This window comes from Gymnoscopelus braueri, assembly GCF_963280865.1.
Source record: "Gymnoscopelus braueri genome assembly, chromosome: 13".
NCBI classification, from domain to species: domain Eukaryota; kingdom Metazoa; phylum Chordata; class Actinopteri; order Myctophiformes; family Myctophidae; genus Gymnoscopelus; species Gymnoscopelus braueri.
Genome location: NC_137615.1, coordinates 41,662,526 through 41,734,614, shown reverse-complemented (window position 1 = coordinate 41,734,614; position 72,089 = coordinate 41,662,526). Strand labels below are relative to the sequence as shown.

The window sequence follows — 72,089 nt, the reverse complement described above, 5'->3', positions numbered from 1 at the left end:
AATCCTTTTAAGTAGTGGTAGCAATGTAGTACTTGTGTAAAGGTCCTCATTTCACGATTACACTTAAGTGGAAGTATTGGCTTAGCATCAGACACAAAAGTACATGTGAATGTCTTTGATACAAAGTATGATGTCGCTGAAACTACAGAAACGCTTGAACTGTTAAGGTAAACGGGACTTTGCTTGCGCTGATGCTCATCCAAAGCTGGAAGGTTCATTATTTTTATGAAGTGATAAAAGGCTTTATTGGCTGTCCATTTGTTCCTCTGTAACTGTGTGATGTGTGACAACAATCTTTAAATGTTTTAAATGCAGCCTAGTCAAAGTAGAAATGGAATCAGTCAGATGATGCATGGGTTCCTCAAACCATGCATTTATTTATGTACAGTACTTAAAACCGTACATACGTATATTTTACATGTATTTAGTTTGCATGCTGCCTCTGTATTTGCTAAGCCCTGAACATGACAAGTTATAATAATAATAAAACCAAAAAACGAAATCTATTCCCAGATACTGACCCAGAAGATGAGGTTGAAGACAAACATCAGGTATTTGACGCAGCACAGACACTTCCGAGATGCCGACATTCTGTGAGAGAAAGACAGAGAGTGAGAGAGAGACAGAGAGACAGAAGAGAAGGGGGGAAGGGAGAGGAACAGTGGAAGAGAGAGAAATACATTTCATTGTTAGAAAATTACTTCAGTGACTTCATTGGTGAAACATTTTCCTCACATCCATAGCATTCATCTGTGTTTCCTGTGTGTTTGTGGGTGCATGACATGTGGGTTAGTGTGGTGAAATGAGCTGACTGGGGTGGGGGTGTTTTATGGGTTTGTTATGGTGTGTCACTGTGGTTAGTATGTGTTTGTTTGTATGTGTTTGCACGAACACACATGTGCATATTTGCATGTGTGTATACATCAGAGGCAACAAATTTACAGTACACCGTAAAGTAAATAACAAGTAAAAAACAAAACAACCAATAGCTAAGATGTAATCCTTTTTGCAAACAGTAGGTGCAGCATATAGTGGAGTGTGGTGCACATTGGTAAGAGCCGTGCGTGCGTGCATGCGTGCGTGCGTGTGTGTGCATATTTGCAGCGTAAGCTCATTCTGTCACTCCGGGTCCCTGTCTTAACTGCAGAGTCCAGTGACCAGTTCCCACCACAGGAAGTAGAGCCGCTGACAGGAAGGAACCCCCCTCCCTCCCTGGTTGAGAGCTCTAATTGTGTTAACCACCGCCAGGCTGCGGGGGCCGTTTACCCTGACCAATGGAAGGGCAGAGCTGTGACTCACCACATAGTTTAAGGTATAGCTCACGCACACCCCCCCCCCCCCCCAACATCCCCCCCACACACACACACCACCCCCACCCCAACAAATCTCAAAGAATGCACCGAGTTTACAACTCTAGTGAAAAACATTCATTTTAAGTGCAATAAAATTAAAATTAAAATTATGTGTGTGTGTGTGTGTGTGTGTGTGTGTGTGTGTTCAGTTCAGTTGCCAGTGTACTGGTGAGATTTAATGCTTTGAAAAATGGATAGATTTCACATCTCTCTTGTTGCGTCAGTGGTTCTGTTCTCCTGGAAATCCTCCTGAGAATCACAGGCATCTGCACTATCTTTTCCATTTCATCCTCTATGGCAGTGGTTCCCAAAGTGTGTGTGTGTTTGTGTGTTAAATTTGTGGGGGGGGGGGGGGGGGTCCTTGAGGGTGTTCCAGGGGGTCCCCAGCTAGATGATTGATAATCAGAATCAAACAGACCCTTACAGGTCTGTAACTCTGAGATATGGAGGTCCATGGCGCCACCAAACTGGGGCATCCTTGAAATTCAAATGTCTGAGAACCAGTGCTCTTTGGAACAACACCAGATTTGACATCTCAGTGACATCACTCTTTCAAGTCTCTGTTCTGTGGTTTCTGGCTTTTAGGAGAGAAGCGTTCACATGTGTAGGGTTCCCAAAACCTTGCCCTCAAATAAATATTTCCTGGGATTATTTTTTTTATTAGACTGGTTGGATGCTTAGTTCTGATTGGTCAATCACAATTCGGCAGTCTTTTATTTCTCAATAACACAGACCTCTGTGCCTAATAACAGACTGTTCACAATCAAGCTCATTTGCAACAACTGTAGCAAGCAACTGTAGAATCTAACAGACCTTTTTCTTTTGCAGAAGCAATGAAATACTTTTTAAATCAATGAAACACTTTTTAAATCAATGAAATACTTTTTAAATCAATGATTTTTTTGTGTCAAATTTTAGATTTCTTTATTAAGTAGCCGTGTAATAAGTGGGATGGTGTGCATTTAGGCGGTCATGTTTTTGATGAATAAACAACCCATTCAGAGTGATTCCTGCATCACACTGAAGGGGGTTATTTATCAATATTGACTGCCTTGCTGTCCATCGTCTCTTACTATTTGACAGGAGTCATACAAGTAGAAGATGACAAAAAAAAGAAATGGACAGATTCACAAAAGGCTTGGACAGACACATGCCAGTCCTCATGCACAAAGTGTGTGTGTGTGTGTGTGTGTGTGTGTGTGTTATTCAGAAAAATACCTGAAACTGGGATTCAGAGGCTGATTTCACACGTTTGTGTTCTCCGGTCTCCTCTTTATTCAGTCCTGAATCGGTTTGAGTACTTTCTTATGTTTTTCCACTGCAGGTATTCCTTCAGGACCGGTCAGATAAATTGTATTCTTCCCCCTCTTATCCCCCTTTGCTTTGCTCTCCCGTCCAAAGTATTGTTCTTTGACTGTAGGACGTCTCTCTCTCTCTCTCTCTCTCTCTCTCTCTCTCTCTCTCTCTCTCTTGCTCTCGTTCTCGTAGATCAAAATAAATTGCCTGTCGTTCACTGTTTAACTTGGTTGATAAACGTTGTATGTTTCTGTAGCTATCTAGCTCTCCATCTAGGTTTGTTTATCTTTACTCCCTTCTGCCTGTTCTCTTATCCGCTGTTAGCTCTCTCTCTCTCTCTCTCTCTCTCTCTCTCTCTCTCTTTTCTCTCTCTCTCTCTCTCTCTCTCTCTGCCTCCCAATTCTTTCCAGATGTCTGTTTTGTTACACCCCCCATCTCCCTCCCCCTCCTATTTTGTTCTTGCTCTCTCCAGAGTAGTCATTCTTTATGTGTTCCTTCCTCCTCCTCCTCCTCCATCCATTCCCTTTAGCCTTCATTCTTTTTAGTAGTTCCAAACTATCTTTCTTTTAACCCAGACTTCAGGTTCCCCTGTTCATCTGATGATATTCTCTCTCTTAATTTTTGTAATGTTTTTTCTACACTGGTACACACACACACACACACACACACACACACACACATACACACACATACACACACAATACACCTTTTAGTACCGTAAAAATTGATGAACAACAAAATGTTCAAATTGCCTTCATTAATGAGATTGAGACATTTGGACCTCATAAAGGTAGATGAGCCCCCCCCCCCCCCCACACACACACTCTTCTTCTCCTTCCTGACCAAATAGTGGTGTGAGATGAGTTGCTCTGGTGAGAGTGTGTGTGGGGGGGGGGGGGGTTGGTCAGGTTGACATGTGACTTACGTAACATGTGCTCCACATCAGGGTACTATATAATTGGCTTAATTCCACGCCCTGTTTGTGCGCACGCATACACTGTGATTGGCTAGGCCTGATCACGTGGTGGAATCACTTGGCGCTAATTAGCATGTTGACGCTAATAATCGCTAACCGTTAACATGGGCTTCCCATAGACGATGCTAATACTAAGCTAATAATCGCTAACCGTTAACATGGGCTTTCCCAGAGCCGATGCTAATAATAAGTTAATAATCGCTAACCGTTAACTCATTCCCTGCCAACGTTTGCAAATCCAAAGCCCAGACCGCCAACAACGTCTTTTAACGTTTCTAGGTTTTTCTGTGTTTCCACTAGATGGCGCTCTTCGCTATCACATGAGTGACCATTTCATTTTTTTCATAAAATTTTTTTAAACTCTCCTCAAGACTCATTTATTTTCTCTAGCTTTTGTTTTAATGTTGTTTGAGTCTGTTTTCCATCTTGTTTCATATGTTTTCATTTTTGCATGTCCTGTGACTATGTTGTTGCACAGGCCTGTTCTGTTGATGCCTTCTGCAGCACTTTGGTCAATTTCGATTGTTATAAACGTGCTATATAAATAAAGCTTGATTCGATTTGTAATAACCAAATCTGTTGAAAATCAGCTGAGAATTCAGCGAAATACGATTGTTTTATTTCCTGCTTCATACAGTACATTAGGACAGTGGTTCTGGTTGGCGACGCCAGTGCCACTGCACCGCGGCAGATGCCTTTGTCGGAAAATGCACTCGCTCCTTCTTCTTTTCTGGATCAAGGGCCACTTGAAAATCATGAAAGCGTTCGCAGCCCACCCATCTGAACACATATTTTCAGATGGGTGGGCCGTTACTTTATTGATCAATCAATCGATTGTGTTCTGGCTCGGATCCATGGAACTAACATAGTTATTGGTATCACTATGAAAACACATTTTTCAAGGGTTTCAAGAAAAAATACCTTGACATTTTTTGTAGACATTATTAATGTTTTTAATATAAACGTTATATTATTTTAAAAATCGTAAATTGTTTTGCCTAGTTTGTGGGGGCCCACTTGCAAAACCCTACATGTGTATATCATACTCACCATACACACTACTAAGGTAATAAATTAAAGGACAACAACGTCTATTTAAAGGACTGTAAGACTACTAACTAGACAGAATAGTGTAGCGAGATGGGGGTCAGCATGTGGCAAGGATCCTGAACTGGATTTGCACCTGGGCCTGTGTTGTATGCAATATCTTATCGTACCACAAGGCAATCACATTGTAAAAAATCTTTTCCTCCCACAACAAACACGTTTTTACTAGTACACAGACAGTTCTGTAGTTTTCATTTGAAAATATTGAAAAACTCTGAGTTCAAGAGTTAAATAAACACTTTTACTGTGTAGGCAAAATCACCACCACACCCTCTCCTTCTTCACCAGATCATTATGGTGAAAGAGCACCTCCTGCTGGTCAGCCATCTCATACAATTTCAAATCAAAGGAGCTTTTTTGGCATGAGAAAACATGTTTACATTGCCAAAGCAAGTGTCAGACACATAAATAAAAACAATAAAAATAACGACACGTTTCGAGCTTGTAGATCTGCTATTTTTGATATTTTTGTGTGATGCTTGTAGTATGATCAAGTAGGGTATTCATTTACGAAAAAATATAAAGTTAAAATATGGAGATAAGAGGTGTCTACCCGACAGCAACGCTATGCATGTAAGGGTGCAGTGTTGCACTGTAGCACTTTAATATGAATGTTCTACGTTTTGTATGTATTAGCTTGCTTTTCTTTTCGTTGCCGTCGGGTAGAAACCTCTTATCTTCATATTCAAACTTTTTGTGTTTTTTTGTAAATCAATGCCCTACTTGACAATACTACAGCGTCACACAAAAGCATCAAAAGTAGCAGATCTACAAGCTTGAAACGCGGCGCGAAGCAATGCGTTTTGAGCTTGTAGACTTTTGCTATTTTTTTATTAGAATCCTGAAATCCTTTGGACATAATATATTTCCACCCAACAGAGACGTTTCATTAGTGGCACTTCTAGTTTTTTTTAATACTCTGTCAATCAATGTTTTAACATTCAAACTGAAATAATGTAATACATTTAACACCAGAAGGACTTGAACTGAACTTTCCTACTTAGGTTGCATGAGGTGAGAAGAGACGGCCCTAGAGCAGAGAGAGGAGACACCAGAGATGCCCGTAGGACAGAGAGAGGAGAGACCAGTAGGGCAGAGAAAGAAAAGACTTGCTAGAGTTGCCAGGTGGATTCAAACTCATATCCTTGTGATTCGCAAGGCGTGGACCTGCTGTCTGAACCACCAGGTACCACTTGGTGACATTTTCTTTTGCATCATACTGCTGTGTTGTGTAAAATTGTTCTTGAGCAACAAACCCAATAATCTTGTTTCTTCTGAGTGAACCTGATCATCCTCTGAAGAACTGGAACAGAATTAACATGATATTACACTTCTGCAGGGCTCTTTTTAAGAACACGACTAACAAAAATGTTATTTTTCAATCTACTCATTCTACTGTACACTCAGGAGAGCACCACCAGTTTCCACACCACCAAAGACACAGACTTCACCTTGATAGAACCCACCGGTGACCTGCGACCTGTCACACTGGACCACAACGACCACGGCCGCTGTGGGGGGAAACTTACCGAACCCTCTGAGGACTATCAAACAATGTTGCTGTCTGCCACCCTCTTCCAGCCTTCCTTCATTGGTGAGTTGTGTTTATATGTGTACCATGTGCAATTTCGAAATAGGTGATAACCTATTCCTTCCGCCATGGTTTCTTCTTTTTTTTCTTTTTTCTTTTTGTTAAACAATTTTGAATAAATGATTTCTTTACTCTTCCTAATTTTGCCTGCTATTCTGCATTGCTACAGTTTTCAAATGATGTAGTCTTTATTACATAACCCCTTAACACATTGACTGCCTAGAACGAGTTAACTCGTTTTTACTCGTTTTTAAAATCCATCACTTGATTGCCTAGATCAAGTTTTTAAGAAAAAAAATTTTCAAAAAAAAAAAAAAAAAAAAAAAAATTATTTTTTTTATTTGACCCAAAGACCAAGGAGAAATGATTAGTCGAAGATCTAGACTCCTATCCACTTCCTTGTTAACTTAAAACTTAAAAATTTTGTATCTCAGCTCCTGAGTACTTTTTTTTTTTCAATGAAAAATCTCTGGCAATAAACTGCAAAAAATCTGAAATAACTCAGGCAATCAATGTGTTAAAGGAGAATTTTGGACTAAAGTTTTCTTACCTTTTCTATGACGTTATGATATCTTAGGATGAATGGTACAGTAGAAATTTTTCATAACTCCACCCCTGAGCCGCCACAGCTTAAAAGGTGCGCGGATAGGCCTTAGGTTAGATCACATATTTAAAATATTTTTTTTGGTGAGATCTGACGTTCATAGTGACAGAACACTATGCAACCAAAAAAAAAAAAAAAAAAAAAAACAGAAGTCTCGCTAGACGAGATTGAAATCTCGAGATTTCAATCTCGTCTAGCGAGACTTCTGTTTTTTTTTTTTTTTTTTTTTTTTTGGGGACAGTGTTCTGTCACTATGAACGTCAGATCTCACCAAAAAAAAAGAAAAAAAAAGCTATTAAAATATGTGATCTAACCTAAGGCCTATCCGCGCACCTTTTAAGCTGTGGCGGCTCAGGGGTGGAGTTATGAAATTTTTCTACTGTACCATTCATCCTAAGATATCATAACGTCATAGAAAAGGTAAGAAAACTTTAGTCCAAAATCCCCTTTAAGCAAAAAGGTAATTGTTTTCATTGCCTTTCTTCCCAGTGTTCAACGTATTTTGCTCAGGAGATGACGGTTGGATAAAATATGGACCCTTGTTATGAGCATCCCAGACAGCACAAGTAAGTAGTCTGTTCTCTTCCCCATTATATGTGAAAATAGTGCTTGTGTTCACTGCTAATCCTTCTGTGGTGTGTTTGATTTGATTCCAGGTGCAGCAAACGGGGAAAGGACTGACATGCATTTCAGGATGAGGGGTACCAAAGGAAGATGGAGAGCTGGTTCCTGACACCATGCAGCCAACACGTCTACTGCAGCCTGATCTTTTGAAAAGGCTGAGTGAAAGACTAGATTCCACTCTGGATTACACCTCAGCCAAGAGATGGCGAATCGGCTGCTGTTATGAACCAAATAACACATTTGAACAGGATCATTTCAGATCTTGGACTGAAAGCATCTTCCTTTTTTCTGTAATTTGAGATGTCTTATCTTTATATTGCATTACAGTAGGTAGATTTCTGTAAGATATGAAGTATCCCTTTCAACAAGTTCATACAGATTAAATACTTAATTGAGCACACAACATCCATGGTCTTCATTTGTCTTAATTTGTGAAGTATGCCACTCTGCTGCCAGTGGGGTTGCCCATATCTGTTTAATCTGATTTCAGATCAAAGCGGACTGCATCTCAATCCACACCCGTCCATCTTACAGTACATATGTCATGCGTCACACATGTTATAGATATGCGTTTCCTTGCCTGCAACCACTTTCCACCTGGCATCCCTATTTTGTCGCAGTGCGACCCACTGTGAGCATAGAGATCCACTATGTTCACTCTTTTGGAAATGGGGCTTAAGTGTTGGGCAGGAGTAGGACGGAGGCTCCCCCTGGTGGGTCTCATTGCCGCGAAATGAGCCAGACACATACAGCACCAGTGACAAGACACAGAATAAGGGATGTAATGAAATCAAGTCCTACCCACATACATAATATGCCAACACAATGAGGGAAAAAAACAATAAACGGCAATAGAAAACACATCCGTGTTTTCCAAAATGATGGTAAGCGTCCTAATGTCAGCAACGATTCATCTTCAACTTCATCATAATATAAAATATATACCGGTATATATTCTCCATATCTTTTATAGAGAAATAAAGGAGACTCACTGACAGCTTCATTCATTTTGTGACAGACATCCGTTACAAACTTGAAGCAGCATTTACGTCTGTCAGATGATGGAGTCTCCTCTGAAGTGAAGGTCTCTGCATATTCGGCCAGTGGCCCATCCTGGGCTTGAGGTGATGGAGGTGGAGTGATGATGATGTTTTCATCTCTTGTCCTCGTCTCCTCCAAGGTAGGGGGCGGTTGACCCTGTTGATGTTCGGTAGCCATTGAAATCCGAGATGATAGTTGTAATGACAAGCTCAGTTGTGATACACAACGTATTGAGCACCTTTCACCGAATGAATGAGAACCGTGTTATTCTTATATAAATAAAGGCAAGGTATCGTCAGCTATGATGTCATTACTGTGACATCAGGCATGGCCATATTTGGACATAATCCAGGCGCGCGCACACACACACACACACACTATGGCAGAAAATGTAATGCGGCACAAACAGGGCCTATAAGTTGTGTCATCATGATCCAAGGAATCAAGGGAAAAGAGATGACGATTGTACGACCAACGGTTCAATAGTTTTAGGCCAAAACGTGAAGTGGGCTGTTAGCTCAACAATGAGGAGATTTGAACAATTTTGGATAAAGGTTCATCCTTGGCTTAGTGGGAATGTGCGTGGTAAGTTTCACAGCAATTGGGCGCATCATTCATGATGTGGGGCCATCCACATCTTAAAGGCCAGCCCCACAAGCTTTGGAAGCCAATCATAGCCAATTGGAATGAACTATAAGATATGTGACAGATACTGTACGTCTTGATCACATGACTACAGAGATCATTTATGTGAGGTTTGGACAACATCTGTAGTAGTAACAAAAAGAAAATCACAAAAATCTGTCTCATGGTGGCGCTATAACTAACCGATTTGAAAATAAATTAAGTGGAGATTCTTCCTTGGCCTACTGGGAGTGTGCATTTAAAGATTCTCGCGTCCTGTCAAGCGGTGCTTGTAGCATGTCGTGCAAAACAGGCCCCTCCAGCAAACTTTGAAAGCTAATCTTAGTAAATCGGATTAGAATCCGAAAACTCTGACAGATACATCTTGATCTCATGACCACAGAGATAATGTGTACCAATTTGGGTGTGTTTTGGACAAAATTGGAGGAGTAGTAGCAAAAACTGTGTTTTGCCGTGGCTTATTTGGGGAGTTCCGTAATGATCCAAGTGGGAAGCTTCTAAGAAGCCAATCTTAGCCAATCAGGATGGAATATGAAAAATCGGACAGATCCGTCTTGATCACATGACTAGAGGTAATGTGTACCGTTTTGCGTGGTGTTTGGACAAAATCTGTAGGAGTAATGCAAAGAAATAGGTTTTGCAGAAATCGGCCTCCTGGTGGCGCTATAACAGGCCGATGTGAGAAATTTGGGGCAGAGGTTTTTACTTGGCCACATGCATGCACAGTTTCCAATCGGTTCAATGGTGCCGGAGATTAGCTGCTTACACACTGATACATGGATGGATTGGACAGGGGCGAAAACACAGTCTTGTCTTGGCCTCGCCTTCGGCGAAATACACTGCACTAGAATATACAAGAAACTATACCTTAGAGAAAAAGCTAAAAGGGCTTTCTAAGCCATCAAAAGGAAAATCAATCCCAAATTAAAATCTGGCTAAAGATATTAGACTCCGTTATAGAACCCATTTCCCGCTATATGGTTGTGAGGTTTGGGGTGCCCTTGCCAACATGGGACACCAAACTGAACTAAGACTCTTCAAATCCATTCTCCGCGCCTGGCTTCCAAGAGAAGCACCCAAAGTACACAAAATGTGGTGGAAACAGAGCTACACCTTCTAACCACCATTAATAAAAGCGGCTTTAATCGTCCGAGCTGCTCCAGTGTGTTCTCTTCTACACCTGCCAAAGACATCAGAGACACAAACTTGCAACAGATTACAAACACCCAAAGAGAGTTGTAAAACATGAAACTCCCACACTTGCTGGGAGAAACCATGTGCAAACACAGCAGCAAGATGCTGTGACAAGAGAAGGATATACAATGGAATAAAACTACCTTGAGGACTGCTAATCATTATGTTGTCCTGCACTATCTGCACCGAGTTGATCTCGGACATAGAATTGCCATACATTACATTACGCTTTTTGTATGCTATTTTAAATACTTTTGAAAAATTCCTATTTGTCCCAAAACATTGGATACCAAGTGATCCTGAAGAATTGCTGCTATTTGTTTCTAAAATCTTTACACCAAGCTACCCATGTCTAAATGTATATTTAACTATTTCTGACAGCAAATAAACATTAGTGGTCTGGTAACAGTTTCTTCCAAGTTGCAATGTGACATATAGCTCTGTTTCCATAATGCTGCAATACCTTCAATTGTATACATTTCTTAGTAGTTTTTTTTATTGTTTTTATTTATGTGTCTGACACTTGCTTTGGCAATGTAAACATGTTTTCTCATGCCAAAAAAAGCTCTTTTGATTTGACATTGTGTGAGATGGCTGACCAGCAGGAGGGTGTGGTGGTGATTTTGCCTACACAGTAAAAGTGTTTATTTAACTCTTAGACCCTTTGGGTGAGTTTTGAGATATTTTCAAATGAAAACTACAGATTTGGCTGTGTACTAGTAAAAACGTGTTTGTTGTGGGAGGAAAAGATTTTTTTAAATGTGATTGCCTTGTGGTTCGATAAGATATTGCATACAACACAGGCCTGGATCCAGTTCAGGATCCTTGCCATATGTTGACCCCCATCTTGCTACACTATTCTGTCTAGTAAGTGGTCTTACAGTCCTTTAAATATTTACCTTTACTTTAATACCTTAGTAGTGTGTATGGTGTGTATGATATACACATGTAGGGTTTTGCAAGTGGGCCCCCCAAAACTAGGCTAAACAATAAGATTTTTTAAAATAATATAAGGTTAATATAAAAAATATCAATAATGGGGGCGCCCGCTGGCCTACCGCTCCAGGCGCATACCACGTACGCTGGTAATCCAGCTTGACAGCATGTCGCGGGTACCTTTACTGTGTGACACCCCCCCATCTCTCTCCCCATTTCCTGTCCTGTCAAATAAAGGCATAAAAAGCCCAAAAAAATATTTAATCTCCGTCGCGTGGCTCGTGCCTCTATGTGCACAAAAGAACAGATCTATAAGCTAAGCTGATGACACGCCATGACGCAGTGCGTTGATAGCTTGTATGTCTGTTTTTTTGGTTAGGCGTCGCCACCACTAGGGGGGCCACAGAAATTCCTTGTCCCAGGGCCCAGAATTTGGTGCACTGCTACGCCACCCACCCATCGATCCATCCTACTAGTTAATATGGGATTTTAAACAGGGCCTCAAGGCACTGTGCATTGATTAACCATGGCAAATGACAGTAACAGGTTTCATGTAAATGTGTTGTCTCTCCCACATAATTTTTCGAAGAAACTGGTGAAGATACAGATACAGGAAGAGTTGGCACCTAAACATTAGTCACCTCAATGTTAAATTGTCTCTTTCATTCCAAAATGTAAAAAAACTAAAACACAAACAAAACAAAAACTAGAAAAGTATGCTCCCCTGAGCGCAGATCGCCACCAGGCCTGGTTGCCTATACCCAGGGCCTGCAAAATGTGGAGGTGGTCATAGCCAATTGAATCAATGGAATCTGCTAAATATGACTGATAGATATTGATCACATGACTCTAGAGATAATATGTACTGACTTGTGTGAGTTTTGGACAAGATTTGTTGGAGTAGTAGCAAAAAGTGTGTTTTTACGAAAACGCGATATGGCGGAAAATGTAGTCTGGCACAAATGGCCGGGGCCTATACTCGGGGCAAGGAAGGTTGTATAACCTGCTGCTGGGTGGTAATTAGTGGGGCTCCTTTCCGGAGGTTGATAGCGCAGTTGTATGGCCAGTGTGGCGGCATATGTTCCCCTAGCCATGGTTCACATGACGCTTGTATGACAGTCATGTTTCAGGGTTAATGTTCCCCGGGTCCTATGTTCCCCGCTTTCCTCGGGAGAGCGGGGAACATAGGACCTAACCTAAACCTAACCCTAACCTTAGTGGGGGAATATAGAACCCGGGGAACATATGACCCCAGCAGCGACAGTGTTTGCTGAACGCAGGGGCTGGGTCATGATAAACGGCAGGTGGGCTACTGATGACAGATCTGGTGGTAAGGGTTCTGGGGTGGAGCGAGGAACACACAGTGTGGAAAAAAGTGGAATGTAAACAGTTAGCATGACAGAAAGTAGGCTACTCCATGATGTCACCTTTCCAGTGGACCTGTCAATGTGCGGTTTGTGCAGCGTCCGTCAACCAAGGATGGCCAAGAACCAGGGGGGAGAGCCAGGACAGTCCATTAGGCTGATCTGATGGTAACCAGAGATACGCAGGTTGACCGGCGCAGTTCTATCATAGACCTTGGCGAGGAGTTGACCATTGAGGGTGTTGGCTTCCACAAGCGAGTCGAGTGCCACCGTGTCCATGCCCAGCTGGGTATTTACAAATGATAAATATTTAACTAATCTGAGTCACTGGATTCATGTGAAGATGGGGATGGGGAGGGGGAAGAAAATAATTCAGCTTCTCAACAAAAGACTCTATTATCTATTTACATTTTTATGGCACAAGAAGCTTTTCCACTAGACCAGTGATTCTCAACCTTTTAAATTTCAAGGACCCCCAGTTTGATATGCATTAGATCATAACGTTTTATCTCTGGGACCCCAATCTACTCTATACAATCTTTTTACAAGTCTTCATTTAACTCTGAGAGTGTACAAATGAACAAATTGGACCCGTAAGCCCATGTTATTGTATTGTTATTGTACACATTAATTGTGTTACTTCACAGTAAAATGCAGTGATATGCAATTCACATGCTGTGATAGTGAGTCTAGGCCTACTAGTAGTAGTAATAGTTGTTGTTGTTGTTTTTGTTTAATTTCTTTCTTTCTTTCTTTTTTTTTCTTTTTTTTTTACAGTGGTGGGATTAGGGATTTTACTAAGAGGTATGGTATTTGAAGAGGCCTGCTTTGGAACTTCAGCTAGAACATCTCATACTGTCACATCTTCACCAGCCAGTAGAGGGAGTCCTTTTCCATGGACCAGGTGACAGGTACTCCCACCATCAACTACAGTAGCATACAGTACATAAAATAGTAGTATTTGATGCATAGTCAATAATGTATTCTTATGCATCAGCCTGTTTGTTATACTTCATAAAAGGTAGGTTTATAGCTCTATATTCTACTACTACTCATTGCTGTACTGTGTTTGTTCAATAACAGGAGTCTCCCTGTCTCTCCGGCTCTTTACAGAAAATGCATTTTCAGGTCAGGATACCAATTTTATCCAATCAGTAGAGAGAATTTGGGTCATATCAAAGACTCAGCACTCAGCATCAAGTCCCTGCGACATACTAGCGTCATCATTTCCAGGGGGTGTACTTGTACATCAAGCTGCCTCACGCTACAGAAACAGGAGATAGGCTCCTGACCTATGGGCCTCATGGCTCGGCAAGCCTTACTTACTTACTCAGTAGAGAGAACTCAGGATACAGATTAAAAAAGTGAAATAGGAAGTGATGGCACAAAGAAATGAGCCGACAAAATTGGAACAGTAACACTATACAGTTGAAGCTGATAAATGGGTACTCTCTCATGGACCTGCTGTCTGAACCACCAGGTACCACTTGGTGCCATTTTTTTTTGCATCATACTGCTGTGTTGTGTAAAATCGTTCTTGAGCAACAAACCCAATAATCTTGTTTCTTCTGAGTGAACTTGATCATCCTCTGAAGAACTGGAACAGAATTAACATGATATTACACTTCTTTAACATCTGCAGGGCTCTTTTTAAGAACACGACTAACAAAAATGTTATTTCTCAATCTACTCATTCTACTGTACACTCAGGAGAGCACCACCAGTTTCCACACCGCCAAAGACACAGACTGTCACACTGGACCACAACGACCACGGCCGCTGTGGGGGGAAACTTACCGAACCCTCTGAGGACTATCAAACGATGTTGCTGTCTGCCACCCTCTTCCAGCCTTCCTTCATTGGTGAGTTGTGTTTATATGTGTACAATGTGCAATTTCGAAATAGGTGATAACCTATTCCTTCCGCCATGGCTTCTTCTTTTTTTTCTTTTTTCTTTTTGTTAAACAATTTTGAATAAATGATTTTTTTACTCTTCCTAATTTTGCCTGCTATTCTGCATTGCTACAGTTTTCAAATGATGTAGTCTTTATTACATAACCCCTTAAGCAAAAAGGTAATTGTTTTCATTGCCTTTCTTCCCAGTGTTCAACATATTTTGCTCAGGAGATGGTTGGATAAAATATGGACCCTTGTTATGAGCATCCCAGACAGCACAAGTAAGTAGTCTGTTCTCTTCCCCATTATATGTGAAAATAGTGCTTGTGTTCACTGCTAATCCTTCTGTGGTGTGTTTGATTTGATTCCAGGTGCAGCAAACGGGGAAAGGACTGACATGCATTTCAGGATGAGGGGTACCAAAGGAAGATGGAGAGCTGGTTCCTGACACCATGCAGCCAACACGTCTACTGCAGCCTGATCTTTTGAAAAGGCTGAGTGAAAGACTAGATTCCATTCTGGATTACACCTCAGCCAAGAGATGGCGAATCGGCTGCTGTTATGAACCAAATAACACATTTGAACAGGATCATTTCAGATCTTGGACTGAAAGCATCTTCCTTTTTTTTTGTTTGACATTGAATTTTTTTGCTTCCCAGAACCGATGCTAATAGTAAGTTAATAATCGCTAACCGTTAACTCATTCCCTGCCTAAACAATGCTTGCAAATGTGCCCATGCTCTGGGCGGGTGTGTAAGCGAGCCTTCTAAACAAATTATTCATTGTAGCCGATAAATAGATCACATAGTTGTTCAGTATTGATTAATATTGCATATACAGCCTCTTTGTTTTCATGGTGTCCACTGCCCTGGGTTCTCAAACTGTCGGGACAACCACCCACGCAAAAAATACAAAAGTGATGTGATGTAACTGTTTTTATTTGTAACATATGCTGAAATTGACTGTGCATGTACATTTGCTGACTGTCTCCTTTACTCACCAACTCACCAGCCATGAAGTGTGTGGCATTGAGTCTGTCCAATCACATTTATCTGAAAATAATTCATGTCTAACTCTGCTACTGTACATTTAACCTTACAATGGCCTTGATTTTAATATAAATACTTAATTGAGCACACAATATCCAATGATCTGAGTCAGCTGTAAAGTAATTTGACTGTAATTTGAGATGTTTTATCTTTATATTGCATTACAGTAGGTAGATTTCTGTAAGATATGAAGTATCCCTTTCAACAAGTTCATACAGATTTCATTTTTATACTTTATTCTTAAAATAGGTTCCATGCAGCTCACAGCTTAAAGCTATTTCTCTTCTCACCCTGGTGAATATCTTAACACACAGTTAGCAACATGGTATAAAAACATAGTATATTATACACTGGAAGATACCCTGACCAGGTGAAGTCAATGACCAGGCTAGGGCGGTATCAAGGTATTAAAGTGGTATTTAGAAAGCCTGAAGGTATGATTGTTAATACAATATTTCCACATAACTATCTTGAGATGTCCAACTACCAGAGCAGTTTATTAGCTACATGATTTAATCTACCACCACCATCTCTGTTGAGATCACTGATGTGTCTGTATCCACCATCACAACAAGTGTTATCAAGTCCTCCACTCAGGCCCGGATTGGACGGTCTGGCACTTCTGGCAGATGCCAGAAGGGCCGGGCAGTCTGGGGCCGCGGCCAACCCTAAAACCGAAATAAAGTCACCAAAAACCCAAAAGAAACTAACATAATCCGTCAATTAACCGCAATTATTCGGCGCCCGCGCGCGAATGGGCCGGTGAAGATCACAAATGCCAGGGCCAATTTTCTGTGCCAGTCCGTGCCTGCCTCCACTCCAGCAAGGTATCCTGAGCCTATGGAAGAAGGACACTTTTTCCTATCTATTCATTATTCTATGGGCCATAAGTATTTAAAAAAGGGATAGTGTACGCACATCCATGTTCCCAGGAGTTGGTCCTGGCCAACAGTCCTGTTCTTATCTACCAGATATCTTGACACCAGAATATTAGTTGAAGTCAGGGGGGAGATGCCACAAAACTTCACTGAATACATGCTGAGGTGGTGTACCCTCAGCTGCCAGGTAAAAGAGATGCAACTTTCAGCAGCTCATGGAAATCCATGTGAATGCAAACTAACCGACTATCCCAATACTAACCCTGATGCTGGGGCTACACCAGATGCATCAATGTGTGTGTATATGCATCGATATTGTATATTTTTTAGTTGTTTGATCAATGTTCATGTGTGTATGAATGGGGGGAAAAAACTGAACTTTCTTATTGACCAAGACCCTGGGAAAGCTAATTCTACAAATACATATTCCAACATATACTCACTCCATCACTCATTGGGTGTCATTTGTCTATATGAACACAAATACAAAAGATTCCATAACACTTTGCCAAAAACATCTAGGCATTAGTTAATTGCATAGTTTCTTATATTAGCAAAAATAGTTGAACCAGTTATAATCTGTCAAGCATGTTTTCTATACATTTCTATTTCGATTAATCTGGACTTTCACTAATGATCCGGGAGCAGTATGGGTTAGCACCCCAGCCTATGTCTTCCGTGACAAAGATGCCCAACAAGTCCACAGTGAGGCCTTTAAGGAGGGCCATTCAAGCAAGCCGCAAGTGGAGCCTGCAGTACCATCGCGGCCAAAGAAACCATCACGCCAGAATGAAATGTTTGGAACGGGGGAGTCTGGTGCAACAATCAGGTCATGGACCTGGTGAGACGAAGGAGGAGCCTAAGCCACAGCATAACACTGTGGCTTCACATTAGTCACTTGGCCCTGTTTACTTAAGTTTGGAATCCTTGACCTTTAAATTAGTTTTAAGCAGTGTTTCCTTTTCAAATTAAACTGTATACGTGCAAATAAATAAAATGAACCGTGCCAACTTGTGGCTTCATTTATTGCGTCTCAATACTTTAACCTCTTTACTTGTTGAGCACAACATTTAAAACAATACTTTCAGGCGGTCTGCCAAGTTTTCCTTCTCCCACCCTGATATATCCTATGTGGAATTCTTTTTTGAATATGACCTTTTTCCTCTTTGCATCCTCACCTCCTACCAGCCTCTTTTCCTCCTTGAACCTTTGCCATTGTAGGCTGCCTTTAGGCACTTTCTCTACCTGCTGCCTTCTTGTGGTTCTTAACAGCAGCAGGTTTCTTAACATGAGGGTGAAGGCTAGATTTAGTTGTCCTCCCAACCTGAACTTCAACAAATTGATTCCGCTTCTTTGTTTTAGCTTTAGGCTTGACGTCTTTACGACGCTTTACACTGTTGATTTCTCTGAATGCTTCACTCTGCTCCCTTTCTCTGCTCAACACTTGTGGCTTCACCTTTAAGTGTAAGACCTTTAATTTGTTGAGCATGGCACCTTAGACTTGCAAGGGCAGCTCTTTCCCAACCAGAGAACCTTTTTAGGTCTAGTAATGTCCCTTCTTCCTTTGCATTGTACACCTGGGCCATTTCTTCTTTTGCCTCTGTGTTGTACACCTTGGCCTTGTGAAGTTCTAGATCATTATCAGTGACCTCTTCCACTTTAACTTCTCCTATGGGTAGCTGCTCTCCTTTCCATGAAAGGTCTGGGCCAGTCAAATTTGAAGCTTTGAGCACATCTGCCGTTAAGCATTTCAAAGCATGATCTGCAGGATTATTTTCAGATTGTATGAAGTGACATTGCTTTTGATCTGTAAGAGACTTTTGGAGTCTGTCTGGACTGTTGGAGGCTTGCAGAGAAACAGTAGCAGTTGGATTTAAAACAGAGCTGACCTCTGGTCGAATTAGTTTCTCTGATCTTTGAATTTGAACCTTTACATTATACACAACCTGTCTTGTCACTAGTATGGATTTGTCCAATTTGTGACACATGTCAGGATCTGGACCATCAATTCTCCTGTAGGCATCATTAACACTGTTCAGTACAGCTACCTTCTGTTCTATTGAAATAATGTGTCCTTGTAGGATGTCAATAGAAGTAGCCTGGTTCCAGACCATAGACCCCGCCCATAGACTGAAGCTCCACACAGCTTCAGTCTGATAATCAGGCTACAATAGAAGCCTTGTTTATGAGAGCCCTTTTAGTGCTTGCGCCTTCCACTGTTCATTAACACAATAATAGTTAGCCAACAATTCAAAGCTGCAAGATTCTAATAATTCTGTAGCAGTTCCATTTGCACATTAGGCTCAGTTATTTGCGACATTTTATTTAACAACTTTCACTTGTGCACAACAAAATTGAACCAGTAAGTAAGCTACAATTAAAACACATAATTTCTGATTTAAGCCACTGTAGTTCAATCAAACCCTTTTAAAGATTTGCAAACATTGTCCATACAAATTGGGCAGCACTTCAAGTGGTCAAAAACTTTGAACCGTGCATAACAAATTTCCTTAGATCAATGACCATTTGCACAACAAAAAGCGTTTACCTAAAATGAATAGGCTAAATGAAAGCAGTCACTTCATCTTCTTCAAATGAAAGCAGTCTCTTTGCCAGTTCATTGTTTTTATTCTTCAAAGTTCTTTTTTTTCTCCTTCTTCTTTTCTCCTACACAGTTCCTTAATAGTTCAGTCTTTGTGTGTCACCTTTCAGAACACTCTTCTTGTGTAGTGTACATACCTGTCGTTCCCTATTTAGGACTGACCGTGGGTAGCTACCTGGGACGTAAGTCGGGGCTTGATCAACCCTGGCTGGGTCACCTGGGCGAGGGTGTATGTTGCGAGACCCGAAACATCCTATGACCCCAGGCTACAACACTGATGATACGTCCCAGGTGCATCCATGTGATGTTTTTTCGTTATGTTTTGAACAAACGAATGAACTGCGGGGTCTTTAAACGTGGCGGGTTGGCTGAGTGTTTGTTGGGCAGGCCAAAAGATGTCCATCGGACCACCGTGCAGCTCCGAGTTGAGCTGCGAGTGCGTGTCGAAACTCTTGTGTTCGGCACAGCTCCTCGCGGCTCCGAAGTGGCTGCAGGGCAGGCTGTAGACTCCACGCAGGCTGGCTGTGTCTCGCTTGACTGCCTTGTTGCAGCAAGTTTGACTGCCGTGGATTTCCAGGTGCCGAGGTTGACTGCCGTGGATTCTTTGCAGTCCGGTCGAACTGCGTGGATCGATCTTGCACTCGAGTTGTACTTCTTGCGACAAGTTTTACTATCACTGCCTTTGGTCCCATAAACGACTCAGGTTGTTCTTCATACTGGTAGATGTATTGCACTCTTACTGGCAAACAATCCTACAACGTAAAACTGTACAAAACAAAGCATAGACAATACACGCACATAAATAATGGAACATTAAAGTATAAACAACATGAATGTAATGAAAACATGACTGAAACACAAACACACCTCGCTGACTGCACATAAACCAAAGGAAATGAGTGGGAATCCATGGTCGACAACAGCAACGTACAACTGGAACAAAATACATCAAATCAACATAAAGAAAATGATAGGAACGTAAATGTACACATTTATAAAGCAAAGACAAGTACCTCATTCCGTCCCGCGGAAGTGCATCAGTGTAACACGCTTGTGAATCTGCATGAAACCACACCTTATAAAGCGTTCTGGCTTGATCAAGACAATTAGACCTTCCGGTGCAACAAATACATGGTAAACCCAAGTTCATTCTGGGCGCGTTCGAAAATTACGCACCGGAGCACACTCGCCTATTAGTTTGTATTGGCCAGTGCGCTCAGTGCTGTATTTTCGAACGCACCCTATATATTAAAGGTAGGGTAAGTGATATTTTTGGGTTAAAACTAAAAGTATTTTGTTAAAAGGTTAAAGCACTATATTCTGATAGTAATCATTGCTATAGAGTGTTTTTTCAGTAACAGGAGTCTCCCCGTCTCTCCAGCTCTTTAATAAACAGAAAATACATTTTCTGGTAGGTGTCAAAATCTCAGCCAATCAGGAGAAAGTGCCCATTTTTAAGCTTCATTTTTATAGTGTTCCAGTTCCAATTTTTCCTGCTCATTCCTTAGTGTCATCACTTCCAATTTCACTTGTTTAATCTATATCCTGATTGAGTTCTCTATCCTGATTGGATAAAATTGGAAATGAAACTGAAACTGAAACGAAAATGCATTTTCTGTTTTATAAAGAGCTGGAGAGACATGGAGACTCCTTATATGGACAGGACACTCTATAGTAACGAGCACTATCAGAACATAGACCCATTTCGCAATTATTTGAATAATTGCAAATCACTTACCCTACCTTTAAATTATATTACAATAGATAAATGAAAAATATAACTAATTACAACCCATTATGGCAGTTACATTGACTACAGAGTGGAGTTTTTCTACATAGAATGATTATGTATATAACCGCATTCTTTCACATGGTTAAAATGTTAATGCATAGGCCTGCATATAATTATTATGCAGTGCTTTCATTCAATGCAAATATAATCCTAATGATATGGCTCTCACCAGTTTCCTAAAATCACCTGTTAATGATCACATTATTATAATATGGATGGTAAGAGACCATTTTACTCCTCTTTGAGCTTGATGAGGTTCCTTTTTTATGTACATTGTAACCTGTAAATGTAGTTTGTTTTCAAATAAAAGACACCTTCATGTGACGTTGACTTACAGTGGTAGATTTCTATTATTATTACAAAACATACAGTAAGCACTTCAGCCCTATGTATTTCGGCCATTTGAAAATAGCAGATCTACAAGCATCGTGAGCTTGTAGATCTGCTATTTTCAAAGGATTTTTATACATTTGAAAAGTTTGTTTTTGCAGTTGGCTTTTAACATTGTTGATGTAATGCTTTGGATGTATCACTGTGTTTACTAGCTATATAGTGTACCCCCCGCCATGTTGGATGGGTACTAGTGACTATAGGGTTAAAAAGGTAAAGACCCAGACAACATGGCGGATAAGCCCCCCCCCCCCCCCCATAAATTTTCAAGCCATATTCCGGACTTTCACTTGAAACACAGTATTTCCGTTCACGTTGGACGCTCTCTGTCTCTACGCACTTACGCAGTTCATTAGTTTATCAACGCACTTGACTGACTATTAGGTACGTTTTGTTGATGCTTTTTGGTGACAATATTAGCTTTTTTTAGGGCTTGTATCCGTAGACCTGTCCGCTGGATTCTATCACAAAATCTGGCAACGCGTCGCACGATCTGCACTAAGACCACGAAAGCAGGACGTGTCCTCTCTCTGTCACTTCCTCCTTTGCGCAGCAAAGACATCGTGGTGAGTGACTTGTGAGAATAAACTATACCTGTTTAATTTGAGATGTTTTAGCGTCGAGCAGGGCCGTGTTAACGACACAGTGGGCCCTCGCATGACTAAAAATACTTAGTTACTTTGGTAAAGTAACTAGTACATGGTGTAAAGTAAGTAACTAGTACATGGTGTAAAGTAAGTAACTAGTACATTACACCATTGTTTGAATGGGCTGTGGCCGCTGTAGGCTCTACCATGCTGCAAAGCTTAGCTAACCTGACTCTTAGTGTCCACCTCTTCACCTTATCAAAACAGAACAGCTATCAACGTTAGCTTGTAGAACAGAGGGTTTGTGCGTCAACGGCCGTGTCAGTGGTGTAAATGTAAGTACATTTACTCAACTACTGTACTGTCTTAAGTACAATTTTGAGGTACTTACTTTACTGGTCTGGAGTATGTCCAATTTTCAATACTTTTACTTCTACTCCACTACATCTCAGAGGCAAATATTGGACTTTTACTCCACTATTATTTGAAAAGTTTAGTTACTTTTATATAGATTTTGATTATTACTAGCCATGGTTCACATGTTTCAGGGCTAGATTATTACAAATACCCAGAATTCAGCCATTTGAAAATGGCCGATTTTGGCATAAAAATATACTTAAAGTACCAAAAGTAAAAATACTCATTAAGTAGAAAAGTACAATCTTTTGAAAATAGTAGATCTGCAGCAACTTGTGAGCTAGATTGTCTATTTTCAAATTTTAATAGGGCTGAAGTGGTTAATGTATGTTTTGTTTATAATAATTAAAATAATAAATGTAGCAAACAAAAAAGGGATATTTACTCGAGACCCATAACAATGCGGGTTTGTGACCCACAAATCCATCCATTTGTAACTCTGAGAGTGTACAACTTTGTACTCTCAGAGTTAACTGAAAGCATATTTTGTTTTACAGTATATGTGTGTATTTGTTCATTGTGTGACATGCTCTATTCAGCCTTCACCCAGGCCGGCTTGACACCACAGGTCACGCTGCTCATCATGCTAGTCGTCCCTGTTGCCATGGTGATGAGGTAAGACTGAAGTAGCACCCATAGAAACACTCAATAAACACTTCTTGTTGCATTTGTGTGTTATTAGTAAATGATGGAATCCATAACCTTGCTGGATGAACAATATCCAGCAACGGAAGTGGATGTTCATTCACACTTTGGTCTCCTTAAAGGAGCACTTCACCTATTTTCAACCTTATCTTCATTTAATTGGTCCCCACTAATGCTCATTATACTGTACGATGGCACTATTTCTGTCTATTCAGTCTGTGTCTTAGAGGAGGGCTGTGTACAGTTGAGAATTCTGCCTGCAGGTTTCTCAACTAACATTGTTCTTGTGAAGTAGAGCAAAGGAGGTCATACTGTAGCTTATGACCCAGTTTTGAACCCATGGTTTCATGATTAGGTCTGGATGCATGTGACGTGAACACTACCTGGCTGAGCCACGGGTCTGCTCTCTGTCTATCTTTTCTTTGCACCTTTGCACTGCCTGAATTATATTTTGTTGCGCTCGGGTGTCGTGCAAGAAAAATAGCCGCTATTTTTAGTGAGCAACAATAGCATACAAATGAGTATAAATCAGGCTTTACTGTTGCATTTAATGCTGGTAATTGAGTCAAAGGACGATTATTCTGTTGTTAGATGAGAGAGTTCGCAAAATACCTGAAATGTGAGTAGTAAATACCTTTTTATTTTTCCATATTCCTGTTTCCAGCTACTTTTTCCTGTTGGTCTTTCCGCCGTCATTTCCTCAGTGGCATAATGGAGGGGCGAGGCTGCCAGTGACGGGTGGAGTCTCAGAGGAGAGACAGCGGCTAATGGAAGATTCTGATGAAAATGAGCCACAGCAAGTGAAAGGTACAGTCAACGGTCAAGCCTAATTCATACTTCATCGTACGACGGTGTCACTCACCAAAAATAGCAGATCTACAATTTCAATCTTTTTGACAAGCGACACCGCCGTACGACGAAGTATAAATGAGCATCACTGTGGCCTAGCCTGAAACATGAGAGGAAATCTGTAGGTAAAAATAATATTCAACAGATCCTGTGAAACTGAATTTTGTCACAGCATCAACAAGGCAGCTGAGTTTCATCCATGTCTGACCGGTCAAGGGAGACAGTGTTCAAGTGCTTCATAACAACCAGATAAAAGACAAGGAGATGATTGAAATAATTGGAGTCACAGCATCATCTAGTACAAAACAAGTTGACAGTCAAAACAAAAATAGCAGAATTACAGATAAAAGCTGCTTAAATTATATGATTGCCTTTTGATAAAAAGAGATATCAAAAGTGAAAGCTATCAAAAGTGATTAAATAGAATGTAATTCTGGATTCACTTCTTCTGACTTGATCAACATACAATTCGAGTTTCACTGCCCTTTTATAACTTTTGCATTACATTCAGATAATTGAGACTCCTTCATTTGGGCTTTTTTTTATGACAATTTTATTAGATCTATGATGTGAAACTTTAGTAGCTTTTATTTAGTATTCATTAGTTTTATTATTGAATAACCCTCACAGGTTTTGTTCTCTTCCCCTCACAGGTTTTGTTCTCTTCCTCATGATGAATGTAACAGAGGACAGACCTACTGGGCCGCTCACCTTAAGAGAGAAACTACATGTCACCAGAGTGAGTTTACACCTGACACACATCACAATGTCATGTCCAAAACGACATTTTCAAGAAATGGAAAAAGAATAATCTGTGTTCCAATGGATCCAATGTAGTTATTATTTATACTTTTCATTTGTTAAATGTTTATAAAACCCACAGACAGACTTAACCACTTTCAAGCTGGCGTCTCTATTTTGTGCATGTCATGTTAGGAATCAGGAACTTGGGTTTGGGTTTACAGTATTATACATAGATGTTCAAATAACAGTAGACAATGCCAAGAATATTAATGCCATGGAGCTCTGTGAATACTCAGTAAGAAAAGGGTCAGGTGACAAATGTCTGACATTTGTCACCTGACACATGTATGTCTCTACTTCCTCTTAACTTTGCCAGGGTTTGCTGAAGTTCGTGCTTCCCCTGGGGTTGGTTTATTTCGCTGAGTATTTCATCAACCAGGGCCTGGTGAGTATTTTCTCTGCTGCCCCCTTGTGACACTTACAATTAATTCACTCTGTTTCTGATCTGTATGAAATTTGAATTATACTTTTAAATCTTATATATTTGACAAACTTCCCGACTCCACGGCTGGTCAACCCTCCCTCCGGAAATCTCATTTCCATTTGAAATCAAATGGAAATGAGATTTCCGGAGGGAGGGTTCACTGATCTACTGTACAAATGGAGCTTGTGATTGATGATCAAACAAAGATTGTGTGTTGGCATTATTCCAACGCGGGCTGAATGTCACCGGCAGTGCATCGAACAGGCTACTGCTATTAGTCGCCATTTACATCTTTGAAAATGCATTTAATAAATGATATTATTTCTGTTGGGTTTCATGTGCTTTTCATTTTCCTACCATAAACAAATGTGCCGTCATCTTTGTTCTGAATCTGTCGTCCGCCAGGTGATAAAGAACGAGCGTCCGGATGGCGTGCTACTGACGTTCGGTGGCCAAACAGCCCTGAACTGCGGTGTGGAGCTCACCAAGCTGGGCGTCCTGGAGAAGTACAATGTGCGGGTCCTGGGCACGCCTGTGGCCTCCATCGAGATGACAGAGGACAGGAAGGTCTTTGCGGAAAAAATGGAAGAGATCAATGAGCACGTGGCTCCCAGCGAGGCAGCACTGTCCGTGGAACAGGTGAGGTTGACACACACACACACATTACAGTCAGTCATTTAGCAGACGCTTTTATCCAAAGCGACTTACAATAAGTGTATTCAACATAGGTAGGGAACGAAAACTACTAATCACCAGAAGTCTTTAGTGCATTTTCTGCAAAAACAAGCAACCAAGAGTATACCTAGCGCTAAGGTAAAAGTGCAATATATCAGCTACCTATTTCCTTAAACAGATGAGACAAAATAGCTAAATCAAATGAGCATGAGCTAAAACAAATAAGTGTATCGACTAAACAAGATCCAATAGACAATCCAATAATCCAATAAATAATACAGCAGTAGAAAACAAGCGTTCGTACAACTAGTTAACAACAAGTAGGTCAGGCAGAGAGGAAGGGTAGTGTTTCCTGAAGAGGTGGGTTTTCAGCCTGCGGCGAAATATGGGCAGTGACTCTGCTGTCCTAACATCAGTGGGAAGTTCATTCCACCACTGTGGGGCCACACACACACACACACAATTGTGTTAATGTACTGATGAGGGACGATAAATTGAGGACCTTCTGCTCACTACATATCATCCCCAAACCTGAACTTTAGGCATTGGCGGCAGCAGAGCGTATTGGCTACCCCGTCCTGGTGCGCGCTGCGTTCGCCCTGGGTGGACTAGGGTCTGGTTTCGCCTACACACGCGAGGAGCTGACCCCCCTCGTGACTTCGGCCTTCGCCCACACCTCCCAGGTCCTGGTAGACAAATCCCTCAAGGGCTGGAAGGAGATCGAGTACGAGGTGGTCCGAGACGCCTACGACAACTGTGTGACTGTGAGTGGAGCAGAGAGCAGCCGCCCAAAACATTTGAACTTTTGTTCCTTCTAGGGCTGGACAATTACCGGAAAATATATCGAAACCGATATTTAGAATCAGTAACCAACTTAATCTTGCTCATGTAGGTTAGTGAATAATCGAGATGCAGTTTCTTATTTTTATTTCCTTGAATCGACACAACAAAATTCGTATAGATTTTTTTATAATCAACCTGGATCATACTTTGTTGTACAAAATATTGAAAATGGGAAATCTACAAGCTCACACGTTGTGAGCGCGTAGATCGACTATTTTCACTGTATATATTTTTTAATTGTTAATGAATCTTAATCAAGGCAAAAGTTGATTGATTTGAATTCATATTCATTTTCATATCAGGATAAAAACTCATATCGCCCAGTGATCCTTCTCTCACTGGTGGAATGTTATGCTAACACAGAGAAGAGCTTTAATGGTATCAATATTTCAGTAAATGCTAGTTAATAAAAAGTACCAATAACTGAATTATTTTGATATGACTGTATACTGGACAGAGGAGGTCTGCATGAGTTTGCAAAGAGGTGGTTATGGAACTGTTTATTACAGTAGCAACAAAATTGAGGCAGTTTGCTCTAGAAAAGTTGTTGTAGCTAGCCCCCTCCTTAAATTAAACTTCGAGCTAATTTTATAGTCAACAAGAATGGATTTTATTTGGGCTGTGCAGAAATAATGGATGTTTGCGATTTTGTGAATAGAGGAAATCTTACCTCAGACAGTATAATAACGGGTGAAGGTAATTTAATTCTGCTCGGCAAGTTATTTGTTATTGTCCTGAAAGTTATTTGTTATTGTCCTGCACAGGTGTGTAACATGGAGAATATTGACCCCCTGGGAATCCATACTGGGGAGTCCATTGTGGTGGCGCCTAGTCAGACCCTCAACGACTACGAGTACAACATGCTGAGGGACACTGCTATTAAAGTCATCAGACACCTGGGCATCGTGGGGGAATGTAACATCCAATATGCCCTGAACCCCGAGTCTGAACAGGTACGGACCAGAGACGCACAGCTAGCACTGAATTTCTAACCTGTGTTATTATGAACTTGAACTTTTGTTCACAGCTGTTTTGTATGTATATCATTTGAGTTAGAATTTTGAGATCATATATTGTATAATTAAAATGACATGCCGTAAATTGGGACGCCAAGTTGAAATAATCTCGACACGTAATTACCGATGGCATCAAGAAAGTCAAATAATGGCTTATTGATTGGCTAAACCAATGTATCAGTGTAGCTCTAAATTTGAGATGTAGTGGGTTTGTTATACACAAAATAACACATCCACTGACAGTTGTAATATGTCAATGTCTCTGATTGTCTCGTTACTCAGTATTACATCATTGAAGTGAACGCACGTCTGTCTCGGAGCTCTGCCCTGGCCAGTAAAGCCACTGGCTACCCACTGGCCTACGTAGCGGCTAAACTGGGCCTGGGGATCCCTCTGCCCTTACTGAAGTAAGTAAGACATGTTGAGATGTCACTAGAGCGGTAAGATGCGAAAATATGATATTTTTGGATGTTTTTTCTGTATTATTTTTATTCTAGAATGACATAACCACTTAAAACCTTATACTTATACCAGAATCCCCCAGGGGTGTATACTAAGCCCTACTGTTTTCCCTCGACACCAAATCTCTTCTGTGAAAATAGCCGATCTACGTCGGACTGCGGCGTATATAAACACACACTATACAGTAAATCATTATCTCTGTTCGATTAAATGAAGATGTAATCGAATAATTGCTAAGAAATAATCAATAGTTGTAGCCACATATTCCATCATTAAAGTGTGTTGTTTCATGTAGGAACTCTGTGACCAACTCAACCACAGCTAACTTTGAGCCCAGTCTGGATTACTGCGTGGTGAAGGTGCCTCGCTGGGACCTCAGCAAGTTCCTCCGAGTGTCCACCAAGATAGGCAGCTCCATGAAGAGCGTGGGTAAGAATTGGGCACAGCTAGAAGCTGACTTTTTTTAAATAGCCTTTATTTCCACAGCAACTTCATTATATAGCATGCAGTGGTTTAAGACAGAAATGGGAGTGAGTGGATAACGTCCAACAAAAGTCAAATGCCAAATTTTGAAATTCCATCTCCATTTAAGGTCTTTGTATACAGTATATTAAGTTTGTAATCAGTATTTATTTTTTCACCTTTTGACTTAATTGGTTTTATTCAATTTGTTGTAAAGTGCCGGTTGTCGTGGAATTCTGGATCAATCAGTGAATTGATGAGGCAATAGGAGTCGAGACAATATTCTAGGTGGTGATGGTTATGCTTTAATGTAGATGATATCATGGGGAGAAGTACAATAGCACTCAGGTCTGTTATATATATTTTTAGACCAGGGAACTTTAAATCATTTTATACCAGGCGATGTGCACAGCCAAACTATATGCTATACTTTCCAATAGGGTCTGGCTGCAGAATGAGCACGTCTGCTGGAAACCTTGTCCGTGGGAACACTGCTGCAGCCAGACGCTTATCAGACTTTTGGGTTATGCGCTCAGTATACAGTACATTGTTTAAGTTTTGGACTGATTTCATCCTGTTGGCGTGTGGTGTGTGACAACCCGGTTATTTATGACCTGACGTGGAATCGTTGCCACCCACCACCATGAGAAGTTGGTGGTGGGTGGTTTGGCACAGTTGAATAATGTTATTTGTTGATTGCTGTGGTCTTACCATTTATCCCATCCAGGTGAGGTGATGGCTATTGGACGGAGCTTTGAGGAAGCTTTTCAGAAAGCTCTAAGGATGGTGGATGAGAACTGCGTGGGCTTCGACCACACCATCAAACCTGTCTCCGACGAGGTGAGATGGGCAATGCTCTCTGAGATTGTGTCTCTGCTGTTGGATCGCAATTCTCACCGATATTCTATTGATATTGTGACATGATAAGACTAGATATCATCTGAGATTTTGGACGAACAAAGGAAGATATTTTTTTAAATAAAAATGTCAACTTTCTGTTGATTTTACTATTTGAAGATCCGGATCCGCGGATCCAGTCCGGGTTTTCTTAATAAAAATAGCTGAATCAACAGGAAGTTAATATTTTTATTAAAACCGTACTGGGTTTGGGGATGTTCTAGATTGTCTGAATCAACTTTGTTTATGTTCGCTTATGTGTGAAAAAATAGTGACTTTGAGAGCTGTTTCACCGTACAATGTAAGAATACCAATTTCTAATCGACGGAGCAATTATTTTTGTGTCCACCTTTGGAATACTTTCACAAATGGTGAACTAGCTAAAATAGCCAATCTACACGCTCACAACCGGTTGCGTTGTGACGCATTGCGGAGAGTTGTGAACTTGTAGCTCCAATTGTTTTGTCATTCATTCCCCAGGAGCTGCAGACACCTACAGACAAGCGTATCTTCGTCCTGGCGGCGGCCCTCAGAGCAGGCTACCCTGTGGACCATCTGTACGAGCTCACCAAGATCGACCGCTGGTTCCTCCACAAGATGAAGAACATCGCTGACCATGAGCGCTTGCTGGAGACCTACAAGCAGGTGAGGATGGCAAATACAACAACAGCTAAAAGAAAAAAAAGAAAACTACTCTTTGCTACTACAGCAAACATGGTGTGTCTGTCTCTTCTTAGAATAGGGAAAATTAGGACGTCACGCCAGAGTGGTTAATTTCAATTGATGGTCACTTATGTCTTGTTTACCATATCCCTCCATTCAGGATGAGAGTGCCATGCCTCCAGATGTGATGAGGAAGGCCAAGCAGTTGGGCTTCTCGGACAAACAGATAGCAATGGCTGTGCAGAGGTGTGTGTGTGTGTGTGTGTGTGTGTGTGTGTTTGGATGGACCCATTTTGTTCAATTTGACACTACTCAGTAGCAGGGGTGGAGTCTCCACCACTTCTTGTTATCCACACAATGAAGGAGTGCTGCTGTAGATGGTGAAAAGCTAGAGCTGCGATAGAGCTGAAGTAGTTTAGGAATTAAACTGGATATTACCCTTTCCATATTGAAAAAAAAATATCCATCAAATTGAGGTTCACGATATATTGCCCAACACTAATATGAGGTTTTATTTGATTGCTAAAGCACTTTCTAAACATTTCTGTTCTAAACAAATAGTTGTTATTTGGGTATTACTTACTCACAATTAATTCTTTCTGAACAACTGATCTTTTATCATCTATAATTCACCTCCCACAGTACGGAGCTGGCAGTGAGGAAGCTGCGTCGTGATTGGTCCATCCTGCCGGCGGTGAAGCAGATTGACACGGTGGCAGCCGAGTGGCCTTGCTTCACCAACTACCTGTATCTGACCTATCACGGCACAGAACACGACGTGGCCTTTGAGGAGCAGCATGTCATGGTGATTGGCTCGGGTGTCTATCGAATCGGCAGCAGTGTGGAGTTTGATTGGTGCGCCGTCGGCTGCATCATGGAACTTAGGAAGGTGAAGATAATTATTTTAAAGCATCCTTATTAAAAAACTAAAAACAAAGCTTTTAATTTTACGATGTCCAGGACAGGTTCTTGTTATTGGTTTTCTGGCCTTAACCAAAGTCAGTACTTTTAATACATTTAAAACATTTTAATAACAGCTTTTCCATGTAGTTAAGATATTTCTGGTGATAAAAATAATGTTCTAAACATGATGTAGGCACATTTAATCATATTTGAACATGAATTTAACAGGCTGCTGTTAGTCCTATAGTTCTTCACAGTCTTCTTATTCATATTGGGATTCTCCTTTTTAGATGGGCTACAAGACGATCATGGTGAACTACAACCCAGAAACGGTCAGCACAGACTATGACATGTGTGACCGGCTCTACTTTGATGAGATCTCATTTGAGGTAAGTTACCGACTGACAATGTTCTCACAAAACACAGCCTTGCACTGTAGCATATTATAGTAATAGCAATAGCTGAAGCAGTTGTTCAGAACCATTATGACCCATATATATATATCACCTGTTTCTGGTGCATCATTTAGAAATATTTTGCCCTTCTTCCAGGTGGTGATGGACATTTATGAGATGGAGAACCCAGAGGGAGTGATTCTGTCCATGGGAGGCCAGCTGCCCAACAACATCGCCATGGCCCTTCATCGGCAGCAGTGCCGCATCCTGGGCACCTCACCTGAGTTCATAGACAATGCCGAGAACAGGTTCAAGTTCTCACGCATGCTGGACACCATCGGCATCAGCCAACCACGCTGGAAGGAGCTGTCTGACACCGAGGTAAGTTTAAGATCTCCCTTACTTTGGTGAAGCAGTTATGATGAATAGTATGTACGGTATACAGTATGTATGTAATGTACTCCATGTCCCCACAAAAGTAGACCATTCGCATCACGGCTCCCGCCGCTGCATGTATGATGTCACAAAATAGCAGCGCAACAACATCCAGGAAATGCCCGAATTGTTCTTCAGTGAATTGCCAACATCGTTTTTGTGCATCAGCTCTGTACTTATAGGTGATCACTTGTTCCTTTTAGCTGAAGGAGACAGACCGTCACCACACTAGTCAACTTGCGCATACAACATAATTAAAGAATCCCAGATGTGTGAATTAATCGTGGGGTTCATATGGTGATAACTCAGCCACTTATAACTCAATGATCTGATGGTCAAAAGTAAATAGACAATTTTTCTAACAATGCTGCATTGGTCTTAAATACATGAAATCACATAAATCAACAATCAACAACTTTTCTGATTTGTTAGAGGCACATGTTTTTCTTATGCTCCTGCTGTTCTACATTTCTCGCCCTCTGCCTCCCTCCCCAGTCTGCCATGAAGTTCTGTGAGACGGTGGGTTACCCGTGTCTGGTGCGTCCATCCTACGTACTGAGTGGAGCGGCCATGAACGTAGCTTACACCGACAGCGACCTGGAGAAATACCTCAGCAGTGCCGTGGCTGTGTCCAAAGAACACCCGGTGGTCATATCCAAGTTCATACAGGAAGCTAAGGTTAGAGAAACGACACACACTCACATGGAGAGACACAAACTTACATTGAAGATTCAAGGTGATCAGAATCATTTTGATGGCCATGACTGATTCGCTCCGTTCAGCAGCCTATTTTTTTGTTGCACTCTGTCTGGTAAGCTCCCTACTGTATGTGCAAGGGGCACTGATTGGTCTGTGGGCGGCGCGGGACCAGAGCCTTCCAATGTAAAATTCAAGCCACTTCTTACTGTGTTTCGTTGAGCACTATCCGCAATGACGTGCCTACTTAACAGGTGACATAAGGAAACAGAGAGTTGTTCTGGAGACTGCCAGACTGAGAAGCGAAGTGGGGGGGAAAGAAAGTCTGATAAACGGAGGGAATCAGTCTGGATTCCAGGCTAGACTCTTGTGACACTGGTGCGGACATGCAAGTTTATGACCAATTCAAATAGATCATTCCAGGAAGCCGTGTAATAAAGCATTTCATTGTCTATATCAGTATTCTGCTGTTATGTGTATTATAACATGGTTATGTTTGTTTGCCCATATTTACCATTTGCCAGGAGATAGACGTGGACGCGGTGGCATCCGATGGAGTGGTGATGGCCATCGCAGTGTCTGAGCATGTGGAGAACGCTGGCGTTCACTCTGGGGATGCCACCCTGGTCACACCGCCCCAGGACCTGAACCAGAAGACAATGGAGCGGATCAAGTTGATCGTCCATGCCATTGGTCAGGAACTGCAAGTCACCGGTCCTTTCAACCTGCAGCTCATCGCCAAAGTATGAAAGCGACGGGAATGGGGAGCGATGCGGAAAAAAGCTGCCTATTTCAATTTGTAATGTTAGATTTTTTGGGCAATTCAGCTAATGGTGTTTCTTAGTCTGCACTTGTCCCTATAGTTAAGAGTTTTTTGTTTTTTTTTCCTCCTCAGGACGACCAGCTGAAGGTGATTGAGTGTAACTTGCGTGTCTCGCGCTCCTTCCCATTCATCTCCAAGACGCTGGGTGTGGATATGGTTGCCCTGGCTACGCAGGTCATCATGGGGGAGGAGGTGGAGCCTATAGGCTTCATGAGAGGAAAGGGCATCGTTGGCGTCAAGGTAAGCAGACTTGAGTTCATCGTCTGTCTTTTCATCCGTTTATGGCTGTCTAATACAGTGGTTCTTAACCTTTTTCATTTCGAAGACCAGTCTGATAGACCCCCATTTGATGCCCTTTTTTAAAAAATCTCTGGGACCCCAATCTACACTGTAAAATCCTCCAGTGTTAATTTAACTCTGAGAGTGTACAAATGGAGCCAAATGGACCCGTGAGGGTCTATACGGATAACTATACGGATACAAATAGCCCTGATAAATTGGGTATCCCTTACCCTTCTAACAACTCCCAGACTTCTTATGGCATTTTACAATCTACAGTACAATTCGAGACAGTGACCCACATTGCACTGCTTTGCAAGATCTGCAGACGGACCTGAACACATCTTGTTTACTTAACAGGTCCTGTTCTATCTTAACGCATAATTGTAATCACATACAAAAACCCTGTATATTAAGCATTTCTCCTTCTCCACCAGGTGCCCCAGTTCTCCTTCTCTCGGCTGGCGGGGGCTGACGTGGTGCTGGGGGTGGAGATGACCAGCACGGGAGAGGTGGCCTGCTTCGGGGAGAACCGCTATGAGGCCTATCTCAAAGCCATGCTCTCTACAGGCTTCAAGATCCCAAAGAAGAATATCCTGCTTAGCATCGGCAGCTACAAGGTACCAGGACACGAATAACCATGGTGACAGAGAGGGGACTGCTAAGCACACAAGAAATTGTTAACATTGTACTTGAACCAGTTGAGAACTGCTGGTTTAGCTCTTAAATATTCTGGAACGTTTGAGAGACATACAGGGCCCGATTAGCTAAGCTGTTTACGCCCATATTTTGAACGTTAAGGAATTTACGCAACTTCCCACGTCCGATTCATTCATCTTTTTCTGTCTGTGACTTTTACGGGAGGTCCGCTCTTTCTCAAGTCTGCTCGGAGGCTGACTTACATGGGATCAAATAAAATATTTATGTGCCCAACATTTGTCAACACATAAAAAAGAAAAAATATGTCAACGATCTATTGCTTGGATGAATATAGACATTATGCAAATTCAACCGGCGTGTTTGTCGTTTTAGCAATTGGGCTTTCATGCCAACTACAATATCGCGCTATTCATTTATAATATTGATTTGACCTCGTCACATGAAGCATTCTTACCTTGATGGGGATACATTATGGATGAAAGCTGTGTCCATTTCTCCATTTCCGATGTAGTGGATGGTTTGTCCATCGCCTCAGTAATCAATAAAGCTCCAGATATTCCAGTATCATCCTTTTACCTTGGCTAAGGTGACTGAGCAGCGAGCGATTGTTCAGTAGAAAGGGCTTATATAATGTCCATTCCAAGTTTTATTAGCCTTTGGTCGTGAAGTTAAACTTTGTTAACAAACTTCTTATTCTCGTCACACGTGAGAGACGGCCATTTACTTTATAAACGTTTAATCGCGTGAGGGACTTGCTTGCACTGATTTACAAGATTTACGTTGTAAGCTTGTAGATCTGTCCATTTTGCAGCGTGATGACGTTTTTCATCTGACGTTAGATATTCGCGGCTCTGACTGTCAGACAGAAATTTAGAAAATACACCCTTTAGTCACTTTATTTACACGTTATTTACGACCAGCTTAGTGAATCGGGCCTATAGTATAGTACAGCATATTCTCGTGCAATCAATCAGCATTGTTCAAATGTACTTCCTGTGTGTGTTTTGTAGAATAAAAGTGAGCTGCTGCCTACAGTACAGGCTCTGGAAAGCCTGGGCTATGACCTGTATGCCAGCCTGGGTACGGCTGACTTCTACACTGAACATGGAGTCAAGGTATGGCTGCTCTAATGTATGGCTGTTCTAATGCATGTCTAAGCTAAGTGACGTTTGACCTTTTCCAACTTATTTCACCATTTCCACACAAAGGTGTAAAAATATATTGCCTATTATGAACATTATTTCTGCTAGCACTTTAAGACGCCAAACGGTGCAGCTAGTTGGAAGCTAATCGGCTACAGCAAACATGGAGTCAAAGCAACAAAATATATGGGAAAAATCAGCTTGGCACCACAACTTGACATACCGTAATTTTCGCACTATAAGCCGCACCTGACTATAAGCCGCAGCAGCTAAATTGAATGTTTGGAACATATATAAGCCGCACTGGACTATAAGCCGCGGGTGTAAAATCCATAGATTTAGGAGGTCCCCTAGTGGCCGTTAGCTGTAAAAATCCATAGATAAGCCGCACCGTTGTATAAGCCGCAGGGTCGAAAAATGGGAAAAAAGTCGCGGCTTATAGTCCGAAATTTACGGTAATTGTCTTTTTTTTCTTGCGTATTTTTTTTTAAATTAACAACCCGAACCCTACAGGGTCCCCACGGTCATGAAATTCCTGGAAATATTTTGAAATAAAAATTTAAAAAATCCAGCACTGGAAAAGGTTTGGAATTGATCAAAGGTCCTGGAATTTATCAAGGGTCCTGGAAAAATATTTGGCTATGCATTGTTTTTGGCTATTTTTTTTTTTAATACAAAACATTTTCATAAACATGTATAACATTACACAAAATATGTAACATAAGTAGTTTTTCGCCGAACGGGCTGTGTAACACCCCATCCGCACTGCCAGCGATACAACGTGACGCGAAGCGAGCGGGCGATTAAATCACATTAAAATACATGTTTTTGAATGAGACCGTCCTGACCTACCGCGAGCGACAACGAACCGTGCAACGACGTCGTCCACCCCTCCTATTTTCGCTCGCAGGGTCACTATGCCCTAATTTTGCACGAAATGTTGAATGAAATTGTACTATTTTATATTCTATGCTTTATTTTTGCTACACTGCCTATCTTTGGGCATTGTACATAGGAGTAAGAGACACATTATTGCGCTGAATGATTGTTTTATAGGCCTGGAAATTGGGCTAAATATTCTGGAAAAGTTTTGGAAATTCATTGCTAAAAATGTGTGGGGACCCTGGGTTTACCAGGCTAGGCTGGTCATGGGTTGTGGGGGAAATTTGAATTAAAATATGAATAAGTATGCTTATTGTATCCATGCATGACCTTTGTGTAAAATCAAAAGCTGAAAGGAAGTGCAAAGAAGTTAAACATGTATTTTGGCAACTCACTTTTCTGTGTAGATTGGTGTAGATCAGGAATATGGATGAATAATATACCTTTCCTTTCTCAGCTGGAGCTCCTGTATTTCCCAAAGTTCCCCCTGACCCATGCCGAGCAGTACCGCTGGTCAGTATATGATGTTCAGTGGAATGGGTATTTTATGGTTATTCAATAACAAGCCTGATTTATACCTTGTCGTGCGACATCATTGTATGACGGAGTATCAATTAGGCTTAAGTTGTGTGTGTGTGTGTGTGTTAGGTACCAGACTTTGTACCAGGTGGGTGTGTTGGTTTCCCGCTCCTCTCTGTGCTGTGTGAAGATAAGGAAGCTGTGGGCTCTCTCTCTGTTACAGGTGAGAGGACCTTTACATATTAGTCATATTCTACCCCATAAAATGTTTATGTAACTCTGAATGCGTAAAAAAAATATCGATCTTGGTATTTAATTTCAATTTGTCAAGTTTTGTCAAGACACACTATACATATAAAGCAGAGACCCAGCATTCTTCCCCTGGAGTATTAACTGTGTCTAATTTCAGTGGAACAGAACAGGTACTTGTGTGGGCTCTGTCTGGAGGCCGAGGTCTCTAGCATTCATCTTTTGATAGTTGGGTATCATTTTTTGCAAATAATATTTGAAAAAAATGATACCCAACTAGGAAGCTTCTTTCCAAATGAGACATATTATGTCTGCTTAGGACCGTCTCATTACAGTAGGTTCCTTGATTTAGTGAGGAAACATCAAGTGCTTCAATGGCATCGTAGGACATCCCATAAGACTCCGTGGCCCGCAACCATGAAATGATTTATTTCATATATATAATTGTGTATTGTGTATAATATATTCTTATATATCTGTCACTTCATCTGTTCAGCTGGTACACAGGATCGATTTCCATGGAAACATTAGTCACATGACACTACCTTTCTAGGTTGCCTCAATTCAATGTAAACTTTTGGACTGCACAGGGTACCTAATATTAAGGAAGGTTCCTAACTACACAGCAGGTGATGAGCGTCCTTGCCTCTGTGTTTTCCAGTGTGTGAATGCAGTGTTGCTGTCCCTGGCTGTGTACTACCAGTTCCTGCCCAGTGCCTGGCTGGTGTTTGTCATAGTGCTCTATGAAGGCCTGCTGGGAGGAGCCGCTTATGTCAACACCTTCTACTACATCAGCAAGGAGGTCAGCTCATCTGCTGCGGTGGTTCTCAAACCTTTTTATGCCAAAGATCCACATCTGAAAAGATTTTGTGCCAGGGACCCCCGTACAAGATTTGTGTTGTTAAAAAAAAATCAACATTTGTGAAAATAGCTGATGTATAGGTTTAAAGTCGTTAAACTGATTTTGATGCTATATTAACACATTTTCCTGGGGAAAACAAGTCACACAAAAGTAGTGAAAATAACCGATCTACAAGCTCATCGCAGTGTGGCACGTTGTGAGCTATTTTTACTCTTCTTTAAAATATCTTGAAAAATGTTGAACATTTTTGCCGATGTCATGTTGAAAGTGGTTAAGGCTGACTGTGGGTTTTATTTTAACCCATACAATTATTAACGAGATCTTGTGATTAAATAATGACTGTCTACATTGGAAAACCGGTCATTGTTTCCATTTCGTGAAAAGTAACAGCCTTGGCCATAGTTTACAACGTTTCTGCCCAACAGTGTCAATACGAAATCTGGTGCAATTAGTCATGAACTTGGGGTGCATACAACAGTAAGGGTGCATAAGAGAATGTAGGAACATGACATTCCTGACTTCTCCTCTCTCATCCTTTCCCCATCTCCAGACTGAAGACAGACACAGGGAGTTTGCCATGGCGACCGCCAGTGTGGGAGACAGCCTGGGGATCGCTCTGTCCGGCCTCACCGCGTTCCCCGTCCACAGGTACTTCTGTTCCCTATGATGCAGCCACCGCAGAGACACCACATGGGGACATATCCATTTGGAGCACACCATTCCAAAATGACATGTCAACTGTTTGTAAAACATGTGATCATCTCTTATGGCATAGAACTGACAAAACAAAATGAGAAAAAGACATAGGTACTGGTACTTTGTAAAGAATAGGTGGCTTAATTTGACACAATGTTAAACTTTTTATCAGCACAGAGGCTCTATGTTTTACTTTTTGAATGATAAATGTAAGGTAATTTTATTTTATTTTTTTATATATGGATATAACGTTACATTGTCTTGAGGATGAACTCCTTATACGGTACTTGGCTGTTCGCCTGTGTCGTGCACCAAAAATTTTACAAGCTCACAGCTCGTCACAGCGCAACTCGTTTTGACCTTGTAAATTGCCTATTTTCAGTGCATGACACAACATGCAACTAAGTATAAATCAGGCTTTACCTATTGTCTTCCTAATTTTCTCCTTTCCTTTGTGTTGTGGAAAGGTGGCTCAGTGGTTAACACTGTTGCCTCACAGAAAAAAGATCCCGGGTTAAAATCCCACTGGGGCTTTTCTGTGTGGTTTGGACATGTTCTTACCATGTCCATGTCGGTTTGCTCCCACACTAAAACATGTGCATGTTAGGAACCAACTCCTCCCTGTGCCCTTGAGCAAAGGCAGTGGGAGGAGTTGGAGGTTAGACTCCAACTCCTGGAGTGAAAAACATGTTTTGACATGTTTTTCACTATAACTCAAAAACTGTTGAAGACAGAATTGTTCAACAAATAGAAATACAAACTGTACAGTTGAGAAATACCTAGTGAAATCCTCAATGTTAATGTATCCATTTGTAACTCTGAGAGTGTACAACTTTGTACTCTCAGAGTTAACTGAACGCATATTTAGTTTTACAGTATATGTGTGTATTTGTTCATTGTGTGACTACAGTATGTGTCTCTGTGTGTCAGGGATGTGTTGGGGGGATGGGGTTCAGGCACTGGAGGGGCTGGTGAGGCCGGGGCATTGCTCTATTCAGCCTTCACCCAGGCCGGCTTGTCACCACAGGTCACGCTGCTCATCATGCTAGTCGTCCCTGTTGCCATGGTGATGAGGTAAGACTGAAGTAGCAGCCATAGAAACACTCAATAAACTCACCTCTTGTTGCATTTGTGTGTTATTAGTAAATGATGGAATCCATAACCTTGCTGGATGAACAATATCCAGCAACGGAAGTGGATGTTCATTCACACTTTGGCCTCCTTAAAGGAGCACTTCACCTATTTTCAACCTTAACTTCATTTAATTGGTCCTCACTAATGCTCATTATACGATGGCACCATTTCTGTCTATTCAGTCTGTGTCTCAAGAGGAGGGCTGTGTACAGTTGAGAATCCTGCCTGCAGGTTTCTCTGCAGTTGCATCTGCAACCACTTGCATCAGAATCCCCAAACTGCACTGACCTGCAACAGGTCAATTCAAAGTGCTGCAACTGGTTGCGTTGTGAGGTGTGGACTGGGCTTTAAACACACAAGAAGGGGCGTTTAAGGGTGATACAATATGTATTTAGGACAAGAAGGGGCGTTTAAGGGTGATACAATATGTATTTAGGACAAACAGAAATCCTCCGCTGCAAGCAAGTCGGAACGAGGAAGATTCATTTGAATTTCTTTCATTTGGAAAGTGTCTGACATTTGTGCATACCACTGTTACCTGCAAATGCTGTGTCTTTTGAGTACTCGCTGCATTGCTATCTTGTCTGTCTAAAACCAGGAAATGCCAACTCGACACCAACATTGTTCTTGTGAAGCAAAGGAGGTCATACCGTAGCTCAGGGGTCCTCAACAGGCGGACCGCGGTCCATGACCGGACCGCGGGACACCTCTGCGGACCCTGGGAAAATTATTTAGAAAGAAAGAAAAAAAATATTTCTAGGCTATTAATCTGCGAGTTACCGCGATCGCGAGTCACAATTGACCCTAAAACCGAAATAAAGAGGCGCGCGGGAGGGGGGGCACGCTGCGCGCGCTTGCATGTGCGGACCCTAGCCTTATTCAAAAACGTATTTGTGGACCTTCAAGATTTGTTGTTGAGTACCCCTGCCGTAGCTTATGACCCAGTTTTGAACCCATGGTTTCATGATTAGGTCTGGATGCATGTGATGTGAGCACTATCTGGCTGAGCCACGGGTTTCTGCTCTGTCTATCTTTTCTTTGCACCATTGCACTGCCTGAATTATATTTTGTTTCGCTCTGGTGTGGTGCAAGGAAAATAGACGCTATTTTTAGTGCGCAACAATAGCGTACAGATAAGTATAAATAAGGCTTTACTGTTTCATGTAATGCTGGTAATTGAGTGAAAGGACGATTATTCTTCTGTTAGATGAGTTAGTTCGCAAAATACCTGAAATGTAAATAGTAATTACCTTTATTTTCATCCATATTCCTGTTTCCAGCTACTTTTTCCTGTTGGTCTTTCCGCCGTCATTTCCTCAGTGGCATAATGGAGGGGCGAGGCTGCCAGTGACGGGTGGAGTCTCAGAGGAGAGACAGCGGCTAATGAAAGATTCTGATGAAAATGAGCCACAGCAAGAGAAAGGTACAGCCAACGGAGCGGTCAAGCCTAATTCATACTTCATCGTACGACGGTGTCACTCGCCAAAAATAGCAGATCTACAATTTTTATATTTTTGGCAAGCGACACCGCCATATGACGAAGTATGAATAAGCATCAATGTGGCCTAGCCTGAAACATGAGAGGAAATCTGTAGGTAAAAATAATATTCAACAGAGATCCTCAGATCCTGTGAAACAGAATTTGATCACAACATCTGCAACAACCATGTTTGGCAAGTTCACAGTAAATCAAAAATAGCAAAATTACAGATTAAAAAGAATTAAATAAATGCCTTTTGTTAAAAGAATATATCAAAAGTGATTAAATGGAGTGTAATTCTGGATTCACTTCTTATGACTTGATAAACATACAATTCAAGTATCACCGTGGCGCAACGTTCCGAACTTAGGTCTTCATCAGGCAAAGTAAGTTTTGGGAGCTTTAAGCCAGTGTGTGGATGTTTTAACTTCTCCTTAATTTTTGCCTTGATGTCCAGCACCTGGCCTAAATATAGGTAAAAGATCTGAACACAATCTCCTCTGTGAACAGTGTAATAAACAATGAAGCCTTGTGTCAAATAGATAACAGTAATGCATTATACAGTACATTGCAAGCGTGTGTCATCTAGTCACAGGTCAGATCTTCTTCAGGCTAATTCCCAGCATCAGGCTCGCCACAGTGAATCTGTTTCTATATATTTGTTTTCTGCATCCTCCTCAGTGACTCCAACCACCTAGCAACCATCTCACAGGTTTTCCACCACTGAATTCTTAGGGACAGAGAAACTTGCTTCAATTCAGTCAATCCAGACCTAAGTGTGATATATACTGTAGAGCTTAGTAGAGATATAGAGTCTGCGCTGCCAGACTGCTAAAATAGCAGGATTTTTCTTTTTTTCAGTAAACTTATAGTTTTTTCCCCATATTATGTTATTCACTTATTTTGGATCCATTTAGAAGATGACTACTAAATCATTAACACATCCACCGCCAAGGGCTAATCTCATAATGCCAAGGTTTTATTGTTGTTTTTTGTTTTTTTCAGGTCGCCATAGGCCCCGTTAAAATCCTTTAGATTGCGCGATCCACTATTTGTAAACAATGTGCACATGTCCTGGTGTCTACTCGTCGAGACCGCGTGTCAAACGGAGCCGCCATGTTTGAGTTCTGACCGTTTATGTTAACATGGGAAATGCGAGGATGAAAAACTACATAGGTTTTACAGGGCTTTTTGTGTACGACTTAGAATGGAGGCCGACGGGAAACAAAAAACGGGATCGCACTTCCGGTCGACTTCGGGTGGTGTTACACTGAAAATGGTCCCCCCATTTCCCACACATACTGTGTGGGAAATGCGAGGATGAAAAACTACATAGGTTTTACAGGGCTTTTTGTGTACGACTTAGAATGGAGGCCGACGGGAAACAAAAAACGGGATCGCACTTCCGGTCGACTTCGGGTGGTGTTACACTGAAAATGGTCCCCCTAGAAAATTGAAGACATTTTTTTTTTTCGAAAAAAAGGAAAAAACACCCGGACCGTTGGACTACGGTTTCGGCGCTTAACAGTTGGATTTAACGGATATTTGGGCATAATTATAGGTGAAAATCTTTTGGGGTCCTGTCTTAATTTTTCATAAGATGGAAGTTGTTGTTGCAGTTCCCTGCACTACAGGGCAACATTTTGTTCAATGTTGATAACTGTTGTTTGACCCGGCGAAGTAATGGTGGATTTGGCCATGCCCTGAAATACAGTGCCATTGCTGTATCCAACTTTTGCTTCGTGGTCATTATTGCGCATTTGCAACTCAGCAGATTGTAAGGGAAGCAAGATGGCTCATTTCTCCTTAGCTTAGCTACCATTGGCGCCTTTGTTTTATGTGGAAAAACACCCATGATTCCTTGCCAAAAACACCTGGGATTCTTTGCCAATTATAAGTTGGCAACATATTTAGTAATCAATTTAAAATGTATTTGTTGTTGCAGGCCTGAGTCTGACAGCCACCCAGGCAGTCACCATGGCCTCAACGCTGCAACGACGCTGGGCTGTCAGCAGCGCCTTGCTGCTCCTGTTGGCGGCAACCACTGTGGGAGCCCAGGAAGGCTCTAAGGATCATGGCTACATCAATACCACTGTGGGAGCCCAGGAAGGCTCTAAGGATCATGGCTACATCAATTGCGTAGAGGACTGCAAATGCCGTTACTGCGACAACGATGGCTACAACAACAACAACCCTAGGGATCCGTTCATGTCTGAGAAGGAGTGGTACATGAAGTATACATGTGACCGTGAGTTGATTTTCCATGTTGCTTGATATTTAGTAGACAGGTGTGCTCAGCTCAGCTGTAGCAGCACTACACTGTACAATTCCTAGTGGTGTGCATTTAAAACGGCAATCCTTAGTTTTCATGTCCTACCTGGGATTTGAAGCCGGGACTCACGCGTGGGAGAACTTATACAGCTCTTCCAAGAAGAGCGTGGGGGCCACTCAAGTCTGTAATGATGCAAGTCGGGAATGCACGCCCCACCCGTTTTGCAATACCCGTTGTTGTCAGAGATGTGGGATCCCTGATGTAATCAGATACTGCTGATGCCGTGTTGATGGTGTTCATGGGCATATGCGAATGGAGTTAAATCTTAAACTAATCTATGAAGCCAATCAGGGAAGCCGATGCCAGCACTCCCCCCACACACAGAGATTTGCTGTGAAATACAACCAAGATTGCAGGGTTTTTTTTATTATTTTTATCCCACGATTTTGTAACTCTTTTTCACCCGGTGCCAATTATTTAAGTGATCCTGGGCGCTACACTCCCCCCGCCAGCCTAGGGAGCCCAGAGCCTAGCTCATACCTCCTTCAATGCATGAGAGCCAACGGACCTTCTTATCATCTGCCAGGAGGGAGTTTCCCCGGTAGGACGTAGCGCGTGGAAGGAACACGTTATTCCAACCAGTTCCTTTCCCCTCCATCAGGGGCCCCGGCTGTCAGGATTACTACATGTTTTTGTGACGGTTTTAGCTACCCTAGGAGACACGGGGAGAACATGCAAACTCCACACAGAGTAGGCCCTTTCACCAACTAGGCGCTAGGCTATGGGCGCTGATGAAGCGGAGGAGAACACGTGTGTCTTCTCCTCCGTGTGGGCGTCCACAGCGTCCCTGGCGGGAATTGAACCCAGGACCTTCTAGCTGTGAGGCGACAGTGCTACCGACTGCGCCACCGTGCCCCTAAGATTGCAGCTTTAACTCTGATGTTACAATTGTACTTACACTCTTGAAGTTACAAATGGATGATTTTACTGTATAGATGCTTAGTAATACATTTACTCTGTGTGCTGCTGCAGCTTTGTTCTGCATATCAAATCATTGTGTTTTGTTGCTGTTTTAATGTGACTATAAAGACTACATTAGGTCATTCTGGTTGTAATTTACCCATTCCATTATGTCATTCTCACCTACGGCATTTAATTGAGGAAGAGTCAATGCAACACAATATTCTGCACATAATGTCCCCTTAGATACGTGGTGCTCGGATTGGACATGCGATAAGGACTGCAACTACCGCTGCATGTGGGAAACGGTAGAGTGTTTCCAGAAGGAGGGGAAAGTGGTCCCAAAGTTCCACGGCGCGGTATGTATGTAGTTCTCACTCATTCTGTGGTCATACAGGTCATACAGTAGTCTGCGAGTGTTTACACTAATACGAAGGTCCTTACACATGGGGAACCTGATGGATAAACAATCCGAAAATGTTTCGCATCAAACCATTATACTTATAGTTAATGCATCATTCATTCAGGTTGATGATTTTATTCGCAATGACAAATCAACCGTAATTTTGAAAAGCAATTATGTCACTTTATCAGTGTGTAATATTCACGTTCTTTGTGAATGTACTCTAAACAACACAACACAAACACAACACAAAATATTTAGTCTTGGGTGAATCACTAATATATATATATGTATATAAATACATATGTATGTATATAAATGACATAGTTCAACGTTGAAAATGGGTGGAATTCCCCTTTAACTCTATAACTGCCAAAGACGTTTATAAACGTCTTTGAGAAATTAGCTGTTGCCTGCCAAAGACGTTTAAAAACGTCCTGGAAAAAAAAAAAAAAACTTAAAAAAAAAAAAAAGAAATTCTAAAAAGATTCTCTAATTATTTAGTATTGACACCTTTTCGATATTCCAAACGAATAAGGAGATAACAATTTCCAAAGATTTGCTGCTCCATCCACTTCAATGTTAAAATTGAAACGGACAAACAATTCACAATGTTTTTTGGTTTGAAACTACCGTACTGGTTTTGAGCTATTTTCAAACATCAAACAACACATGACAACAAGGTCAAATTGACCTCGTTGACATTTGTGAAACCACACCTGAATCTCATCTGTGATTAGAAATTTTCTGGGGATCAATCATACTTGAGAAAAATATTTTGTGGCTATGCGAAAAGGTACCAAAATCGGTCAAAACCCTGGCAGAGGCTACAGACTGTTCTGAAAAAACTCTGGCAGGGTAAGAGTTAACGTTGTCAATAATTAATTTAACATTCATACCAACAGTAGCTTTCATTTAAGTTGAACACCTGCTCTTCAATTGTGTGATCTAGCCATTTTTAAGTTTGATATAATTACGTCTTGTACTGAGGTTACTGCTTACGCCTCATTCATTTATGTCTAATAATGATATATTTCATGTTGTCCACAGTGGCCGTTGATACGTGTGTGGTGTCTTCAGCAGCCAGTAGCTACCATGGCCTGTGTGCTCAATTCTGTGGTTTGCCTTATTGCGCTATGGATGTGCCACCGTCATGTACAATTGCCCATCCCTTCGAAGATTGCCGTGACAGTGCAGCAATGTGTGAGAAGGAAATTTGAAATTACTCAAAACATCGAAATGTTATTCCTAATCTGTACTTGGCACCTTTAATGAAAAAGGCATTTAAACAGTCTGTGCTGCTCCAGTGCTGTCCTTCTCACCACTAATGCTTGTATGTTGTATAATGCATTTGACATCATTGTGTGATTATTTATGTTTGTGATTACCTAGGCGTGCCTTTTTGCCTGGGTGATGGCCGCTCTGTTTCATGCCATGGGGAACAACGTTACTGAGGTAAAATCCAAAACGCTGAGACACTGAACATCACTCTTCTGAGATGATGATGATGATGAAGAAGCATTCATGTATTCATTACTGTCTTCTCTGCATGAAGAGTTTCTGTTGTAGCTTGCCAAACCATCTCGCAGGATATTAGAAAGCCTTTTTTGTTTGTTCGGTGAAGGGGATTAGCCAAATTGTAAATCTAATGCCATTACTCAATAGTATCTCAATAAGTTGCTCTACTGTACATTGTCCTTGAATTAAAAACAACAGATTTTGACGAGATTATGTTCTTTTAATGCTGATTTACCCGTATAACCAAGGTACTTTAGGTCTTGATGTTTTGTATACCTTCTACAGTATGTGTTTCTCCCTTTTTTTTAGGCACTGGACTATTTCTCCGTGACAGCGTTTCTCTTCTGCTCAGTAGCCTTATGTGCTCAGAGGTGAGGTTCCTGTGTGTGCTGCGTGTCAGCGATATTTCCTGCGCTCCAAATATGAGCCAGACTGAGCCCCGACACATTCAGGGCGGAGCAACTCCTAAATTAGTGTCATGGTTAGATTGTTAAATCCCACCACAAACTTTAGTGTTTTGTAAACTCTGTTTTCTGTTCACTTTACCCCTCCTCTTTGCTAGAACGATGAACTTGACGACTGTAGCCTTGATGTCGCTATACATCGTCTTCGGCTGGATGTATAATGTGTACATCATCGTCATGTTGATGAACTGGACCTATGCCGGCCACAAAGTCGCCAACGGCATACTTGGTAAAGCCAAAACTCGCATTTAAGGAAAACACTGTAAGGCTTTTTGTATAGTTATGGTCTGGACAATTGTCATCAGATAGTGTGATGCCATCACTGTCAGTGACTTTGATTTTCCTTTCCATAAAACTATACTTGTTATATAGCAGCCTTAACACATTGGGTGCCAGAGGTTTATTAAAATATTATACTTTGAGTGCCAGGATTTTTTACAATTTTTGGACCTTTTTCAAGTAGTCACAAAATATTTTCAGTGATCACCGTCCTCACGGTGATCCCCTCATTACACACATACAGGTCTCGTACAATCGGGGGAAAAAAATTAAAAACATTCGGTAATCTGTTCCATAGTTGCAGCCAGTAGAAAATAGTTAAATTAACATGGTAAAAAAAAAAAGTACACAGGAGCCGAGATACAGGTTTTTGAAGTCATAAGTTAACCAGGAGGTGGATTGGAGTCTAAATCTTGTAGGAGTGATATCTCCTGTTGCTGTGAAGGAAAAAAAAAAAAAAATTAAAAAAAAAAAAATAATAATAATTTTTTTTTTTTTTTTTTTTTCAAAAACCGTATATATACGGTTTTGGCACTCAACGTTAGTATGCGCAAAACCGTATATATACGGTTTTGGCACCCAATGTGTTAATAGCAGTAAATCGCTAATCAATCTGATGTGCTGACTTTGTAATTGCCTTTTACCTTAAACGTCCCTTTCCTTATCTTCGTTTTATTTAACTTGTTTCACCTCTATTTACTTCACTATGTTATTGTTGTTTTATTTAATTCCTGTCATCTCTCTGCCCTCGCCATTTCTCCCTCCCTTTTCCACTGCATTTTGCTTATTTACCTTCTAACTCTCATTTCACTCTCTCTGTCTCTCTCTTTGTCTCTCTCTCTCTCCAACACCTATTTTTCCTCATTCTCTGTGTGTGTCATACTGTATCTCCCCTCACCCTGTGCTCCTTTCCTCCCTCAGGTATTGTTAACGTTTTTGGGTGGATCGCCTGGTGCTGGACGAGAGGTAGTTGGGCCAACGGATATCCCATACACATTGTCCATTGGTTTTTCCAGATGTGTTTCCTGGTTTCCCTGTCTCTTTTCGAGCTACTGGACATGTCGTCATCCCGCATCTGGTGGCTCGTTGATGGCCATACCTTCTGGCACATTCTTATCCTTCCCTATCAGTACTGGCTCTACTGGTAAGACGCTGCTGTTTATGTCAAGAAATGCTGTTGAGAGATTGGGACGCTTTGGAAAATCATGTTAGTTTCATTGTATGCTTGTTTGAAGAGGAATTTAAGGGATATTTGACCTACGTATATAGCGTTAACAGACACAGAGCTGCCAAGTACTATGAGATGGGTGGAAAAATGTTTTACTTGTTCACAAAAGTAGGCCTACTGTATGTGGGTACATAGCCCTTGTTAAAGTAACCTCAAGAGATTATATATTTTTCTGTAGTATTTTATTATTTGAGTATTATTTATATTTTTAAAATGTTTATATTCAATTGCAGTTTCCTGGTAGCTGACGGAGCTGCACCAGTACCCGGCGTGAATGTCGTCAACATCCGCGTAAACATCATTTACGTCGTAACAGCTTTGATAGGAATGGTAAGATGGTGCCGTTGAGGGGGCGTCGCCCATTCTATGATGCCATTCTAGCTGACTGCGTTTTGTTTGTTACCCTGTCTCGAGTGAGGGAAGAGGGTAGTAGATTTGCTGCTCTTTGTTCAATCAGATTCTCCACTCCAAAGAGACGTTACACCCCAGTCTTTCTTATACAAATGTCTCTAGCTTCATTATCAATCCTGAGGTATACTTTGTTGAGCGTGGGTGTCGCATACCGAAATCTACCCAATCTACAAGCTTGTATTTTCTGAGTGCAACACTCATGCGCAACAAAGTATAAATCAGGATTTATTGTCAGTGTGCAGGTGATCTCTTCTCATTGGGAGTGCTTTCCTGTTCCTGCTTTTGACCTATACTGTACCTACTTCTATTGTCATACAGAAGTGCTCTTGATTTTTGCCATTCAACATATAGAATGATACCTTCTGTTATTTCAATGAGCGACGTAAATTCTTTAACAAGACCCAAATTCTGACAGATCTTCCCCGCACCAGTACCAGCAGCCCCTGCCGCCGCACCAGTACAACTAGCAGTCCCTGTCGTCGTAGTAGTAGCAGACCCTGCCGACGCACCAGTACTAGTAGCAGACCCTGCCGCCGCACCAGGACAAGGAGCAGCCCCTGCCGCCGCACCAGTACAAGGAGCAGCCCCTGCCGCCGCACCAGTTCACGTTCCCGTTCACGTTCAGGTTTACGCTCCCTTTGTTCAAGTTCAAGTACTAGTACTACATGCCGCCGCATTAGTACCAGAAGCCCCTGTCGACCCACCAGTACCAGGAGAAGCCCCTGTCGACCCACCAGTAGCAGAAGCCCCTGTCGACCCACCAGTAGCAGAAGCCCCTGTCGACCCACCAGTAGCAGAAGCCCCTGTCGACCCACCAGTAGCAGAAGCCCCTGTCGACCCACCAGTAGCAGAAGCCCCTGTCGACCCACCAGTAGCAGAAGCCCCTGTCGACCCACCAGTAGCAGAAGCCCCTGTCGACCCACCAGTAGCAGAAGCCCCTGTCGACCCACCAGTAGCAGAAGCCCCTGTCGACCCACCAGTAGCAGAAGCCCCTGTCGACCCACCAGTAGCAGAAGCCCCTGTCGACCCACCAGTAGCAGAAGCCCCTGTCGACCCACCAGTAGCAGAAGCCCCTGTCGACCCACCAGTAGCAGAAGCCCCTGTCGACCCACCAGTAGCAGAAGCCCCTGTCGACCCACCAGTAGCAGAAGCCCCTGTCGACCCACCAGTAGCAGAAGCCCCTGTCGACCCACCAGTAGCAGAAGCCCCTGTCGACCCACCAGTAGCAGCCCCTGCCGCGTTTCACTGCCCCACTTGCCATAGAAACTGTAGAAACGGTGCAGGGCTGGCGAGCCATATTCGTCGGCTCGGCGGATGCAATTGATGACTCATATGGATGCACCTCCAAGAAGCCCTCCCTCAGATTAGTTTAAATTCAGTTCATTTGTATAAGTGTTCTCAATGCAAGTGATCCCTCTTTAAAATCTTTTCCACTGTACATAGGCAGTATGTGCCTGTTAACATGAGGCTTCACCACAAGGTTGAAAAAGAGGACACATTACCATAGCAGTGATGATTTACTATTATAACAAATGTCATAGTTCTGACATGAAGCTTATTACATGTTTGTAGGGTGTACTCATCCCAAGATGGCTGATTAGTTTCTATGATTGCTTATTTCTTTAAGAAAGAAATGGTAAGATGGTGCCGTTGAGGGGGCGTCGCCCATTCTATGATGCCATTCTAGCTGACTGCGTTTTGTTTGTTACCCTGTCTCGAGTGAGGGAAGAGGGTAGTAGATTTGCTGCTCTTTGTTCTATCAGATTCTCCACTCCAAAGAGATGTTACACCCCAGTCTTTCTTATGCAAATGTATCTACCTTCATTATCAATCCTGAGGTATACTTTGTTGTGCGTGGGTGTCGCATACCGAAATCTACCCAATCTACAAGCTTGTATTTTCTGAGTGCAACACTCATGCGCAACAAAGTATAAATCAGGATTTATTGTCAGTGTGCAGGTGATCTCCTCATTGGGAGTGCTTTCCTGTTCCTGCTTTTGACCTATACTGTACCTACTTCTATTGTCATACAGAAGTGCTCTTGATTTTTGCCATTCAACATATAGAATGATACCTTCTGTTATTTCAATGAGCGACGTCATGAATTCATGGGATTCATGAATTAAATTATAGAGGTGAGTAAATAAGTACACTCAAGTACTGTACTTTGTACTTTACTCTGCATTTGTACTTTCCTCGAGTATTTCATATATCCATTTTGATGCAAATACTTTTATACTTTTACTCAAGTAGGCCTACATTTTGAATTCCGGACTTTTAATTGTAACAGTATTTCTACATTGTAGTATTGATTGAGTACTTTTCCACCACTGAAGGATGGTAGAGTGTTGTTAATGTTGTTTTATAGTCGTTTAATTACTTAATGAATAAAAATGTATGTGTCCCACAAGGTGGGGGGGGGGATACAGATTCTGCCCGGTCAACATTAGATTCCAGCCTCCGCCAGTGATGGATAGGATCAAGCAGAACATGTTAGATGTTTTAGAGATAAAGCGAGAGAGGCAGACTGAGAGGTAACGGGTCAGATAGGCACCAAAACCATCTTGGCACTAGAGATAACTGGGCACTAGGGCCATGTGGGCACCTGGACGTGTATTAAAAGTTGAACTGAGAGCCCTTTAGTTCTGCTTCAGATCCACCTCCTTTCTCTCCTTTTCAAGAGTGTTTGTTAAAATGTCTTGTTAGTATTCTGCATCACAGCCCCTGAGGACAAAGGTGGTTTCTAGCTATTTATTTTATTTCTGGATTTGATTTGCCTGCGCCTCTCTTCCTTTGCCTCTGCTCTGCCACACACATCCTTCAACTAGACACAGAACGCTTTGGAAACATTTGAATGCATAATAAACAATATTAGATACAACACATTTGTGTGTATATGTTATTTTTTCATTAGAAACAAGTGAGAACGATCAAGCTCATGTTTGGACATGTGCGTGTGCTTATGACTGTGCAGCTGTGCGATACTACTGGGCAAAGATTGTATTGCAGTGTTCCAACCGACAGCCTGCTGTAGGTAAAAAAACAAGAATGAAATATATATATAGCTGCAAGCAGCGATAATACGGGGCCAGGGAATGCAGAGAGAAAAAAGAAAGAATCAATGATAAGTAATATGCACAATAAGCCATAGAAACATAGAAGACTGAACTTGAGAGAAAGAAGACCATGCAATTAACATGAGCATTTTAAACCCTCACTAACCCTAACCTCAGTAAAACAACGCCTAAGCCTATCCTCAAGAAACACTGTAAGCCTAAGAATGCCAAATTGTGATCACCTCAACACGTCGTCGGGGACAGGGATTGAAATGGTGACCTCTGGACTCACAGGCTGCCTCTTTTCTCATTGAGCTAGAGATATGATAGCCCTGGTAGTGTCTGTTGATATATATATATAACTCTTTCCGTCCCTGATGGACCAAGCCTCTGTTTTGCTAACTACTCTAGATCACTGGTTCTCTTACCATCTACCGTGAAAGTAGTCGATCTACAAGCTCAAAAAACGTTGCTATCTGAAAAGTTGTGAGATTGTCGAAAGGCTATTTTCACAATGAAGTATGTCATACATTGAAAAAACATACACTCAAATAAGCATTTCAGGTTATCTTTAACAATTGCACATGCATTAATTGACACAATCATGTTGTGTGCAATGCAACTTAAATGAAGTCTGCATCAAGTGAGTCTTGAACTGGCGACCTTGAGGTTGTAAGGCACACACGGCCTTAAAGGGCAAGACCACTTTGGTAGAGGTTTGGGTTGTGTAGTTACCTTGCCATGATGTAACTCCAAAGGTGGACAAGAAATTAAAAAAAATTGCTCCATTGATTAGAAATTGATAATTCAAAATATGCTCCTCATTGACTTACATTGTACGGTAAAACAGCTCTCAAAGTCACTCTTTTAGCACATAAATGAACACAAACAAAGTTGATTCAGACAATATAGAACATCACCAAACCCAGTACTGTTTTTTTTTTTAATAAAAATGTTAACTTCCAGTTGATTTTGCTATTTTATTAAGAAGAAAACCCGGACTGGATTCGCGGATCCGGATCCGGATCTTCAAATAGTAAAATCAGCAGGAAGTTAATATTTGTATTAAAAAAACAAACGGTACTGGGTTTGGTGATGTTCTATATTGTCTGAATCAGCTTTGTTCGTGTTCGTTTACGTGCTTAAAGAGTGACTTTGAGAGCTGTTTTACCGTACAATGTAAGTCAATGAGGAGCATATTTTGAATTATCAATTTCTAATCACTGGAGCAATTTTTTTAAATTTCTTGTCCACCTTTGGAGTTACATCATGGCAAGGTAAATACACAACCCAAACCTCTACCAAAGTGGTTTTGCCCTTTAACTCACTACGGATGCAATACCATTGGCCACCGTTTCATCTATATAGCAGGTCTGTGGCGCTGTTCCTCACTCTGCCAGCCAATCAAAGGCTAGCTCAGTTTTGCAGGAGCAGCCATCTTGCTTTTAGCTCTTGTGCGCACAGGGCGATATATGTAAGTGCACAGTGTCTTGGGCGGGGGCTTCTTTCTTCTACAATAGAAGAGCTAGGACGTCACGTTTCAACAGCACTGGCCACAGTGGCGCACCTCGTTAATCATTAGACTCCCAATCCACTACCGCTGGGAGTGTGCGTTCAAGTCCCGCTTGGGACAATTACATTCTTTTTCAAAATGGGTTCCAATTGGCTTTCCAGTTTGCATATCCGGTCTTGAGCGGACACGGAAACAGCTTTGTGCATTCCTGTATGTGAGCGTGGAGATTACCGGATACAGTAGGCGGGGATCTAGACTGGACTGAAGTGTAAATAGACGCGTCCCCGAAAATACGGCGAGAATGTTTTTTCTTTTCATCATAGAAGGGCATCAGTGCATTACTAAATAGGCTGTGACATAGTCTGTTTAGTCAGCATGCCGTTTTAGCGTTTTATTTGGGCCATCTTTATAATTAGTTGCCGTTATGCTGTTACCGTTTCATTGTAATGATTTTATACATCTGTATAGCCAACATGACCGTCATATCATGACAGCCATGGCGCTACTTGTTCCTGTTTTTAGAAATGTCTTCATTTACAACCCGTACATCTACATAAACGTTAACATTTCAAATATAAAGTGCTGACCCCACGGCCATGGATGTAACAAGTTAAAACGTCTGGGTCTAAGTACCCGTACCTTCCGTATTGTGTAATAAAGAAGCATTTTAATCCAACCGGCGGCCATTTTGTATACAGTTATAACGTATCAGAGTGCAGTACACCTCCCAACCGTTAAGGTCGCGGTGTTGAAAGCATATGAAAAAATGGCCACCGATTGGATTAAGAGGCTTTGTATTGAAAAATACGGAAGATACGGGTACGTAGACCAATGCGTTTTAACTTGTTACATCCATGGCCGTAGGGTCAGCACTTTATATTTGAACTTAAGTCTTTGACCGTTTATGTAGATGTACGGGTTGTAAATGTAAACATTTCAAAAACCAAGAACAAGTAGCGCCATGACGCTTGTGACAGACGAGCGTCATGTGAACCATGGTTAACATCTGTACAGCTGTTCAGAGTCGCACACTCCCAACCAATCCCACCCCCTCAGTGGGTGCGCAAAGTTTACTCACGGACTGAACGGTCAGTCGGTCAGTGTGAGAGAAGAACAGAGACAGATTATTACTGCATTTGATTTCGTTCCTTACACACACCAAGGTTGCTTGTTTTGGATGAATGAAAAGTTGACTGATGAATACATGTGCATGTTGTCTTGTTATTTGGGGATGGATAAAATGGCAAAATGCCCCACTCGACCCATTTAATCTCCGATTGTTTGCAGTCATTTGTGCCATATTGGTGAATGTAAATTAAATTTAAATAAGATGGTTAATTGTCGTTGGGTATTTGAACACAGATAATAATAATAATGATAAACTGTATTTGTATAGCACCTTTCATGACATGAAATGCAGCTCAAAGTACTTCACAGAGCAAGAATACAATAACAGAAAAAGTAATTTAACAATAAAGCAAAAAAGAAAAGCAAAAGTATAAAACAACATTAAAATAAATTTAAAAAAAGGCAGTGAATCAGGCATAACAGTGAGGACATGATGGACAGATGGACAATGGTTGGTCATTGTGGTGTTTTGATTGATGTGTAAACACAGATGATCATTACATTCAAAGCTGTTGAGGCACATTGTAGTTGTTGCATGTTAATCCGTCAACCTCATTACATAAACTTCAGTTTAAATATAGGTATTACATGAAAATACGATTGCTTTTACTAGTAAATGTAGGTAGGCTATTGTTGGACTACTGATTTCTCAGTGAATTTCTGTAGGCTAAGTTCTCCCCCTCCCCCATTCACGCACCCTCATTCAACTAGCATAATGGCTGGTTGTACAGTTCATGTTGAGAATGTGAGACTGGGAGTCAGGCTCTCTGCTGGTCTGCTTGCATTGTCTTGTACATGTGATAAACATCTGCTGTGGTCTCCCCCCAGTGATGGAGATAAATAGTCAAATCAATCATCATAATGTTTACTACTGTTTTACTTCTAGCTTTAACATTTTTAAATCTACTATATCTTATTATTATCCACACTGTTGAGGAAGCTTTAAGTGCCCTGTGTGTCTGTGACAATAAACACAATGAATCATTGTAGGTTTGGCCAAAATCACTCTTGATTGTGTGACATATAGCTCTGTTTCCATAATGCTGCAATACCTTCAATTGTATACATTTCTTAGTAGTATTTTATATTGTTTTTATTTATGTGTCTGACACTTGCTTTGGCAATGTAAACATGTTTTCTCATGCCAAAAAAAGCTCTTTTGATTTGACATTGTGTGAGATGGCTGACCAGCAGGAGGGTGTGGTGGTGATTTTGCCTACACAGTAAAAGTGTTTATTTAACTCTTAGACCCTTTGGGTGAGTTTTTAGATATTTTCAAATGAAAACTACAGATTTGGCTGTGTACTAGTAAAAACGTGTTTGTTGTGGGAGGAAAAGATTTTTTACAATGTGATTACCTTGTGGTTCGATAAGATATTGCATACAACACAGGCCTGGATCCAGTTCAGGATCCTTGCCATATGTTGACCCCCATCTCGCTACACTATTCTGTCTAGTAAGTGGTCTTACAGTCCTTTAAATATTTACCTTTACTTTAATACCTTAGTAGTGTGTATGGTGTGTATGATATACACATGTAGGGTTTTGCAAGTGGGCCCCCCAAAACTAGGCTAAACAATAAGATTTTTTAAAATAATATAAGGTTAATATAAAAAATATCAATAATGGGGGCGCCCGCTGGCCTACCGCTCCAGGCGCATACCACGTACGCTGGTAATCCAGCTTGACAGCATGTCGCGGGTACCTTTACTGTGTGACACCCCCCCATCTCTCTCCCCATTTCCTGTCCTGTCAAATAAAGGCATAAAAAGCCCAACAAAATATGTTTAAAAAAACATTAATAATGTTTACAAAAAATGTCAAGGTATTTTTTCTCGAAACCCTTGAAAAATGTGTTTTCATAGTGATACCAATAACTATATTAGTTCCATTGATCCGAGCCAGAACACAATCGATTGGCTGATCTTTAAAGTAACGTGCTCTGAAAATGCACACGGCCCACCCATCTGAAAATAATGTGCGCAGCGAAAGTTGTGAAGGCCGCTAGAGCCGACTCAGCGCCGTTCGAGTTCGAGTTCGAAATTAAACAAATATGTTTAGCTCAGCATCATCTATCTAACTTTAGTTAACTTGGCATATGCTTCATATTTTTATAAGATGATCGGATCATCCGTGAGAGTACAATTTGTAAACGTCGGGTTCATTTTGCGCTGCTTGATTGATTGAATGAATGATTGAATGATTGATTGATTGATCGATTGATTGAATACTTTATTAGCAGTTTGCAGAAAAAAGCACAAGAAAGTACAGTTCAATACAAGGTCAGCTAAGAGGATTTAAAACCCAAGAAAGCCTATATGGCTTGTTTCCATTGGGGTCCTTTGTACTCAATTCATAGAGACATTTAATCTCCGTCGCGTGGCTCGTGCCTCTATGTGCACAAAAGAACAGATCTATAAGCTAAGCTGATGACACGCCATGACGCAGTGCGTTGATAGCTTGTATGTCTGTTTTTTTGGTTAGGCGTCGCCACCACTAGGGGGGGCCACAGAGATTCCTTGTCCCAGGGCCCAGAATTTGGTGCACTGCTACGCCACCCACCCATCGATCCATCCTACTAGTTAATATGGGATTTTAAACAGGGCCTCAAGGCACTGTGCATTGATTAACCATGGCAAATGACAGTAACAGGTTTCATGTAAATGTGTTGTCTCTCCCACATAATTTTTTGAAGAAACTGGTGAAGATACAGATACAGGAAGAGTTGGCACCTAAACATTAGTCACCTCAATGTTAAATTGTCTCTTTCATTCCAAAATGTAAAAAAACTAAAACACAAACAAAACAAAAACTAGAAAAGTATGCTCCCCTGAGCGCAGATCGCCACCAGGCCTGGTTGCCTATACCCAGGGCCTGCAAAATGTGGAGGTGGTCATAGCCAATTGAATCAATGGAATCTGCTAAATATGACTGATAGATATTGATCACATGACTCTAGAGATAATATGAATTGACTTGTGTGAGTTTTGGACAAGATTTGTTGGAGTAGTAGCAAAAAGTGTGTTTTTACGAAAACGCGATATGGCGGAAAATGTAGTCTGGCACAAATGGCCGGGGCCTATACTCGGGGCGAGGAAGGTTGTATAACCTGCTGCTGGGTGGTAATTAGTGGGGCTCCTTTCCGGAGTGTTACGGATAAGAGCGTCAGTGTAGAGGATCTGTTGTCTGTGTTGTGTTATGTGTGCGCGCGCCTGTCTTCGTCCTCGTCTTCCCTTTGATGTTATGCAGATCCTGTGTGCGACTCCGTCTCCAGGATTGGTGGGGAGCTCTTCACTTCAAGCTCAGCACTCCGCACCCCTCCAATCACCGTTCTGTCCGTCCCTTTAAAGCCGACCTGAATCCTTCATTCAAGGCCGCTGTCAGTTGTGATCTGAGACTAGAGTAGGCTAGTGGCAGCGCGCCCACCGGAGCAGTCAGAGAGTTTCCGAATGTGCCGTTTTCACTCCATTCTACTTGTACAGGTTGCTACTCCCATTAACATGCTAAGGCTGTGTTATCCAGGGCAAGTATTGTAGATACTATTACATTCCTTCTTTAATGTGTTAAGATCTCAGAAGGCAGGTTCCAGTGTCTTGTATGTTTGTTGGCCCAGTTCAGACTAGAGTAGTCAGGTAGGGTAAGTTTTCTTTATTGCTTTCTTAAGAGTATTTAGATAGCCAGCGTTGGGGTTTCCCTAGTGGTTTAGGTAGTGTTGTTTGTTTTATTCAGTTCTTTGATTTGGTTCCTGTCCAGCCCTATTCACATTATGCCCGAGTAGCACCTCACTGTACCTATCTATTGTGCACCAATTGTATGCCACCACTTATTTATCTGTAATAAAACTTAAGCTTTGGCTTGTACCATCTTGTCTTGTTACGTTCCTACTCCCCTAGACCCGGTGGGTCGTAACAGGAGGTTGATAGCGCAGTTGTATGGCCAGTGCGGCGGCATATGTTCCCTATAGCCATGGTTCACATGACGCTTGTATGACAGTCATGTTTCAGGGTTAATGTTCCCCGGGTCCTATGTTCCCCGCTTTCCTAGGGAGAGCGGGGAACATAGGACCTAACCTAAACCTAACCCTAACCCTAACCTTAGTGGGGGAATATAGAACCCGGGGAACATATGACCCCGGCAGCGACAGTGTTTGCTGAACGCAGGGGCTGGGTCATGATAAACGGCAGGTGGGCTACTGATGACAGATCTGGTGGTAAGGGTTCTGGGGTGGAGCGAGGAACACACAGTGTGGAAAAAAGTGGAATGTAAACAGTTAGCATGACAGAAAGTAGGCTACTCCATGATGTCACCTTTCCAGTGGACCTGTCAATGTGCGGTTTGTGCAGCGTCCGTCAACCAAGGATGGCCAAGAACCAGGGGGGAGAGCCAGGACAGTCCATTAGGCTGATCTGATGGTAACCAGAGATACGCAGGTTGACCGGCGCAGTTCTATCATAGACCTTGGCGAGGAGTTGACCATTGAGGGCGTTGGCTTCCACAAGCGAGTCGAGTGCCACCGTGTCCATGCCCAGCATTTACAAATGATAAATATTTAACTAATCTGAGTCACTGGATTCATGTGAAGATGGGGATGGGGAGGGGGAAGAAAATAATTCAGCTTCTCAACAAAAGACACTGTTCGTTATCTATTTACATTTTTATGGCACAAGAAGCTTTCCCACTAGACCAGTGATTCTCAACCTTTTAAATTTCAAGGACCCCCAGTTTGATATGCATAGATCATAACGTTTTATCTCTGGGACCCCAATCTACTCTATACAATCTTTTTACAAGTCTTCATTTAACTCTGAGAGTGTACAAATGGAACAAATTGGACCCGTAAGCCCATGTTATTGTATTGTTATTGTACACATTAATTGTGTTCTTCACAGTAAAATGCAGTGATATGCAATTCACATGCTGTGATAGTGAGTCTAGGCCTACTAGTAGTAGTAATAGTTGTTGTTTTTGTTTAATTTCTTTCTTTCTTTCTTTCTTTTTTGTCTCCGCCGGAGGCGGAGAGTATGTTTTCGCTTCGTCCCGCTGTGTGTTCACCTCCCTCCTAGCCAAGCTAACATTGGTCAAGCTCCACCTGACACGTGTCAATATGTTGACACCAATGCCTTTGATTGGCTAGAGGGACGCATGACGAAATAAAATCCTATAAATAGGTGTGTCACTTCAAAAAGCCATTAATGGTTTTTGAAGTGAGGTAAGACAGGATCAATCAGTCTTGAATGGAACAGTACCTTCCAGTACAAATCACCCGTCCGTGTGTGTGTCCCTCTGAGAACACCTAACATTGGTCAAGTTTCATGTAATATAAATATATAAATAGCTTAGACAGGAACAGTACTATCCAGTACAAACAGAGATCACAGCTGAGATCACACAATGCAACTAACTCCCATTACGCAAACTGAAGAAGCAGTAAATCATCGTCTGAAACCTGATGAAGAAGCAAAGGCGCAGAAGGCCAAAGCTAAGAAACGAGACAAAGAACACTAAACAGAGACAAAGAATCCCTAAATGACAAAAAAAACGATAGCACAGGTCTGCTGGCGGAGACTTGTGCTCCGAGGAGCACATTTTCTAGTTTTTTTTTTTTTTTACAGTGGTGGTTGTTGGTGGGATTAGGGATTTCATTCATTCAGGTATGGTATTTGAAGAGGCCTGCTTTGGAACTTCAGCTAGAACATCTCATACTGTCACATCTTCACCAGCCAGTAGAGGGAGTCCTTTTCCATGGACCAGGTGACAGGTACTCCCACCATCAACTACAGTAGCATACAGTACATAAAATAGTAGTATTTGATGCATAGTCACTAATGTATTCTTATGCATCAGCCTGTTTGTTATACTTCATAAAAGGTAGGTTTATAGCGCTATATTCTACTACTACTCATTGCTGTACTGTGTTTGTTCAAGAACAGGAGTCTCCCTGTCTCTCCGGCTCTTTACAGAAAATGCATTTTCAGGTCAGGATACCAATTTTATCCAATCAGTAGAGAGAATTTGGGTCATATCAAAGACTCAGCACTCAGCATCAAGTCCCTGCGACATACTAGCGTCATCATTTCCAGGGGGTGTACTTGTACATCAAGCTGCCTCACGCTACAGAAACAGGAGATAGGCTCCTGACCTATGGGCCTCATGGCTCGGCAAGCCTTACTTACTCAGTAGAGAGAACTCAGGATACAGATTAAAAAAGTGAAATAGGAAGTGATGGCACAAAGAAATGAGCCGACAAAATTGGAACAGTAACACTATACAGTTGAAGCTGATAAATGGGTACTCTCTCATGGACCTGCTGTCTGAACCACCAGGTACCACTTGGTGCCATTTTTTTTTGCATCATACTGCTGTGTTGTGTAAAATTGTTCTTGAGCAACAAACCCAATAATGTTGTTTCTTCTGAGTGAACTTGATCATCCTCTGAAGAACTGGAACAGAATTAACATGATATTACACTTCTTTAACATCTGCAGGGCTCTTTTTAAGAACACGACTAACAAAAATGTTATTTCTCAATCTACTCATTCTACTGTACACTCAGGAGAGCACCACCAGTTTCCACACCGCCAAAGACACAGACTGTCACACTGGACCACAACGACCACGGCCGCTGTGGGGGGAAACTTACCGAACCCTCTGAGGACTATCAAACGATGTTGCTGTCTGCCACCCTCTTCCAGCCTTCCTTCATTGGTGAGTTGTGTTTATATGTGTACAATGTGCAATTTCGAAATAGGTGATAACCTATTCCTTCCGCCATGGCTTCTTCTTTTTTTTCTTTTTTCTTTTTGTTAAACAATTTTGAATAAATGATTTCTTTACTCTTCCTAATTTTGCCTGCTATTCTGCATTGCTACAGTTTTCAAATGATGTAGTCTTTATTACATAACCCCTTAAGCAAAAAGGTAATTGTTTTCATTGCCTTTCTTCCCAGTGTTCAACATATTTTGCTCAGGAGATGGTTGGATAAAATATGGACCCTTGTTATGAGCATCCCAGACAGCACAAGTAAGTAGTCTGTTCTCTTCCCCATTATATGTGAAAATAGTGCTTGTGTTCACTGCTAATCCTTCTGTGGTGTGTTTGATTTGATTCCAGGTGCAGCAAACGGGGAAAGGACTGACATGCATTTCAGGATGAGGGGTACCAAAGGAAGATGGAGAGCTGGTTCCTGACACCATGCAGCCAACACGTCTACTGCAGCCTGATCTTTTGAAAAGGCTGAGTGAAAGACTAGATTCCATTCTGGATTACACCTCAGCCAAGAGATGGCGAATCGGCTGCTGTTATGAACCAAATAACACATTTGAACAGGATCATTTCAGATCTTGGACTGAAAGCATCTTCCTTTTTTTTTGTTTGACATTGAATTTTTTTGCTTCCCAGAACCGATGCTAATAGTAAGTTAATAATCGCTAACCGTTAACTCATTCCCTGCCTAAACAATGCTTGCAAATGTGCCCATGCTCTGGGCGGGTGTGTAAGCGAGCCTTCTAAACAAATTATTCATTGTAGCCGATAAATAGATCACATAGTTGTTCAGTATTGATTAATATTGCATATACAGCCTCTTTGTTTTCATGGTGTCCACTGCCCTGGGTTCTCAAACTGTCGGGACAACCACCCACGCAAAAAATACAAAAGTGATGTGATGTAACTGTTTTTATTTGTAACATATGCTGAAATTGACTGTGCATGTACATTTGCTGACTGTCTCCTTTACTCACCAACTCACCAGCCATGAAGTGTGTGGCATTGAGTCTGTCCAATCACATTTATCTGAAAATAATTCATGTCTAACTCTGCTACTGTACATTTAACCTTACAATGGCCTTGATTTTAATATAAATACTTAATTGAGCACACAATATCCAATGATCTGAGTCAGCTGTAAAGTAATTTGACTGTAATTTGAGATGTTTTATCTTTATATTGCATTACAGTAGGTAGATTTCTGTAAGATATGAAGTATCCCTTTCAACAAGTTCATACAGATTTCATTTTTATACTTTATTCTTAAAATAGGTTCCATGCAGCTCACAGCTTAAAGCTATTTCTCTTCTCACCCTGGTGAATATCTTAACACACAGTTAGCAACATGGTATAAAAACATAGTATATTATACACTGGAAGATACCCTGACCAGGTGAAGTCAATGACCAGGCTAGGGCGGTATCAAGGTATTAAAGTGGTATTTAGAAAGCCTGAAGGTATGATTGTTAATACAATATTTCCACATAACTATCTTGAGATGTCCAACTACCAGAGCAGTTTATTAGCTACATGATTTAATCTACCACCACCATCTCTGTTGAGATCACTGATGTGTCTGTATCCACCATCACAACAAGTGTTATCAAGTCCTCCACTCAGGCCCGGATTGGACGGTCTGGCACTTCTGGCAGATGCCAGAAGGGCCGGGCAGTCTGGGGCCGCGGCCAACCCTAAAACCGAAATAAAGTCACCAAAAACCCAAAAGAAACTAACATAATCCGTCAATTAACCGCAATTATTCGGCGCCCGCGCGCGAATGGGCCGGTGAAGATCACAAATGCCAGGGCCAATTTTCTGTGCCAGTCCGTGCCTGCCTCCACTCCAGCAAGGTATCCTGAGCCTATGGAAGAAGGACACTTTTTCCTATCTATTCATTATTCTATGGGCCATAAGTATTTAAAAAAGGGATAGTGTACGCACATCCATGTTCCCAGGAGTTGGTCCTGGCCAACAGTCCTGTTCTTATCTACCAGATATCTTGACACCAGAATATTAGTTGAAGTCAGGGGGGAGATGCCACAAAACTTCACTGAATACATGCTGAGGTGGTGTACCCTCAGCTGCCAGGTAAAAGAGATGCAACTTTCAGCAGCTCATGGAAATCCATGTGAATGCAAACTAACCGACTATCCCAATACTAACCCTGATGCTGGGGCTACACCAGATGCATCAATGTGTGTGTATATGCATCGATATTGTATATTTTTTAGTTGTTTGATCAATGTTCATGTGTGTATGAATGGGGGGAAAAAACTGAACTTTCTTATTGACCAAGACCCTGGGAAAGCTAATTCTACAAATACATATTCCAACATATACTCACTCCATCACTCATTGGGTGTCATTTGTCTATATGAACACAAATACAAAAGATTCCATAACACTTTGCCAAAAACATCTAGGCATTAGTTAATTGCATAGTTTCTTATATTAGCAAAAATAGTTGAACCAGTTATAATCTGTCAAGCATGTTTTCTATACATTTCTATTTCGATTAATCTGGACTTTCACTAATGATCCGGGAGCAGTATGGGTTAGCACCCCAGCCTATGTCTTCCGTGACAAAGATGCCCAACAAGTCCACAGTGAGGCCTTTAAGGAGGGCCATTCAAGCAAGCCGCAAGTGGAGCCTGCAGTACCATCGCGGCCAAAGAAACCATCACGCCAGAATGAAATGTTTGGAACGGGGGAGTCTGGTGCAACAATCAGGTCATGGACCTGGTGAGACGAAGGAGGAGCCTAAGCCACAGCATAACACTGTGGCTTCACATTAGTCACTTGGCCCTGTTTACTTAAGTTTGGAATCCTTGACCTTTAAATTAGTTTTAAGCAGTGTTTCCTTTTCAAATTAAACTGTATACGTGCAAATAAATAAAATGAACCGTGCCAACTTGTGGCTTCATTTATTGCGTCTCAATACTTTAACCTCTTTACTTGTTGAGCACAACATTTAAAACAATACTTTCAGGCGGTCTGCCAAGTTTTCCTTCTCCCACCCTGATATATCCTATGTGGAATTCTTTTTTGAATATGACCTTTTTCCTCTTTGCATCCTCACCTCCTACCAGCCTCTTTTCCTCCTTGAACCTTTGCCATTGTAGGCTGCCTTTAGGCACTTTCTCTACCTGCTGCCTTCTTGTGGTTCTTAACAGCAGCAGGTTTCTTAACATGAGGGTGAAGGCTAGATTTAGTTGTCCTCCCAACCTGAACTTCAACAAATTGATTCCGCTTCTTTGTTTTAGCTTTAGGCTTGACGTCTTTACGACGCTTTACACTGTTGATTTCTCTGAATGCTTCACTCTGCTCCCTTTCTCTGCTCAACACTTGTGGCTTCACCTTTAAGTGTAAGACCTTTAATTTGTTGAGCATGGCACCTTAGACTTGCAAGGGCAGCTCTTTCCCAACCAGAGAACCTTTTTAGGTCTAGTAATGTCCCTTCTTCCTTTGCATTGTACACCTGGGCCATTTCTTCTTTTGCCTCTGTGTTGTACACCTTGGCCTTGTGAAGTTCTAGATCATTATCAGTGACCTCTTCCACTTTAACTTCTCCTATGGGTAGCTGCTCTCCTTTCCATGAAAGGTCTGGGCCAGTCAAATTTGAAGCTTTGAGCACATCTGCCGTTAAGCATTTCAAAGCATGATCTGCAGGATTATTTTCAGATTGTATGAAGTGACATTGCTTTTGATCTGTAAGAGACTTTTGGAGTCTGTCTGGACTGTTGGAGGCTTGCAGAGAAACAGTAGCAGTTGGATTTAAAACAGAGCTGACCTCTGGTCGAATTAGTTTCTCTGATCTTTGAATTTGAACCTTTACATTATACACAACCTGTCTTGTCACTAGTATGGATTTGTCCAATTTGTGACACATGTCAGGATCTGGACCATCAATTCTCCTGTAGGCATCATTAACACTGTTCAGTACAGCTACCTTCTGTTCTATTGAAATAATGTGTCCTTGTAGGATGTCAATAGAAGTAGCCTGGTTCCAGACCATAGACCCCGCCCACTCTGAGACTGAAGCTCCACACAGCTTCAGTCTGATAATCAGGCTACAATAGAAGCCTTTTTTTTTGCTTCCCAGAACCGATGCTAATAGTAAGTTAATAATCGCTAACCGTTAACTCATTCCCTGCCTAAACAATGCTTGCAAATGTGCCCATGCTCTGGGCGGGTGTGTAAGCGAGCCTTCTAAACAAATTATTCATTGTAGCCGATAAATAGATCACATAGTTGTTCAGTATTGATTAATATTGCATATACAGCCTCTTTGTTTTCATGGTGTCCACTGCCCTGGGTTCTCAAACTGTCGGGACAACCACCCACGCAAAAAATACAAAAGTGATGTGATGTAACTGTTTTTATTTGTAACATATGCTGAAATTGACTGTGCATGTACATTTGCTGACTGTCTCCTTTACTCACCAACTCACCAGCCATGAAGTGTGTGGCATTGAGTCTGTCCAATCACATTTATCTGAAAATAATTCATGTCTAACTCTGCTACTGTACATTTAACCTTACAATGGCCTTGATTTTAATATAAATACTTAATTGAGCACACAATATCCAATGATCTGAGTCAGCTGTAAAGTAATTTGACTGTAATTTGAGATGTTTTATCTTTATATTGCATTACAGTAGGTAGATTTCTGTAAGATATGAAGTATCCCTTTCAACAAGTTCATACAGATTTCATTTTTATACTTTATTCTTAAAATAGGTTCCATGCAGCTCACAGCTTAAAGCTATTTCTCTTCTCACCCTGGTGAATATCTTAACACACAGTTAGCAACATGGTATAAAAACATAGTATATTATACACTGGAAGATACCCTGACCAGGTGAAGTCAATGACCAGGCTAGGGCGGTATCAAGGTATTAAAGTGGTATTTAGAAAGCCTGAAGGTATGATTGTTAATACAATATTTCCACATAACTATCTTGAGATGTCCAACTACCAGAGCAGTTTATTAGCTACATGATTTAATCTACCACCACCATCTCTGTTGAGATCACTGATGTGTCTGTATCCACCATCACAACAAGTGTTATCAAGTCCTCCACTCAGGCCCGGATTGGACGGTCTGGCACTTCTGGCAGATGCCAGAAGGGCCGGGCAGTCTGGGGCCGCGGCCAACCCTAAAACCGAAATAAAGTCACCAAAAACCCAAAAGAAACTAACATAATCCGTCAATTAACCGCAATTATTCGGTGCCCGCGCGCGAATGGGCCGGTGAAGATCACAAATGCCAGGGCCAATTTTCTGTGCCAGTCCGTGCCTGCCTCCACTCCAGCAAGGTATCCTGAGCCTATGGAAGAAGGACACTTTTTCCTATCTATTCATTATTCTATGGGCCATAAGTATTTAAAAAAGGGATAGTGTACGCACATCCATGTTCCCAGGAGTTGGTCCTGGCCAACAGTCCTGTTCTTATCTACCAGATATCTTGACACCAGAATATTAGTTGAAGTCAGGGGGGAGATGCCACAAAACTTCACTGAATACATGCTGAGGTGGTGTACCCTCAGCTGCCAGGTAAAAGAGATGCAACTTTCAGCAGCTCATGGAAATCCATGTGAATGCAAACTAACCGACTATCCCAATACTAACCCTGATGCTGGGGCTACACCAGATGCATCAATGTGTGTGTATATGCATCGATATTGTATATTTTTTAGTTGTTTGATCAATGTTCATGTGTGTATGAATGGGGGGAAAAAACTGAATTTTCTTATTGACCAAGACCCTGGGAAAGCTAATTCTACAAATACATATTCCAACATATACTCACTCCATCACTCATTGGGTGTCATTTGTCTATATGAACACAAATACAAAAGATTCCATAACACTTTGCCAAAAACATCTAGGCATTAGTTAATTGCATAGTTTCTTATATTAGCAAAAATAGTTGAACCAGTTATAATCTGTCAAGCATGTTTTCTATACATTTCTATTTCGATTAATCTGGACTTTCACTAATGATCCGGGAGCAGTATGGGTTAGCACCCCAGCCTATGTCTTCCGTGACAAAGATGCCCAACAAGTCCACAGTGAGGCCTTTAAGGAGGGCCATTCAAGCAAGCCGCAAGTGGAGCCTGCAGTACCATCGCGGCCAAAGAAACCATCACACCAGAATGAAATGTTTGGAACGGGGGAGTCTGGTGCAACAATCAGGTCATGGACCTGGTGAGACGAAGGAGGAGCCTAAGCCACAGCATAACACTGTGGCTTCACATTAGTCACTTGGCCCTGTTTACTTAAGTTTGGAATCCTTGACCTTTAAATTAGTTTTAAGCAGTGTTTCCTTTTCAAATTAAACTGTATACGTGCAAATAAATAAAATGAACCGTGCCAACTTGTGGCTTCATTTATTGCGTCTCAATACTTTAACCTCTTTACTTGTTGAGCACAACATTTAAAACAATACTTTCAGGCGGTCTGCCAAGTTTTCCTTCTCCCACCCTGATATATCCTATGTGGAATTCTTTTTTGAATATGACCTTTTTCCTCTTTGCATCCTCACCTCCTACCAGCCTCTTTTCCTCCTTGAACCTTTGCCATTGTAGGCTGCCTTTAGGCACTTTCTCTACCTGCTGCCTTCTTGTGGTTCTTAACAGCAGCAGGTTTCTTAACATGAGGGTGAAGGCTAGATTTAGTTACATGTCCTCCCAACCTGAACTTCAACAAATTGATTCCGCTTCTTTGTTTTAGCTTTAGGCTTGACGTCTTTACGACGCTTTACACTGTTGATTTCTCTGAATGCTTCACTCTGCTCCCTTTCTCTGCTCAACACTTGTGGCTTCACCTTTAAGTGTAAGACCTTTAATTTGTTGAGCATGGCACCTTAGACTTGCAAGGGCAGCTCTTTCCCAACCAGAGAACCTTTTTAGGTCTAGTAATGTCCCTTCTTCCTTTGCATTGTACACCTGGGCCATTTCTTCTTTTGCCTCTGTGTTGTACACCTTGGCCTTGTGAAGTTCTAGATCATTATCAGTGACCTCTTCCACTTTAACTTCTCCTATGGGTAGCTGCTCTCCTTTCCATGAAAGGTCTGGGCCAGTCAAATTTGAAGCTTTGAGCACATCTGCCGTTAAGCATTTCAAAGCATGATCTGCAGGATTATTTTCAGATTGTATGAAGTGACATTGCTTTTGATCTGTAAGAGACTTTTGGAGTCTGTCTGGACTGTTGGAGGCTTGCAGAGAAACAGTAGCAGTTGGATTTAAAACAGAGCTGACCTCTGGTCGAATTAGTTTCTCTGATCTTTGAATTTGAACCTTTACATTATACACAACCTGTCTTGTCACTAGTATGGATTTGTCCAATTTGTGACACATGTCAGGATCTGGACCATCAATTCTCCTGTAGGCATCATTAACACTGTTCAGTACAGCTACCTTCTGTTCTATTGAAATAATGTGTCCTTGTAGGATGTCAATAGAAGTAGCCTGGTTCCAGACCATAGACCCCGCCCATAGACTGAAGCTCCACACAGCTTCAGTCTGATAATCAGGCTACAATAGAAGCCTTGTTTATGAGAGCCCTTTTAGTGCTTGCGCCTTCCACTGTTCATTAACACAATAATAGTTAGCCAACAATTCAAAGCTGCAAGATTCTAATAATTCTGTAGCAGTTCCATTTGCACATTAGGCTCAGTTATTTGCGACATTTTATTTAACAACTTTCACTTGTGCACAACAAAATTGAACCAGTAAGTAAGCTACAATTAAAACACATAATTTCTGATTTAAGCCACTGTAGTTCAATCAAACCCTTTTAAAGATTTGCAAACATTGTCCATACAAATTGGGCAGCACTTCAAGTGGTCAAAAACTTTGAACCGTGCATAACAAATTTCCTTAGATCAATGACCATTTGCACAACAAAAAGCGTTTACCTAAAATGAATAGGCTAAATGAAAGCAGTCACTTCATCTTCTTCAAATGAAAGCAGTCTCTTTGCCAGTTCATTGTTTTTATTCTTCAAAGTTCTTTTTTTTCTCCTTCTTCTTTTCTCCTACACAGTTCCTTAATAGTTCAGTCTTTGTGTGTCACCTTTCAGAACACTCTTCTTGTGTAGTGTACATACCTGTCGTTCCCTATTTAGGACTGACCGTGGGTAGCTACCTGGGACGTAAGTCGGGGCTTGATCAACCCTGGCTGGGTCACCTGGGCGAGGGTGTATGTTGCGAGACCCGAAACATCCTATGACCCCAGGCTACAACACTGATGATACGTCCCAGGTGCATCCATGTGATGTTTTTTCGTTATGTTTTGAACAAACGAATGAACTGCGGGGTCTTTAAACGTGGCGGGTTGGCTGAGTGTTTGTTGGGCAGGCCAAAAGATGTCCATCGGACCACCGTGCAGCTCCGAGTTGAGCTGCGAGTGCGTGTCGAAACTCTTGTGTTCGGCACAGCTCCTCGCGGCTCCGAAGTGGCTGCAGGGCAGGCTGTAGACTCCACGCAGGCTGGCTGTGTCTCGCTTGACTGCCTTGTTGCAGCAAGTTTGACTGCCGTGGATTTCCAGGTGCCGAGGTTGACTGCCGTGGATTCTTTGCAGTCCGGTCGAACTGCGTGGATCGATCTTGCACTCGAGTTGTACTTCTTGCGACAAGTTTTACTATCACTGCCTTTGGTCCCATAAACGACTCAGGTTGTTCTTCATACTGGTAGATGTATTGCACTCTTACTGGCAAACAATCCTACAACGTAAAACTGTACAAAACAAAGCATAGACAATACACGCACATAAATAATGGAACATTAAAGTATAAACAACATGAATGTAATGAAAACATGACTGAAACACAAACACACCTCGCTGACTGCACATAAACCAAAGGAAATGAGTGGGAATCCATGGTCGACAACAGCAACGTACAACTGGAACAAAATACATCAAATCAACATAAAGAAAATGATAGGAACGTAAATGTACACATTTATAAAGCAAAGACAAGTACCTCATTCCGTCCCGCGGAAGTGCATCAGTGTAACACGCTTGTGAATCTGCATGAAACCACACCTTATAAAGCGTTCTGGCTTGATCAAGACAATTAGACCTTCCGGTGCAACAAATACATGGTAAACCCAAGTTCATTCTGGGCGCGTTCGAAAATTACGCACCGGAGCACACTCGCCTATTAGTTTGTATTGGCCAGTGCGCTCAGTGCTGTATTTTCGAACGCACCCTATATATTAAAGGTAGGGTAAGTGATATTTTTGGGTTAAAACTAAAAGTATTTTGTTAAAAGGTTAAAGCACTATATTCTGATAGTAATCATTGCTATAGAGTGTTTTTTCAGTAACAGGAGTCTCCCCGTCTCTCCAGCTCTTTAATAAACAGAAAATACATTTTCTGGTAGGTGTCAAAATCTCAGCCAATCAGGAGAAAGTGCCCATTTTTAAGCTTCATTTTTATAGTGTTCCAGTTCCAATTTTTCCTGCTCATTCCTTAGTGTCATCACTTCCAATTTCACTTGTTTAATCTATATCCTGATTGAGTTCTCTATCCTGATTGGATAAAATTGGAAATGAAACTGAAACTGAAACGAAAATGCATTTTCTGTTTTATAAAGAGCTGGAGAGACATGGAGACTCCTTATATGGACAGGACACTCTATAGTAACGAGCACTATCAGAACATAGACCCATTTCGCAATTATTTGAATAATTGCAAATCACTTACCCTACCTTTAAATTATATTACAATAGATAAATGAAAAATATAACTAATTACAACCCATTATGGCAGTTACATTGACTACAGAGTGGAGTTTTTCTACATAGAATGATTATGTATATAACCGCATTCTTTCACATGGTTAAAATGTTAATGCATAGGCCTGCATATAATTATTATGCAGTGCTTTCATTCAATGCAAATATAATCCTAATGATATGGCTCTCACCAGTTTCCTAAAATCACCTGTTAATGATCACATTATTATAATATGGATGGTAAGAGACCATTTTACTCCTCTTTGAGCTTGATGAGGTTCCTTTTTTATGTACATTGTAACCTGTAAATGTAGTTTGTTTTCAAATAAAAGACACCTTCATGTGACGTTGACTTACAGTGGTAGATTTCTATTATTATTACAAAACATACAGTAAGCACTTCAGCCCTATGTATTTCGGCCATTTGAAAATAGCAGATCTACAAGCATCGTGAGCTTGTAGATCTGCTATTTTCAAAGGATTTTTATACATTTGAAAAGTTTGTTTTTGCAGTTGGCTTTTAACATTGTTGATGTAATGCTTTGGATGTATCACTGTGTTTACTAGCTATATAGTGTACCCCCCGCCATGTTGGATGGGTACTAGTGACTATAGGGTTAAAAAGGTAAAGACCCAGACAACATGGCGGATAAGCCCCCCCCCCCCCCCCATAAATTTTCAAGCCATATTCCGGACTTTCACTTGAAACACAGTATTTCCGTTCACGTTGGACGCTCTCTGTCTCTACGCACTTACGCAGTTCATTAGTTTATCAACGCACTTGACTGACTATTAGGTACGTTTTGTTGATGCTTTTTGGTGACAATATTAGCTTTTTTTAGGGCTTGTATCCGTAGACCTGTCCGCTGGATTCTATCACAAAATCTGGCAACGCGTCGCACGATCTGCACTAAGACCACGAAAGCAGGACGTGTCCTCTCTCTGTCACTTCCTCCTTTGCGCAGCAAAGACATCGTGGTGAGTGACTTGTGAGAATAAACTATACCTGTTTAATTTGAGATGTTTTAGCGTCGAGCAGGGCCGTGTTAACGACACAGTGGGCCCTCGCATGACTAAAAATACTTAGTTACTTTGGTAAAGTAACTAGTA

General features: G+C 41.5%; 3 protein-coding genes across 3 annotated transcripts in view; 2 read left to right on the top strand and 1 right to left on the bottom strand.

Moving 5' to 3' along the window:
* Positions 1-2,993, bottom strand: part of tspan4b (tetraspanin 4b) — a 16,948-nt gene extending 13,955 nt beyond the window's left edge. Inside the window, exons 1-2 of the mRNA XM_080447643.1 lie at positions 2,571-2,993; positions 522-591 (exon numbers count right to left, since the gene is read on the bottom strand). Coding sequence (XP_080303769.1) covers positions 522-590 — 69 coding nt within the window. The 5' untranslated portion in view covers position 591; positions 2,571-2,993. The remainder of the gene's footprint in view (positions 1-521; positions 592-2,570) is intronic.
* Positions 2,994-22,867: 19,874 nt separating this feature from the next.
* Positions 22,868-38,616, top strand: LOC308099595 (battenin-like; the record flags this gene model as incomplete). Its single annotated transcript, XM_080448332.1, has 8 exons — positions 22,868-22,956; positions 23,651-23,793; positions 24,489-24,574; positions 24,956-25,024; positions 36,754-36,809; positions 36,945-37,038; positions 37,726-37,866; positions 38,477-38,616. The coding sequence occupies 8 exons, from the start codon at positions 22,868-22,870 to the stop codon at positions 38,591-38,593; spliced, it is 795 nt and encodes a 264-aa protein (XP_080304458.1). The 3' UTR covers positions 38,594-38,616.
* Positions 25,430-35,402, top strand: LOC308098623 (multifunctional protein CAD-like; the record flags this gene model as incomplete). The annotated part of the gene is made up of 16 exons (XM_080447032.1): positions 25,430-25,702; positions 26,281-26,502; positions 27,346-27,534; positions 27,880-28,004; positions 28,355-28,488; positions 29,249-29,361; positions 29,899-30,063; positions 30,242-30,327; positions 30,724-30,970; positions 31,275-31,373; positions 31,536-31,760; positions 32,310-32,492; positions 33,035-33,253; positions 33,406-33,573; positions 34,050-34,232; positions 35,283-35,402. The coding sequence occupies 16 exons, from the start codon at positions 25,430-25,432 to the stop codon at positions 35,400-35,402; spliced, it is 2,751 nt and encodes a 916-aa protein (XP_080303158.1).
* Positions 38,617-72,089: the final 33,473 nt, after the last annotated feature.